A 72,089-nucleotide genomic window follows, 5' to 3' on the forward strand; every position below is an offset into this window, starting at 1 on the left:
AGGTGCCCCGCTATTTCCTCTTTAATGATAGATTCCAGACAGATTTCCTCCTTAATGATAGATTATGGACTGAATTGATCTCTCCACACATCTTCTCTACTGAGTAGTACTGCACTCTGTATGCTTTACCCGATGTCTGTGTCTATGTATTTACATTGTGTATTTATCGATGTCCTATGTTTTTTCATGTATGGAACGATCTGTCTAGACTACGCAGAGCAGTACTTTTCACTGCACCTCGGTACACGTAGCAATAAATCCAAATTGAGTTTTTTTTATTTTCATGGTGGGGAAATACAGACCAAAGAGGCTCAATCTCAGAAGAGGTTAATCATTTATGATTGAGACGAGGTAAAATCTCTTCACTCAGAATGCTGTGAATCTTTGGAATTTGTTTAGCCCAGAAGGTTGTGGATGGTCATTGTTAAGTATATTCAAGGCTGCAATAGACAGATTGTTGACTGCTAGGGAATTAAGGGATATGGGGCCAGAGAAAATGCTGGAAAATCTCAGCAGGTCTGGCAGCATCTGTAGGGAGAGAAAAGAGCTAACGTTTCGAGTCCGATGACTCTTTGTCAAAGCTATAAGACAGAGAAAGTGGGAAATATTTATACTGTGGAGTGAAAATGAAAAATGAGTCATAGTCGGAGAAACCCAGAAAAACAGGGTGCTAATAACCACAGAAACCACAGGGAAAGAGTGCTAATGGCAGTCCCCAGAGAGAACAAAAGGTGCGAAAGGCCAAACAGCAGAGAAACTAACATCAGAGCGTAAACTGTGGCAGATGTAGATGTGGGGGAGGGGAAGGGGGAAGCGAAGGGGAGAAAGGATAAGGAAAGGTGGATAAGATGGGGGGGATTAAATATATATAAAGAAAGACAAGAGATAAAGAAATGGTAAAGGACTAGTTAAAATGAAATGGGATGAAAACAAATGGGCCGAGGTGGGGTACAGCTAACCATCTGAAGTTGTTGAATTTGATGTTGGGATCGGAAGGCTGTAGCGGCCTAACCGGAAGATGAGATGTTGTTCCTCCAGTTTGCATTGAGCTTCACTGGAACATTGCAGCAGGCCAAGGAAAGACATGTGGGCATGGAAGCAGGGTCTTGTGTTAAAATGGCAAGCAACGGGAAGGTCAGGGTCCTGAATGCGCACAGACCGAAGGTGCTCAGCAAAGCGATCACCCAGTCTGCGTTTGGTCTCTCCGATATAGAGGAGACCACATTGGGAGGAGGGAATGCAGTAGACCAGATTGAAAGAGGTGCAAGTGAAACGCTGCTTAACCTGGGATGAGTGTTTTGGGCCTGGGTTGTTAAGCATGGAAGAGGTAAAGGGGCAGGTGTGACACCTTCTGCGATTGCAGGGGAAGGTGCCATGGGTGACAGGAGAGGTGTTGGGTATGGTGGAGGAGTGGACTAGATTATCTCGGAGGGAACGGTCTCTGCAGAATGCTGACAGAGGGAGTGAAGGAAAGATGTGTTTGGTGGTGGCATCACGCTGGAGTTGGCGAAAATGGCGGAGGATTATTCTTTGCATATGGAGGCTGGTGGGGTGAAATGTGAGAGCAAGGGGGTCTCTATCCTTGTTCTATGAGGGAGGGGAGGGGGCGAGAGAGATGGATCACACACTGTTGAGGGCCCTGTCAACAACTATAGGTGGGAAATCATGGTTGAGGAAGAAGGAACACATTTTTGAAGCACCATTTTGGAAAGTGGCATCATCGGAACAAATGCAATGGAGGCGAAGGAGCTGAGAGAAAGGGATGGCAGGTGTAGAGTGCGAAGAGCTGTAGTCCAGCTGTGGGAGTCAGTGGTCTTGTAGTGGATATTAGTAGATAGTCTATTGCCGGAAATGGAGACAGAAAGATCAAGGAAGGGAAGCAAAGTGTCTGAGATGGACCAGGAGAAAGTGATGGAGCAGTCGAAACTGGAAGCAAAGTTGATGAATTTTTCCAGATACTGACAAGAGCATGAAGCTGCACCAAAATAGTCATCAATGTACTGGTAGAGGAGTTGCGGGAGGGGCCCCGGGTAGGCCTGGAACAAGGAATGTTCCACAAACCCCATAAAAAGGCAAGTGTAGCTAGGACCCATGATATGGGGATATGGGGAATGGGCAGGAAAATGAGTTGAGACAGATGATCAGTTCTGATGGTTTGGAATGGTGTGGCAGGCTCAAGGGGATGTGTGACCTACACCTGGTCATAATTCTAGTGTTCTTATATTCTGATATTCAGACCGCTTGCATTGCAGAAATGTTTTTGTGGTTTAATATCGGCCCGTGAGCGACTGGCCAGGACATGAAAACAACAGAGTGGTATTTTCACTCAGCTATCGGGAGCCATCTAATTCTCCCTGCTCCTTTCGAACTCGATATGATGTCCTTTTTTGAAGGGAGACAATAGTTTTGGTGCCACGTGGTAGCTTGTATTTGGGCCCTGTTGTGGTGTGACCATGCCTGATATTCATTCAAAGAGCTTTAAGTTTCAAAATAGCTTAGAGTGAGACAGCATGAAAGGAATACCAGTTTGTGAGGAAACACTTTAATGTTTTCATACTTGAGGCAGTCACTTGGCACGAAAAGCTGTTGTGCAGTCTCATCTTGGCAGCTTTCAGTCGGTCTGCCATCTTCTTCTGATTTGGAACCATGTGGTGGTGGAAGCTTTTGCTCTTTCAGCTGTCTCCTACCAGACTTGTTGCAGCTGACATTTTGGTGGAGGGTGTATTCAACGTCCTTTCCCACACTTCCTCAGCACGGATCCCACTGCAGCACCTGTAAATCAGACAGGACACAATAGAGGGACCAGCAGTGTCCAGGAATTGTTCCAGTGCAAACTCTTTCCCTTTTCTAGCAGGTATGAATGCTGCAGTTTAAATAGACAAAATAGCCGTTTAAATCTGAATAAGCTTTTGAACCGGGGCGAATCCTCCACTCAGCAGGTTACTGTGCGAATAAGAGCTTGGAATGAAATCAAAATACTGAATGCTGGAAGTAACCAGCCATGTAAACGCAGTTATGGAATGAGTCTTCTAATGTACCATTTAACTCATGATTTTTTTTCTTGAAAAGGAAGTTCCAGTCATTTGCCAGATGTTCACACGTAGCCACACAACCTGACGGCTAAAACAAGGCAGAAAACAGGGTAAACATGGCCTGTTCACCACCATAGACTCTGGATATCAAGATGGAGCTATTCTTTGATCTGGTTATGAGGACAGGAGTAGACCATCCATTCCCTCAAGCCTATCCTGCCATGGTATTAAATCACGGCTACCTTGCATCTTAACCCCTTCTGAATGTCTCGATTTGTTAGCCCGTAATACTCATGTCAAAACTCTTAGCAATTTCAGCTTTGGAATTATTACTTAACCTAGCCTCAACAGCACTTTAGAGAGCGAGTTCCAGATTTCCACTCCCCTATGTGTGAAGAATGGCTGCCTGTCCTCACGTTTGAATGGTTCAGCTCTAGTTTCACAATTATGCCACCTTGTTCTGGCTCTTCACCAGAGGAGATTGTTTATTTTCCTTTCAGCCGATCAAATCCTTTAATCATCTTAAACTACTCTATTAGTTGATCCCTTAATGTTCAAAACTCAAGGCAATTGAAGCCTTGACTAAGCAACCTGTCCGCATACGTTAACACATTATGTAACACTTTTAGCTGCAGTATGATTCTGGTGACTGTGCAAACCACATTCCAGGGCCAATATCTCCCTGCTGAGGCACCATGTCCAGAACCATACTCTTCGAAATGGAGTTTAACCAGAGTTATTGTTCCTAGTTAGCTGATAGCATTGGGATTAGGTGCATGGGTTAAGTGGGCCCAGTACAGACATTCCTGACATAAACAGACAATATTGCAAGTCTAACATATATTCGGAGTAATGTGTGGGGGAGCCTATCAGTGAAAAAACAGGCTCTGGCACCATATCAATAAAGATTCCATTTGTTTATGTGCCAATTATGGTTATTTAGAGAAACAACACGGCACAATTAGAGCTACCACCTAGAATATCTTTCCTTCCAAACAGCACTGTCGGTGCACCTATACCAGATGGACTTCAGCAGTCCTTCTCAAGGACAATTAGGGATAATCAACAAATGCTGGCATTGCCAGCAATGCTCACATCCCATAAAAGAACAAAAAAAGCAATCTACTTGCCCATTTATATCCAAATTGTTACAATCTCAGCAGAAACCAATATTTGGGGTCCAGTGGTCAACTTTAAGGAATTTAATGCCAAGGGGCGCGATCTACCCAAATGGGAACACAATTCTGTAGTGAGCGTGTTTAGCTGGGTGTTTCCCAGCAATCGGAGCGCCGAGAAACACCACGCTATTGAACACCCATTTGGGTAGATAGGGTGCCTCAGCGGGAGTAATGTTAGGCAGAGTGATCTGAGCATGCAGGTCCACAGATCACTGAAAATGGCGATGCAGGTGGATACGATAGTCAAGAAGGCAAAAGGCTTGCTTGCCTTCATCGGTTGGGGCATTGAATATAATAATTGGCAAGTTATGCTGCAGCTGTACAGAGCTTTACTTAGGCCAAATTTATAATATTGCATACAATTCTGGTTGCCACACTACAAGAAGATGCGGATGCTTTGGTGAGGTTGTAGGAGAGGTTTACCTGGATGTTTCCTGGTGTGGAGGGTATTGGCTAAGAGGGGAGGTTGGATAAGCTCTGACTGCTTTCACTGGAACGAAGGAGCTGAGGGGCGACCTAATTGAGGTTTAAAAAATTATGAGTGGCATGGACAGAGCGGATAGTCAGACCCACTTTTCCAGGGTGGAAAGGTCATTTACTAGGGCACGTAGGTTTATGGTGCGAGGGGTAAAGTTTAGAGGAGATGTGAATGGCAGATTTTTTTTTACACATAGGGTGGCAAGTACCAGGAACGCACTGCCTGGGAAGGCAGTGGAAGCAGATATGATAGTGGCATTTAAGGGGCATCTTGATGATTACATGAATAGGATGGGAATAGAGGGATATGGACCCCGGAGGTGCAGAAGGTTTTAGTTTAGACAGGTATCATGATCGGCACACGCTTGGAGGGCCAAAAAGGCCTGTTCCTGTGCTGTACGGACAGAACGGCAGCACAGTGGTTAGCACTGTGGCTTCACAGCGCCAGCGTCCCAGGTTCGATTCCTCGCTTGGATTACTGTCTGTGCGGAGTCTGCACGTTCTCCCTGTGTCTGCGTGAGTGTCCTCCGGGTGCTCTGGTTTCCTCCCACAAGTCCCAAAGGATGTGCTGTTAGGTAATTTGGACATTCTGAAATCTCCCTCTGTGTACCCGAACAGGCGCCGGAATGTGGCGACTAGGGGCATTTCACACTAGCTTCATTGCAATGTAAATCTACTTGTGTCAATAAAGATTATTATTACTGTTCTTTGTTCTTTGTCCTGGGGTTGCCATTGGCCAGGACACAAGCAATAATTCCCTTCTCTTTCTCGAAAAATGCCATTGTCATGTGAGAGTACCTTTAAGAAATGGGTGTTTAAGAAATGTACCTTTAAGAAATGGGTGTTTATCAGTGAAGTCAGAGTGTGGGTGGAGCTGGGCTGTCTGTCAGCATTTTATTTTCATTTTAGGCTGTTTGCTGCAGGGTGTGTTTCAGTTTCGTTTTCAGAGCTGGATAGCTGCAGTCAGAGCCAAAAGGGGTATTAGTCTCTCTCTCTGTAATCTAAAAATTGTAAATCATTCCTTCTCAGTCATGACTTTAACCTGATGTGCTTCTGTTTAGAGGTTTTTCTTTAAAGTCTTATGGATGTTAAAAGGACAACTTAAGGATTACTTAGTGTTGTATTCTTTGGGGGTTGTATTTGAATTAATGGTTGCTAAGCTGTTCACTGTATGTTTTAAAAAGGCTAATTTGAGTTCATAGAACAAACATTGTTTTGCTTTAAAAAATACTTTTCCATTTCTGTTTAGCACAGGGCTAAATCGCTGGCTTTGAAAGCAGACCAAGGCAGGCCAGCAGCATGGTTCAATTCCCGTAACAGCCTCCCCGAACAGGCGCCGGAATGTGGTGACTAGGAGCTTTTCACAGTAACTTCATTTTGAAGCCGACTTGTGACAATAAGTCGCATTTTCATTTCATTTCATTTCATTCATTTATGCTGTACCACACCTGTAGAGTGGGCTGTGTGCTCCCCATACCACAATCTATTGAAAGTTTTGGGTCAGGTGAACTCCATGATACACTTTGGGGTTGATTAAACCCTGACCCATAACAAATTGGGGGCTTGAGGGGGATAAAAGTCTATCTATTGGATTGGCTTTGTGAACTTAAAGACGGTGAGGGGTGAGCATATTGTGGGTGCTTTTCAGGTTGTGGTATTATAGTTTAAGTAGGGAGTGTGTTGTGGGCAATGGCTCTTTCAGAGGCTCTGAAATATTGCAGTTAACATTACCTGACAAAATGCAAAAAGATGAGGTAATTATGGCGGTGGCTAAGCATTTAAAGTTGCCTGAGATACAGTTTGACTCATTGGAAATGGCAAAAATTCAGCTACAAATTAAACAAATGGAACATGAGAAAGAATTAAAGCAGCTTGAATACAAAAGAGCGGAAAAAGAAAGTGAAAGAGAGAGAGAGGAAAAAGAAAAGGAGAGAGAAGAAAGGAGAAAATAAATAATAGCCATAGCAGAACAAAAAGAAAGAGAAAGGGGGATACAGATCAGGGAAAAAGATAAAGAGAGAGAGTTTGAACTTCAGAAAATGGCCATGAAACATGACAGTCAGTTAAAATTGGCAGACGTAAAGGGAAGCGTACAGTTGGAGGATAGTGATGAGGATAGTGAGAAAGATCGTCAAAGTCAAAGGATTGGTGGGGATCTATTTAAATATGTCCAAGCATTGCCAAGGTTTGATGAGAAGGAGGGAGAAGCCTTTTTCATTTCATTTGAGAAGGTGTCTAGACAAATGAAATGGCCACAGGACATGTGGGTATTACTGATTCAAACAAAGTTGATAGGTAGGGCTAGTGAAATCTTTGCATTACTACCAGAGGAGGTATGTGGGATGTATGAGGAGGTGAAAAAATCTATCTTGGGTGCCTATGAACTAGTGCCTGAAGACTACAGACAAAGGTTTAGAAATTTAAGGAAAGAATTTGATCAAACATACATGGAGTTTGAAAGGCTCAAACAGAGTAATCTTGATAGGTGGATAAGGGCTTTGAAAATAGACCAAACGTATGAAGCTCTCAGAGAAATTATACTTTTGGAGGAGTTTAAAAGTTCAATTCCTGATGTAGTGAGAACTTATGTGGAAGAGCAGAGGGTTAAAATTGCGAGGTTCGCAGCAGAAATGGCAGATGATTATGAATTAGTTGATAAATCATAGCTTGGTTTCCGACATCAGTTTCAGCCTGTGAGAGATAGAAACTGGGGACATGAAAAATACTCAAGTGGTAAAAGTAAAGGTGATCTGATGGGAGATAAAAAGGAGAGTGTACCTCAGACTAAAAAAGAAATCCAGGAGGGTGGAAATGAAATGAAAAATTTCAAATGTTTTCACTGAAATAAACTAGGCCATGTAAAGTCAGAGTGTTGGTGATTGAAGAAAAGCACTGGGAAGGCTGATGTGGTAAAATAGGATAAGACAGTGGGATTTGTTAAAGTGGCAAAGGAAAGCACAAGTGAAGCGAAGGAGGTGCAAAAGATTGTACAGCCTGTTCAAGAGGTGATTGATAAGAAGGTGCCAGATGTCTTTAAAGAATTTACTGAACAAATGCTGGCTGGCCAATTAACGGACAGTCAGCGTGAACCATGCGCAGGGAAAGGCTCAGTGTGGGAGGGCGGGAATAGGGTGGGCGCTGAGAAAAGGGAGGGTGCGGGCTGGTGTTTCTAAAATGCTCCCTCAGGGGGACAGCCGCTGCGGAACTGTGTCAGGGAACTTTAGGCCTGTAAAAAATAAATTGAAATGGAGAGATGCTACAAAAAGTGTCTAGGCAGCATAGTCAATCACAAACTGCAGTCCCCAGACGCTGCAGCTAAAATGTAAAGACCACCCAGCCAATCAGTCCACCTGCCAACCATTAATGTAGACGGGCCATATAAAATTGTGTTCAATTGGTCACTTAATGGGTAAATTGCCTGCTTGATTGTTGGCAGGGTGTGGGTGGGAGCTCCCGACTCTCGTGTGCGCACGCCGACCAAAACATTGCGCGAGTTCGCGATGACATCAGGATGCACGTCCAACATCTTCTCGAGCGACTTCACGCACTTCTGGGTCGGGCCCGCGCGCGCCCAAACAACTTAAAATTCTGGCCTTGAATTCAGAAACTGTGTGATTCAGAGGACAGAGTGCTACCAACTGAGACGTAGCTGATGGCCTCGCCTTCGGTGCCCGTTCCAAGCTGCCCAGGGAGGCAGGAGCCAAATGAACCTCTGTTTAGACTCAGTGCTTCTTTGAACTTGCTGCCTTTGCAGTTCATTTACTGGATGATATTGAGAGGCTTTTCAAACAGATTTGGCAGTCAATAAGACTGCCTTTAAGTGCCCTGTGCCTCTATTTTCATCAGGTTTGTTTTCTCATCAGTTCCAATTTGAGTTATTTCATTTCACTTCGGCTATTTCCAGCAAATTGTTCCCTTTCAACAATTCTTTTATTCTTTCTCGTCCACTGAGTTTTCAGCCAAATTAACTCTGAATTGCCAAGAAGCTGTTGCCTGAGCTTCACTTCAATTATTACAATGACAAGTGGCTTCCATTCACTTTTCCATTTTGATATTTTATTCTCTACACTTAAACCCAAGAGCACACTGTTCTGTGGACAGACTACTTTGGGAATTCCAGGCGAATAAGGACCGATCTGTCATATTAGATGCTGCTCAATTATATACAATTAGTTCTGAAATGGTATGTTCAGATTGAAACCTGCAGCAGCAGGACAGTTGAATTCTTGAGGCTGATAACCATTTTTCATTTATTTTGGTAAATGTCTGCATATACATATTTTAAATTTGAATTTGAAAGAAAATCTGGCAGTTTGTAGTTAACTGTTCTCTGCTGCATTATCCATAACAAAACCTCTACAAGAATCCACTTGCTAATCAATCAGCACTCTGTTCTCATGCAGTATAAGTTGTTGTTCCCTTATCTTGTGTATCTGTCCTGATGAGTGCAAGACAAAAACTTTGACAGGATGTCTCTTTTTTCAGCAATACTCAAGTTCTGTACGATCAAATGACTAAATATTTTAGTATATAATCAGATATATATGTTGCATTTGAATGTAATTGTGACATTTTACACGATCATACAATCTGATGTGCTTAGCATTAATATATCTGCAAATAGTTCAATAATTGCATATACTTCTATTTTTTATATATTCCCTATATTAAATTTTGAATATTAAAAAATCTAATTTCATAAACTGAGTCTGTTTCTTAGTAACTGAAATGTGTGAGCAACACATTTAATCTTGCAACTACAAGATGTTACATGTACTGAATAATTAAATGGATTGAACTATTAAAAGTGTACCCATCAAAGGTGGGTGTGGAGCACTCCACTTACTGAAGTACTCATCTGATTTTTACTTTTAATTTAATCTGTAAACAATGCCAAAACTGAGTCACTGCATCCCACCTAGATTGTGTGCTGACTTTGACTTCTGAAACCTGAGCTCTTTATATATTCTAGTACAGGGTGAAGAAAGTGAAAGTTAAGATAAGGAGAAATGTGGCTGTCTCATCCAATTTTAATGAGTATCGAACCACAGCAGATAACTCCCCTTAATTTGACATTAACTGGGAATAAATTTGTGGTTTCAATTCAGACAGCCCACAAGGAAACTGGAATGAGAAATGGAACAAGTGCACCTGGAACATTTGAGGTGTCCTTCTAATTTTGGTGCTGTGCTTTGGTATAACAGGGAAAACAATCTTTGGATTGCAGATCACAATGCTGCATCTGACCTAACAATGGGTACCATAAATACAGAAGTGCTTGGTTCCCCAATGCTTATACCTCTTCTCAACATGTATAAGCCAAGTGTTTGGACGTATACCCTAACTTTCCCCTAAAATGTAATTTGTCATTCAACAAATATGCAGCATCAGAGTTCAGATTTAAACAGGCCAATTTCCCATTGAAACAATTACTGTGTTGTGATAATGGGAAGTGCATCTCTCTGTGGCCTTCATTGTACCGAAGCTGTGGAAAAACTTGAAACCATACAAGAGCCTATTACCGAAGGCTGCCATTGCTCTAATTTCTCTGGAGTTGCCATCAGTTCGAATCACGGCTAATCCTCCACGGAATTCTGTTTTTACGAAGGGGCTGATTTTGGCTGCTTGTAACAAAGGCTATTTACCCAAAATGTTAAATTTGTTCCTCTCGCCACAGATGCTGCCTAGCCTGCTGAGTATTTCCAACATGTTTTGTTTTTATTTCAGTATTGACTTTTGTATTATTTTGTTTTGTTGCTGATACCCAGCAACATAATCCAAACTAACCATTCCAATCCACATAGGTGAAATTAATGGTTCCATGTTCATGTAACTGTTCTGGCACTTCACCCAAGAGCCACATCAGGCATTGTGATTATTGGCAAGTGATTCAAGCATATGGTCTGTCACAGCCAAACTCGTTCTTGCCCTCACCCGCCAGCCATGCATGGATGGGAATCAAGCATGTTAATTCTATTTGACTTTATTTCCCTCTATCTCTGGGGGCATTGAAACCAGCTGTAGTTTCCCTCTTAGCTGAGACCACCACTCACCATGGTCAAGAAAAGCAGACATGGTGTATTCATGGCCAATGTGGCTCATTCCCACACTGACCAGTACCATTCGTCATTGATCTCTTGGGGGAGCCTATATTTAAACTGCCCTGTGGCGGCAGAGCAGAAAGTGACAAAGGATGCATTCCCCATCTGTGATGAAATGAAATGAAAATGAAAATCGCTTATTGTCAAAAGTAGGCTTCAAATAAAGTTACTGTGAAAAGCCCCTAGTCGCCACATTCCGGCGCCTGTTCGGGGAGGCTGATACGGGAATTGAACCGTGCTGCTGGCCTGCCTTGGTCTGCTTTCAAAGCCAGCGATTTAGCCCTGTGCTAAACTAGCTCCTAGTGATTCCACTTTCTGTTGATGATCGCCTTGTGTTCAAATTCTAAACCAGCATGCAACTGATCACAGTGGCAGCATGAGATTACACTTACACTGATTCGAAAAAATAGAGTTCAAACAGTTTATAGGGATAAAGGGGTCAAAGCTTAGACAAATCCAGTTTTCTTTCATCAATACATGGGAGAGAATTGATTAAAATTCCAAAAACGCCTCCAGCAATTGAAGTCATATGTCAATTCAGATCCTCAAACACAAAATTAATAAGCCTCAAGTGAGACACAAGATTAGAAAGAATTTTATTCCCCCCCTATGGAATTGTAGATATGTGGAACAGACTTGCAGCTAAAGCTGTGTTAATTAATGCCTTTAGAAATAAATTAGATGAATATCTGGTTAGAATCGGCATTGAGGGCGAGGAGGAACAGTGCAGATAGTGATGACCACATGATGTATTTCTGAGCTGCTGGAGCTGAAATTTCACATTTAAAAAAAGGCAACTTTCGAGTTTATGTGACTTTCCCTCCATCGTAAGGTCAGAAGTGGAAATGTTGGCTAATGATTGCACAGTGCTCAGTGCCATTTGCAATCCCTCAGATACATTAACAACATCTGGACAATACTCAGGCTTGGGTTGATACGTGACAAGAACACAAGTAAAATTAATGTCACACAAGCGCCAGGCAATGATCATCTCCAACAAAATATCTAATTATCTCCCCTTTTCATTCAGCAGGATTACCATCACTTAATCTCCCACTGTTAATATCCTAGGGGTCACTATTTACAAAAACTGAACTGGACCAGCCATATAAATACTGTGCTGCAAGAGCAAGTCAGAAGCTAGGAATTCTATGTCAAGTGGCTCATTGGTATTTATTGATATGGACATTGGTACGGCCACACTTGGAATACTGTGTGCAGTTCTGGTCACCCTATTATAGGAAGGATATTATTAAACTGGAAAGAGTGCAGAAAAGATTTACTAGGATGTTGCCGGGACTTGATAGTTTGAGTTATAAGGAGAGGCTGGATAGACTGGGACTTTTTTCCTTGGAGCGTAGGAGGCTTAGGGGTGATTCTATAGAGGTCTATAAAATAATGAGGGGCATAGATAAGGTAGATAGTCAACATCTTTTCCCAAAGGTAGGGGAGTCTAAAACTAGAGGGCATAGGTTTAAGGTGAGAGGGGAGAGATTCAGAAGGGCCCAGAGGGGCAATTTCTTCACTCAGAGGGTAGTGAGTGTCTGGAATGGGCTGCCAGAGGAATAGTAGAGGCGGGTACAATTGTGTCTTTTAAAAAACATTTAGATAGTTACATGGGTAAGATGGGTATAGAGGGTTATGGGCCAAGTGCGGGCAACTGGGACTAGCTTAATGGTAAAAACTGGGCGGCATGGACTGGTTGGGCCGAAGGGCCTGTTTCCATGCTGTAAACTTCTATGATTCTATGATTCTATGGCTCACCTCCTGGCTCCCCCTAAGTCTGTCCACCAGCTGAAAGGTACACACTGGGAGTGTGGTGAAATATTCTCCAATTTCCTGGATGTGTGCGGTTCTAACAACACTCAAGAAGCTTGATTAAAGCAGTCCTCTTGATTGACACACCTTTTATCATCTTAAACACTAACTCACCACTGGGATGCAGTGGATGCAGGGTATACTATCTACAGATACAGTGCAGCAACTTCCCAATTCTCCTTACACAACATCTTCCAAACAGGCAATCACCACCTAGATGGACAATGTAAGAAGTCTTACAACACCAGGTTAAAGTCCAACAGGTTTGTTTCAAAAACTAGCTTTCGGTGCACTGCTCCTTCCTCAGGTGAACATTCACCTGAGGAAGGAGCAGTACTCCGAAAGCTAGTGCTGGATCAATTCTTCTTACCTCAGCTTTTTCAGGTTTACAACTGCAGATAGATTATACATCGGGAAGTTGTTTCCATTAGCAGGGGAGACTAGGACCCGGGGGCACAGCCTTAGAATAAAAGGGAGTCACTTTAGAACAGAGATGAGGAGAAATTTTTTCAGCCAGAGAGTGGTGGGTCTGTGGAATTCATTGCCACAGAGGGCGGTGGAGGCCGGGACGTTGAGTGTCTTTAAGACAGAAGTTGATAAATTCTTGATTTCTCGAGGAATTAAGGGCTATGGAGAGAGAGCGGGTAAACGGAGTTGAAATCAGCCATGATTGAATGGTGAAGTGGACTCGATGGGCCGGATGGCCTTACTTCCGCTCCTATGGCTCATTGTCTTATGGTCTTATACCCAGATGAGGATTCTCTGGCTTCAGATTGATAACCACACACTGAATTTCAGGCAAAGCAGGAAGGCTAGCTGGGCAGATTTCTATTTTCCCAGTTTAAGAACAAAGAACAATACAGCACAGGAACAGGCCCTTCGGCCCTCCAAGCCTGCACGACCATGGTACCTGCCTAAACTAAAACTGTCTGCACTTACAGAGTCCGTATCCTTCCATTCCCACCCTATTCATATATCTGTCTAGATGCCCCTTAAATGCCACTATCGTACCTGCTCCCACCACCTCCCCAGGCAGCGCGTTCCATATATTTACCCCTCATTGTGTAAAAAACCTGCTTCGCACATCTGTTCTAAACTTTTCCCACGCACTTTAAACCTATGTCCCTGGTACTTGATTCTCCTACCCTAGGAAAGGGCATCTGACTATCCACTCTGTCCATGCCACTCATAATCTTGCAGACCTCTATCAGGTCACTTCTCAACCTCCGTCGTTCCAGTGAGAACAAATTGAGTTTCTCTAACCTCTCCTCATAGCTAATGCCCTCCATTCCAGGCAACATCCTAGAAAATTGCTTCTGTACCCTCTCAAAAGCATCCACATCCTTCTGGTAGTGTGGCGACCAGAATTGTACACAATATTTCAAATGAGGCCTAACTAAAGTCCTGTACAGCTGCAACATGAATTGCCAATTTTTATATTCAATGCCCCGACCGATGAAGGCCAGCATGCTGTCTTCCTTCTTGACCACCTTATCCACATGCGATGCCACTTTCAATGATCGGTGGACATGCACGCCAGATCTCTCTGCCTGTCAGTATTCACAAGTGTTCTACCATTTATTGTGTAATTCCTACATGCATTGGACCTTCTAAAGTGCATTACCTCACACTTGTCCGGATTAAACTCCATCTGCCACTTCTCCGCCCAAGACTCCAACCAGTTTATATCCTGCTGTATCCTCTGACAATCCTCTTCACTATCCGTAACTCCACCAATTTTTGTGTCGTCTGCGAACTTACTAATCAGACCAGCTACATTTTCTTCCAAATCATTTATATACACCACGAACAACAAAGGCCACAGAACTGATCCCTGTGGAATGCCGCTAGTCACAGCCTTCCATTCAGAAAAGCACCCTTCTACTGCTACCCTCCATCTTCTGTGCCCAAGCCAGTTCTGTATCCAACTTGCCAGCTCTCCTCTGATCCCATGTGACTTCACCTTTTGTACCAGTCTCCCATGAGGTACCTTGTCAAAGGCTTTACTGAAGTCCATGTATACAACATCCACTGCCTTTCCCTCATCTATCATCTTTGTCACTTCCTCGAAAGATTCGATAAATTAGTGAGGCACAACCTCTTCTTCACAAAACCATGCTGTCCATCACTAATTGCATAGAATCATAGAATTTACAGTACAGAAGGAGGCCATTCAGCCCATCAGGTCTGCACCGGCCCTTGGAAAGAGCACCCTACCCAAGCCCACACTTCCACCCTATCCCCGTAACCCAGTAACCCCACTTAACCTTTTTGGACACTAAGGGCAATTTAGCATGGCCAATCCACCTAACCCGCACATCTTGGGACTTTGGACTGTGGGAGGAAACCGGAGCACCCGGAGGAAACCCACACACACACGGGGAGAATGTGCAGATTCCGCACAGACAGTGACCCAAGCCGGGAATTGAACCTGGGACACTGAAGCAGTGAAGCAACTTGCTAATCACTATGCTACCGTGCTGCCCATTTGTTTCCAAATGTGAGTAAATCCTATCTCTATAAGAATCTTTTCCAATAATTTCTCTACCACTGACGTAAAGCTCACCGGTCTATAATTTCCTGGATTATCCCTGCTGCCCTTCTTAAACAATGGAACAACATAGGCTACTCTCCAGTCCTCTGGAACTTCACCTGTAGACAATGAGGATACGAATGCTTTTTAAGATGCCTAACTCTTCTTTAATAATATTAACATGATTCAGAATATCTACACACTCTACCCTATACTCCTCATCCACCAAGTCCTTCTCTTTGGTGAATACTGAGGCAAAGTATTCATTTAGTATCTCTCCCATTTCCTCTGGTTCCAAACATAGATTTCCTCCAATATCCTTGAATGGACCAACCCTTTCTTTTGTTCTTTACAAACGTATAAAACGCCTTAGGATTTTTCTTAATCTTGTTTGCCAAAGACCTTTCTTGATTCCCTTTTAGCCTTCCTAACTCTTACCTTAAGCTCCTTCTTACTTGCTTTATATGCTTCAAAGGCTTCATCTGTCCGAAGCCTTTTAGATCTTACGAATGCTTCCTTTTTCTTTTTAACAAGGTTCAAAATATCCCTCGTTAGCCAGGGTTCCCTATACTTGCCATCCTTATCTTTCGTCCTCACAGGTACATGCCGGTCCTGAATTCGAATCAATTGACATTTGAAAGCCTCCCACGTGCCGGATGTTGATTTTCCCTCAACCTCACCCAGTCAACACTCTCCAGATCCTGCCCATTGCTGTTGTAATTAGCCTTCCCTCAGTTTAACACCTTCACTTGAGGACCACTCTTGTCCTTTTCCATAAGCAGCTTACAACTTACAGAATTATGATCATGGTTCCTGAAATGATCTACATTTCTGGGGCTGTTCAGCACAGGGCTAAATCGCTGGCTTTGAAAGCAGACCAAGGCAGGCCAGCAGCACGGTTCGATTCCCGTAACAGCCTCCCCGAACAGGCGCCGGAATGTGGCGACTAGAGGCTTTTCACAGGAACTTCATTTGAAGCCTACTTGTGACAATAAGCGATTTTCATTTCATTTCATTCATTTTCATTTCATTTCATTCATACTGAAACTTTGATCACCTGGCCGGGCTCATTCCCCAGCACCAGGTCTAATATGGCCCCTTCACAAGTTGGGCTATTTACATATTGTTTCAAGAAACATTCCTGGACGCTCCTTACAAATTCTGCTCCATCCATGCCTCTAGTAGTAAGTGAGCCCCAGTCAATATAGGGAAAGTTAAAATCACCCATCACAACAACCCTATTGTTATGCAACTTTCCAAAATCTGTCTGCATATCTGCACCTCTATCTCCCGCTGGCTGTTAAGAGGTCAACCTCCAACAGTGTGACAGCACCCTTCCTATTCCTGAGCTCTACCCAGATTGCCTCGCTGCCTGAACCCTCCAAAGTATCCTCCCTCAGCACAGCTGTGATATTCTCCTTAACCAATAATGCAACTCCCCCACCCCTTTTGCATCCCCCTCTATCCTGTCTGAAGCATCTAAATCCTGGAATGTTTAGTTGCCAATCCTGTTCCTCTTTCAGCCAAGTTTCTGTAATAGCATCAACATCATAATTCCATGTACTAATCCAAGCTCTAAGTTCATCTGTTTTATCTGAAATACTCCTCGCATTGAAACTAATGCACTTCAGCCCACCAGCCCAACTGTGTTGACCAACCATTCCCTGCCTGCTCTTCCTCTTAATCTTACTGCCCTTAGTCTGTAGCTCTCCCTCAGTTATTTCTCCCGCTGGCCTACCTCTCTGGCTCCCACCCCCCTGCCATACTAGGCAGTTCAACCTGTTTCTCTGCCTTCCACTTTTCTCCTGACTAGCTTTTGTTTCTGTCCCCTCTTTACTACCCTCTGACTTCCTGCCAGTTTCAGCTCACTCAAAAATCATACTGATTTCAACAGCAACAGGCGCACAACTTAAAACTTGCCTCTGTCATGTGATTTCCAGTAAATCATGAGCCTTTACCAGTTTCTACCCCCCATCAAAATGTGGTTTTTGTGAGGGCCACGAAGAATCCAGCACGAGGTTTAAGGATACAAAGTAATAACATTTATTTACAATAACATATATATATATAACAGCAGCAGCAACTTCCCTTGCTGCACACTCCTTCCTGCTGGTTCCTAAACTGGCCAGCTTTATTTATACTAGGAGTTTACTAATGGTTTCTCTGCCCCCCTCAGTGGTGAAGCTCATGCTCCCACAGGATTGTGGGATTGTCATTAGTCCCCAGCCAATGGTAAGTAGGCAGGTTAGAACATCCCTCCCCCCAATGTCCAAGGAATCCACCGAAGACCCTGGCGAAGGAGGGCGTCGGACTCGTTTTGCCGCAGGCCGGACACCATTTGCACGCGGCGCTGGATCAGGCGGCGTGTAACGAGATGGAGACCGGCGCTTCCGTGATGAACGGCGCAACGGTTGTACATCCACGGCCCGTGGACCCGAGGATTCCCCCTCTGATGCATCCTGTGTCTCCATCTCGGAGTCAGAGTCTGCTGCCTCCGTCATGTCAGCGTCTCTATCTCCATTCGGTTCTGTAACGACCTGCGCAGGCTTCGAGTGAGGCACCAGTGGAAGATTGTGAGGACTACCTTCCCTTGTCTCTGGTCTCTGCGGCTGTAGAAATGAGCTCCAGGGGCGGGGAATCTTTTGAGGGGATAGTCTTCTGGACCGAACGTGGTCTACATGTTTGCGCTGGAGACGACCCTGGGATTGCACCTGGTAAGGTATAGGGCCCGTTGGCGAAAGATTACACCAGGAACCCACTGGGCACCACCAGCAAAGTTCCAAACGAACACAAGGTCACCGGGTGCAAACTGCCGAATCGGCCGATGCCGAGAAAATCCCTGTCCCTGCCGTTCTTGTGTGCGGCGTACTTTTGCGCCAATGTCCGGGAAAACCATACTAAGGCGGGTGCGAAGTCTCCGGCCCATTAGGAGTTCTGCGGGAGCTACCCCAGTCACCGCATGGGGGGTGGTCCTATACGTAAACAAAAAGCGAACCAGTCTCGTGTCCATTGATCCGGAAGACTGCTTCTTTAGGCCTCTTTTGAATGTTTGCACTGCGTGCTCTGCCAACCCATTTGAAGCTGGGTGGTAAGGGGCAGTGCGGATATGGCATTTGCCGTTCATCTTCGTGAACCTCGCAAACTCCTCACTCGTGAATGGAGTGCCGTTATCCGTGACCAGCACCTCGGGGAGGCCATGCGTACTAAATGACAAACGCATCTTTTCAATTGTTGCGCAGGACGTTGTCCTGCATCTTATGCACCTCTAGCCATTTAGACTGGGCGCAATTAATAGAAGGAACATGGATCCTTGAAAAGGGCCTGCGAAATCTGCATGCAAGCGTGCCCAAGGCCGCCCTGGCCATTCCCAGTGATGTAGGGGCGCGGCCGGCGGAAGCTTTTGATGCTCCTGGCAAATGGAGCAGTTTTGGGCCACCTTCTCAATGTCGGTGTCGATGCCTGGCCACCAGACATAACTCCGGGCCAACATTTTCAATTTGGTCACACCTGGATGCCCATTGTGCAAGTCTGTTAGTATCAGCTCCTGGCCTTTTTCCGGGACAATCACACGCGTCCCCCACAAGAGGATGCCGTCTTCCACGCTGAATTCTGACAGCTTGGAGGAAAATGCCCGCAACTCGCCTGGGAGCTGTCTATGCTGCTCACCATACAGGACTATGTGCCGAACTATTGACCGGACTGGCTCAGTCTGGGTCCACTCACGGATCTGTGATGCCGTGACAGGCAAGGTGTCCATAAAATCTAGGGTTGCAACCACCTCACCAATCGTGGGGGTCGACATGGGTCCGGTCGATAAAGGCAATCGGCTCAGTGCGTCGGCATTTGCTATCTGCGTATCTGGTTTGTGCTCCAGAGAATACTCGTATGCAGCGAGCAACAAAGCCCAGCACTGGATCCGTGCAGAAGCGATGGGCGGTATTGGCTTATCCTCTCTGAAAAGTCCCAGCAGAGGCTTATGATCAGTCACAATAGTGAAATAGCGGCCATACACGTACTGGTGGAAGCGTTTCACCGCAAAAACCACTGCCAGGCCCTCCTCGATCTGCGTATACTTTTTCTCCGCTGCAGTCAATGTGTGGGAGGCGAAAGCTATCGGTCGCTCGGCCCCGTTCTCCATCTTGTGGGACAGGACGGCCCCAATACCATACGGGGATGCATCACATGTGACGAGCAAAGGCTTTCCAGGATCATAGTGGGTTAGTAACCCAGACGACGACAATTGTTGCTTTACCCGCCGGAAAGCGGTTTCTTGCGGCTGACCCCAAACCCAGGTGTGATTTTTCTTTAGCAGAAGGTGCAAAGGGGCCAGCGTAGTTGCCAGATTGGGGAGGAACATCCCGTAATAGTTTACGAGACCGAGAAAAGAACGAAGATGCGAAGTGTCAGTCGGGACGGGGGCCTGTTGAATTGCACGCACCTTCTCTGCGACGGGGTGCAAACCTTCGCGGTCCACCCAATGACCTAGGTAGACTACTTCCTTTGCCTGAAATACGCACTTTGTAAACGGACTCCAGCCTCCGAAAGGCGTCTAAGGACAGCCTCCAGATTTTCCAAATGTTCCTGCTCCGACGTCCCTGTAATCAAAACGTCATCTAAGTAGACAGCCACACGTGGTAAACCTCTCAAAATGCCCTCCATAACACGTTGAAGAATTGCGCAGGCAGAGGATACTCCAAAGGGCAACCGTGTATATTCATACAGGCCCCGGTGTGTATCAATCGTTACATATGGTCGGGAGGCAGGGTCCAGCTCCAACTGCAAGTAGGCGTGACTCATATCTAATTTTGTGAACGAGAGACCCCCTGCAAGCTTCGCGTAGAGATCCTCTATGCGAGGCATTGGATATCGGTCGAGTTGGGAAGCCGTATTCACTGTAAGTTTATAGTCGCCACATAAGCGAACTGTGGCATCTGGCTTCATTACAGGTACAATTGGTGCTGCCCAGTCAGCAAAACGGACGGGCCTGATAATACCCAAACTCTCCAAATGAGTGAGCTCCCCTTCTGCCTTCTCGAGCAAGGCGTAAGGCACTGGGCGCGCCCGGAAATAGCGCGTCGTGGCTCCTGGTTCGACTTGGATATGGGCTACTGCCCCTTTTATTTTCCCCAAACCAGGCTGGAATACATCTGGGTATCGTCCTAGCACCTCAGTCAACCCTTCAGAAACTGTTTGGAGGATGTGCTGCCATTACAACCGCAGATGGCGCAACCAGTCCCGACCCAACAGGCTGGGCCCATGGCCGCGCACCACGTTAAGTGGGAAACCCCCCTCCTGGCGTCCATAAACAACAGGGGTCATTGTAGTTCCTGCAATGTCCAGTGGTTCCCCCGTGTAGGTGGCCAACCTGGCCTGTGAGTCGGTTAATGTAAGGGTCTGTATACCCTGCTTGATGCGGTCGAATGTCCTCTGGGCGATCACGGAGACTGCTGCGCCAGTGTCCAACTCCATCTCAAGCGGGTGGCCATTGACCCGTACTGTCACCTTAATGGGGGCCACACGGGGAGCTGCCACACAATGCAACTGCAGGCAGTCTTCCTCCATTTCCACGTCCTCAGGAGTAGTCACCGTAGGTTCAGCCCCTGGGAGGAATGTCTGACGGCCACTGGCGTCGGTCCGGACGTTGCCTCGCCCAAGATCCGCAGGAGTGCGGGGGGACGTTTTTGGACGGAAGGGGTTGCGCCCCAAGGCATGCACTTCCATTCCCTGTAGCTCCTCCACTCCTCTTTCTGCGCTCTCTCGGGACAATACTATTTGAATGGCCTGTTGAAAAGTCAATGTTGGCTCAGCCAACAACTTTCTCTGGGTGGCCGCATTGTTAATACCGCAAACCAAACAGTCGCATAACATTTCTGACAAGGTCTCACCATAGTCACAGTACTCCGCAATCCTGCGTAGCCTGGATAGAAAATCGGCAAGGGATTCTCCAGGGGTCCTCTCAGCGGTATTAAACCGGTAACGCTGTACTATCGTGGACGGGGTTGGGTTAAAATGTTGCCCCACTATATTCACAAGTTCATCAAACGTTTTGGTGTCCGGCGCAGCTGGGTACGTAATGCTCCTAATCACCCCAAACGTATGCGGGCAGCAGGCGGTGAGCAATATGACCACCTGGCGCTCGTTTTCGGTGATATTGTTTGCCCAGAAATAGTAACGCATCCGTTGTGCGTACTGGTTCCAGCTTTCCAGCGCAGCATCAAAAACATCCAAACGTCCGTTCAGAGGCATGGTATAATAGAAAACAACTTCCAACCTGTATCCAACAAAAATCCAGGGAGGTGGCTTCAGCAGTGTAGACAGCTATTCACTTTAACCTTCGTCGCCAGTTTTGTGAGGGCCACGAAGAATCCAGCACGAGGTTTAAGGATACAAAGTAATAACATTTATTTACAATAACATATATATATATAACAGCAGTACACTTGCTGCACACTCCTTCCTGCTGGTTCCTAAACTGGCCAGCTTTATTTATACTAGGAGTTTACTAATGGTTTCTCCGCCCCGCTCATTGGGGAAGCTCATACTCCCACAGGATTGTGGGATTGTCATTAGTCCCCAGCCAATGGTAAGTAGGCAGGTCATAACAGTGGTAAACCACTGTTGCACCTGTATTAGGTGATGTACGGTAGGACCTGTACTACAGGTTCGCTGGTAGTCCCTGTCTGTATAAATATGCGAGTCCTCCAGCCAGCAGCCATTTCGCCAGCCACTGTGGGAGGCCACACATCTGATAGCAATAAAGCCTCAGTTGGATTCAACTATCGTCTTTGTCCAATTGATTGTGCCTCAATTTATTGCCATCAGTTTCTAAGGATGGACGTCCGTATCAAAACGGATCGCCTGCAGCTGGATCTGCACTCAAGCGACGCCAGAAATGACTTCCAGCACTGGCGAGCTTGCTTCGAAGCGTATATCAATGCGGCACCAACCCCTGTCCCAGAGGCTCAGAAGATTCAGATTTTATATTCCAGGTTGAGCTCCAAAGTCTTTCCGTTAATCCAGGACGCGCCGAACTACGCCAAAGCCATGACTCTGCTCAAGGACAACTACGCACAGAAAACGAACATGCTCTTCGCCAGGCACGCACTCGCCACTCGCTCTCAACTCCTTGGTGAGTCCATAGAAGACTTCTGGTGGGCCCTAATCCCGCTAGTCCGGCACTGTGACAGTCAGGCTGTTACGGGCAAGGAACACTCAGACCTCCTTATGCGGGATGCTTTTGTGACTGGAATTGGGTCAGATTTCATACGCCAGCGACTCCTAGAAGGGGAGCGCGGGACGGGCAGCGTTGGCGGGACCTCGCAGAGACTAAAATGCTAGCACTCTCCATGACGGTTGCCCTGCGCAATGTCCAGTCCTACACCCCCAGCCATGCGGCCCACCCCTCCTACGCTTCGTGGACCCCACAGACAGCCGCCCCAGTGGGGGAGCTGCCCGCCCAATACACCTGCGCTGCACGCCAGCCAGCGAACACCGGGGGGGGCCCCGATGCTATTTTTTCGGCCAACAGTAGCACCCCCGCCAACGCTGCCCGGACCGTGCTGCCCTTTGTAAAGCCTGCGGGAAGAAGGGCCACTTCGCCACAGTGTGCCAGGTCCGCTCAGTAGCCGCTATCGCCCCATCCCCCTCGGTCACGGACAATGCGCGCTACCATCCCCCCCCCTCAGACCAGTGCGGCCAGTGGGCGCCGCCATCTTCCCCTCCGTGCAACATGTGCGTTTCATGGGCGCTGCTATCTTGTTCCACCCCCGCAACGTGCGTTCCATGGGTGACGCCATTTTGTAACCCTCAAGATCTTCGGGCGCTGCCACCTTGTCTACCCCTCAGCACATGGGCACCACCAGCATTCCAGGACCCGGGCTCACCAGCCGCCCCATTACGCGACAACCAACCAAGACTCGCCTCCATGTCAATCGACCAGTCTCGTCCGCATAACCTGACCAACGCATCCACCAGCGTGAAAGTCGACGGACATGTAACCTCCTGCCTGCTGGACTCCGGGAGCACCGAAAGCTTCATACACCCGGATATGGTAAGGCGCTGCTCCCTCACGATACACCCCGCCAAACCAAAAATCTACCTGGCCTCCGGACTCCATTGCGTAGCGATCCAGGGGTACTGTACGGTCACGCTCACGGTCCAAAGCATAGAATTCACCAGTTTCCGCCTCTACGTCCCCCCGAATCTCTGCGCTGCACTAATCCTCGGCCTGGACTTCCAGTGTAACCTCCAGAGACTAACCCTGAAATTTGGCGTGCCCTTCCCACCCCTTACTGTGTGCGGCCTCGCGACCCTACAGGTCGACCCACCTTCCCTCTTTGCCAATCTAACTCCAGATTGCAAACCCGTCGCCACCAGGAGCAGACGGTACAGCACCCAGGACAAGACCTTCATCAGGTCCGAAGTCCAGCAGCTGCTCCGAGAAGGCATCATCGAGGCCAGCAACAGCCCCTGGAGAGCTCAAGTGGTAGTTGTTAAAACTGGGGAGAAACACCGAATGGTCGTGGACTACAGCCAGACCATCAACCGGTACACGCAGCTCGACGCGTACCCCCTCCCACGCATATCTGACATGGTTAACCAGATTGTGCAGTACCGGGTCTTCTCAACGGTAGACCTGAAATCCGCCTACCACCAGCTCTCCATCCGTCAGTCGGACCGTCCATCCACCGCCTTCGAGGCAGACGGCCACCTATACCACTTCCTTAGGGTCCCCTTCGGCGTCACAAACGAGATCTCGGTCTTCCAAAGGGAGATGGACCGAATGGTCGACTGGTACGGGTTGTGGGCCACCTTTCCGTACCTAGACAACGTCACCATCTGCGGCCATGATCAGCAGGACCACGACGCCAACCTTGCTAAATTTCTCCACACCGCCACTCTCCTAAACCTCACTTACAACAAGGAGAAGTGCATGTTCAGCATGAACCGCTTAGCCATCCTCGGCTATGTGGTCCAGAACGGAGTACTGGGGCCCGATCCCGATCACATGCGTCCCTTCATGGAGCTCTCCCTCCCCCACTGCCCCATGGCCCTCAAACGCTGCCTGGGGTTCTTTTCGTACTACGCTCAGTGGGTCCCAAACTATGCGGACAAGGCCCGCCCACTCATACAGTCCACCCACTTTCCCCTGACGGCCAAGGCCCAACAGGCCTTCGCCCGGATCAGAGCTGATATTGCCAAGGCCACAATGCATGCCGTAGATGAGACACTGCCCTTCCAAGTAGAAAGCGACGCATCAGACGTCGCCCTTGCCGCTACCCTAAATCAGGCAGGCAGGCCCGTGCCATTCTTTTCCTGCACCTTTCATGCCTCAGAAATTCGGCACTCATCCGTCGAAAAGGAGGCCCAAGCTATCATTGAAGCTGTGTGGCATTGGAGGGATTACCTGGCCGGCTGGAGATTCACTCTCCTCACTGACCAACAGTCGGTAGCCTTCATGTTCAACAACACACAGCGGGGCAAGATCAAATATGATAAAATCTTGTGGTGGAGAATCGAGCTCTCCATCTATAAATATGAGATTATGTATCGCCCCGGCAAACTGAACGAACCTCCAGACCCCTATCACGAGGTACATGTGCCAGCGCACAGGTTAACCGACTCCGGGCCCTGCACGACAATCTTTGTCACCCAGGAGTCACACTGTTGTACCATTTTATTAAGGCACGAAATCTGCCCTACTCCGTCGAGGAAGTCAGGGCAATCACCAGGGACTGCCAGGTCTGTGCGGAGTGAAAGCCACACTTCTACCGGCCGGACCGTGCGCGCCCGGTGAAGGCCTCCCGCCCCTTTGAACGCCTCAGCGTGGACCTCAAAGGCCCCCTCCCCTCCACCGACCATCACACATATTTTTTCAGTGTGATCGACGAATACTCCAGATTCCCCTTTGCCATCCCGTGCCCCGATATGACGTCTGCCACCTGATGTGTTGGGTGCTCTGGATCCGTGGAACACATACAGGCCACTAACACTTAAAATAGCACAACACTATTTTATTACGTTAGAAACTGTTGAACATACTTTCACCGTGGGTAAACACGATGTTAGATTAAACTAAAGACCTGTGCCTGTCCGAACCAGTCTATGCACTCAGCACATGGTGCTGTAAGCTGTAAGCTCTGTCCTTGTAGGAGGCTGTATCCCGAATGAGCGGGAACTCTGATGTCCCCTGTCTTTATAGTGAGTGTGCTCTAACTGGTGATTGGTTGTGGCGTTAAGTGTGTTGATTGGATTTGTTGTGTGTCCATCAGTGTGTGTGCATCTGCACCATGATATACTGGTGTATATTATGACACCAGCTTCATTAAAGCCCTCAACACAATCTTCACTCTGTTCGGTTTCCCCGCCTACATCCACAGTGTCAGGGGATCCTCATTCATAAGTGATGAGCTGCGTCAGTTCCTGCTCAGCAGGGGTATCGCCTCCAGCAGAACGACAAGCTATAACCCCGGGGAAACGGACAGGTAGAAAGGGAGAATGGGACAGTATGGAGGGCTCCTCCCGCTGGCAGGAGGTCCTCCCTGATGCACTCCACTCCATTCACTCATTACTCTTCACTGCCACGAACAATACACTCCACGAACGTCTTTTTGTCTTTCCCAGGAAGTCCACATCCGGGGTGTCGCTCCCGACTTGGCTCGCAGCTCCGGGAACACGTCAGACTCCACAAGGCAGACCCGTTGGTGGAGAGGGTGCACTTGCTCCACGCAAACCACCAGTACGCATACGTGGCGTTCCCTGACGGCCGCCAGGATACTGTCTGCCTCAGGGACCTGGCACCAGCAGGTTCGACCCCCTCTGCCCCCGGCACCACCCTCCTCTCTCCTGTCGCTCCCAACAGCACCTCCCCAGGACCATCCGTTGCCCCCCCTGCCCACGCCCGACGATGAAGAGGATTTCGACACACTCCCGGAATCACCATCGACCAGATCAGCACCAACATCGCCGACACCACTGCGTCGCTCCCAGAGGAACATCAAGGCCCCGGACCGGCTAAACCTCTGACCAGTCCACCAGACATCAAAGTACATTTATTTGCTCAAATCATGTAAATATTAACTCATTGTTGTATATAGTTATCGACCACCCCCGCCGGACTCAATTTTTAACAGGGGGTGAATGTGGTAAACCACTGTTGCACCTGTATTAGGTGATGTACGGTAGGACCTGTACTACAGGTTTGCCGGTAGTCCCTGCCTGTATAAATATGCGTGTCCTCCAGCCAGCAGCCATTTTGCCAGCTGCTGTGGGAGGCCACACATCTGATATCAATAAAGCCTCAGTTGGATTCAACTATCGTCTTTGTCCAATTGATCGTGCATCACAATTAAAGTGATTGCAGTTCAAAACAAACAAACAGCTCTTCCCCCTCAAGTACCATGCTGGTCAAGTGATTTATTTGAAAAGGCATTGTTGCCCCCATTCCAAAGGTGAACTTTTGACATTTTTGTAAAAACCATCCAATAAGTGATTAGTATTATTATTATTACACAGGATTCCAATGTCAGAGGAATTGAATCCCCAATCCACAGGAGCAAGGTTTTTCTCCAAGTTAGATACCAAAACAGATATTGATCAGTTAATTTGGCAGCGGAATCTCATGAAATCGCTATGTTCAGGACACCATTGAGAAGATACGGCTTCCAGAGATTACATGTTGGTTTATTCATCAGTCAGGGTCTGGCCCAGAAGTATATGGACAGGATTACAGAAAATATCCTTGGATGTGTATGCATTGCTGCTGATATTGCAGTGATGGGCAAAACCAAAGAAGAGCATGACCAAACTCTGCACATACTGATAACAGTCAGTCATCGTGAAGAATCTGTCTTCAACAACAAGAAATGCCAGGTGAATGTGAGTCAGATTAATGATCTCAGTTCTATCGATTCATGTTCCAGGATCTGTCCTGACCCAAGCAAATATCGAAGATTTATGAGACATGCCCCCTCCCCTTGACAAAGAGGAGTTGCAAAGATGTCTTGGATACTTCAATTTCTCAGCAGAAAACATACCTAACTTTGCAAAGAGTGCATCATCACTTAGAGAGCTACTAAAGAAGGATGTATAGGTACGACAGGAGGACTATCAGCACGTGTTTGAGTAACTTAAACAGGCATTGTCAGGAGAGAGATACGTTCTACAAATCTACAACCCAATAAAGAGATTGGCACATCTCAAAAAGAGTTAGGAGCATGCATCATGCACAATGGCAATATTTCATTTGGTTCCAAATGTCTTTCACAAACAGAATCCAATTATCTGAACATAGAGCATGAGACACTTGCTCTGGTAGCCAGTATCACAAGGTTCCACATGTAGCTATTTGGTAAAAGGTTCAGTATGGAAACTGTCCACAAACCATTTGGAAATGATTTGATGCAAGCCACTCATAAGTGCGCCACCCAGACTGCAACAACCTCTGAGAAAAACACAGGGCCGCAACTTCAAAATCCATTATAAGCCTGGCAAGTTATCCAATCTGGAAAATAGCTGTGGCTGTCTCATTTGATCTACAGGTGTAGAAGACATTTATAATGTCGATCTGATGAATTTTGGTCAACATAAGTGTAACCAAGGTCAAGAGAAAACAGCAAATGATCCATGACTGAAGGCATTATGGAGAGTCATTGTAGAAGGTTGGTCTGTTACAATACAAGTGTCAGACACCCTCAGATGTTTTTGCCCAGACAGTGATGAACTAATTGTTTTAAGAGACAGGATTTTCGGGGGAAAACATGTGTTTGTACCTGAACTCTTCGCCAGGAACCATTGTCACTGTTGCACCAGGAGCATATGGGCATGGTAGCACAGTGGTTAGCACTGTTGCTTCACAGTGCCAGGGTCCCAGGTTCGATTCCCGCTTGGGTCACTGACTCTGGAATCTGCACGTTCTCCTCGTGTCTGCGTGGGTTTCCTCCGGGAGCTCTCGTTTCCCGCTACAAGTCCTGAAAGACGTGCTGTTCGGTGAATTAGACATTCTGAATTCTCCCTCTGTGTACCCGAACAGGTGCTGGAATGTGGCGATATTCACAGTAACTTCATTGCAGTGTTAATGTCAGCCTACTTGTGACACTAATAAAGATTATTATTAAAGAGCAAACAAGGTGCCTGACAAGCTGTACGGTGTATTGGCCAGGGATCAACAATGATATCGAGAAGACCATGAGGATATGTGAAGCATGCCAGAGGCATCAGCCACATCAATGCAAAGAACGTTTATGCCCTCACGAAGTTCCATCTACAATTGCAACAGATTTATTTGCTATCCATGGCAATGACTGACTTCCAATCATCCGACAACTGAAGGATACTTCAAGTGCAGACAAAATTAGTGCATTTTTCAACTTGTTCGGTACACCTGAAGAGATCATTTCAGACAATGGGCCACAGTACACTGGCAAGCCTTTCAGGGACATATTTCAGGGACAGATTCTGCACGTTCTTCCCGTGTCTGCGTGGTTTCCACTGGGTGTTCCGGTTTCCTCCCACAGTCGAAAGATGTGCAGGTTAAGTGGATTGGCCATGCTAAATTGCCCTTAGTGTCCAAAAAGGTTGGGTGGGCTTACTGGGTTATGGGGATAGAGTGATGGTGTGGGCTTGGGTAGGGTGCTCTTTTTAAGGGCCGGTGCAGACTCGATGGGCTGAATGGCCTCCGTCTGCACTGTAAATTCTATGATTCTATGTGTAATAAATGGGACATAAACTATGTGACAGTTTTTCCACACTATTCTAAAAGAATTGTCACACCAAGCAAATGGTCCGCACTATTAAGTCGTTAATTGCAAAGTGTAGGGAAATAAAACAAAGATCTCCATACAACTTGTTACATTTGAGAGCAACACCTTTATACCCGTTTCTCAATGGCGTCAACATGGCCTCAGGGGCAGCGATTCTGACCCCCACAGGGGGCCAGCACGGCACTGGAGCGGCTCATGCTGCTCCAGCTGCCGATACCTGGTGTCAGATGGGCGCTGCGGGTCTGAGCATGCACAGTGGGACCAGCACCAATGCGCGCATGCGCAGTGGGTCCCTTCTCCGCGTTGGCCCTGACACAACATGGCGTAGGGCTGCAGGGGCCGGCACGGAACAAAAAGGGCCCCCAGCCCGAGAGGCCAGCCCGCCGATCAGGAGGCCCCGATCGCGGGCCAGGCCACAGTGGAGGCCCCACCACCCAGGGTCGGACACCCCTCCCCCTCCCCCCCCCCCCCTTCCCCCTTCCCCCACCAGGCCACTCCCGGATGCATGCACAGCGAGGTCCCGCCAGGTAAAAGCAGGTGTGAATGCCGCCGGTGGGGCTTGGCTTTTTTTGCGTGGCTGCTCAGCCCATCCCCCAGCGCCGCGCTAACCGTGCCAGCGCCAGTGACGCCGATTCTCTGCTCTCCGGAGAATCGGCAGACCGGCGTCGGGGCAGCGTGACGCGATTCGTGCCTGTCCCAGCGATTCTCCGGCCCGGCCTGGGCTGAGAGAATCCCTCCCCCTGCCTCTCTTCAAACCAGGAGTGACTAGACAGCAGTTAGATATATATATAGCTTAGTTAATTCCTATTGTTAAATACAGCTGATCCTTATTCTGATTTACTTTATTATCAGTGATAGTTCTGGAACAGTGAACAAACTCATTATTTTTTAATTCGTTATTCATTGAACCTATTTTGCTTTGAATTGAAGATTGGTAGTTTCTGTGAAATCTAATTCTGGAAGTAAAGCAAAGAGTAACAACATATTACAAACAAGTAATGTAACAACAATTACCCCACAAATCTCCCTTAAACTTTCCCCTCTCATCTTGAACATGTGCCCCCTTGTAATTGACACTTCCACCCTGGGAAAAGGCCTCTGACTGTCCACCCTGTCTATGCCTCTCATAATTAATTCGTCACAAAACACCATGGAGGGTTTCCTCAATGTGAAGACAGGATTTTATCTCCAGAAAGACTATGTGGTGATCACTCCTTCAACACTGCAGTGGCCAAATGCATCTGCGACTGGTGGGGACAAGGTCAAGTGGGTTTTTTCCTCTTGTTGGTTATGTCACCGTCTTCTGCACTGTCACCAGTCCTTAGGACTCAGTCAGCTCGGTCAGTACTGGTGCTAACCAGCCCCATTTAGTGATGGATATTGATGTTCACCATCTGCAGAACATTCTGTTCACTGGCCAACCTTAGTGCTTCTTCCAAAGTGGTGTTCAACATGAGCACCAACAGCTGAAGTTGAGCGGTGCGGGGTAGGAGGGAGGGGGACGATGCTGGGCTGTGGTAGGTATTAATCGGCATGGGGTTTCTTTGGTGCTTCACAGCACCAAGGACCCGGGTTCGATTCCCGGCTTGGATCACTGGCTGTGCGGAGTCTGCATCTTCTCCCAGTGTCTGCATGAGTTTCTTCTGAGTGCTCCGGTTTCCTTTATAAAGTCCGAAAAATGTGCTGTTAGGCGAATTAGTCATTCTGAATTCTCCCTCAGTGTATCCGAACAGGCGCCGGAATGTGGCGACTAGGGGCTTTTCACAGTAACTTCATTGCAGTGTTAATGTAAGCCTACTTGTGACAATAAAGATTATTATATAAAAGGTTATGGGGATAATGGGTGTAATAGGCATTAAAGTGTCTGATCAGCCATGATCATATTAAATGGCGGAGCAGGCTCGACAGGCTGAATGCCCTCCTTCTTTTCCTATGTTCCTAAGTGTCTTCCTATCTTTCCTGATAAACCTTTCTGTAGCGGTTTGATACAACTGAGAGGCTTGATAGGTCATTTATTCATTCATAGGATGTGGGGGTTGCTGGCATGACCAGCATTTCTTGCCCATCCCTAATTGCTCTTGAACTGAGTAGCTTGCTAGGCCATTTCAGAGGGCAGTTAAGAACCACGTTGCTGTGTGTCTGGAGTCACAGGTAGGCCAGGCCAGGTAAGGACGGCAGATTTCCTTCTATAAAGGACATGAGTGAACCAGATGGTTTCATGGTCATCATTAAACTTTAAATCCCAGACTTCTATTGAACTCAAATTTCACCATCTGCCATGTTACAACTGGTAAATTTCCTCTTCAAAATAAAGCAGACAACACTGGAAACAGTGGAGGAAAATCCCACAAACTCGTTTGAAAAGGTCAGTTCACGGAACCACCAGAGGAAATCTTGCCCTCACATATTTCAATGACCAGCAAATAAGATTAAATTTTGATCAGGTGCCAAAAAGCTGCTTCTAAATCAACCACTCGTAACTGAAAGCTACTTTCAGTCAGTGTAAAACATTCACTCTAAAACTGGTGTGAATGACGTAAAACGTGATGGCAAGCAAAAACATTTCAGAGAATGTAGTTTATCGGCAGATTTTCTCCAGTCTGGAACTTTGCTCTCAGTTTACAGTCTGCATAGACTTTTGTTCTGCAATTTATAAATATTCAATATTAGCCTCACAGAATTAGAGCTAATTATATTCACTCATATTTTCAGTTTCCAATTATGCTGGCAATGACATGAAAGAATATATCACTAGAGTTGTACCTCGGTGAAGGCGGGAACGTGAGTGAAGAGAGCGGGAGCTAAACAACTGCACGACAAAGGGCATTAATTGTTTTCCTCACCTCCCTTTCGCTTCACAGTCTGAGTGGTTGTGAATTTACCGACCTATGTACATACAGGTTTGTGAACTTCCATTCAGGCACGTCTCTTTGGGAATGGTGTTTAATTAAAACCATGTAAATTGGAATTAGTGGAGTCAGACGACTAAATAAAAATTGCACGTGCACAAGCTGTGTCGCAAAGCATCTATCAGCGATACCTTCTTAAATGCACAGTCGGCAGTTTGGCACTTGGTCATTTTTAATTCTGGTAGAGGACGTGGGAGAGAAACATCACCTCGCATGGGATCTTTCTCTGCTCCTCTAGCCCCAAATTTTCCGTCCCGTCGGCACCAGTTTTCTGGTGCAGTGCGCCCCCGCTGGCCAATGGGATTCTCCATACCGCCAGCTGGCCAATGGGGTTTCCCATTGTGAGCAGCCCCACGCAGTTGGGAAATCTGCCGGCTCAACTGGAGAATCCCGCCAGTGGAGAATCCAGCTCATCATCTCTCTCTTTTTCTCTCTCACTCGCTCTCTCTTCTTGGAACATAGGAGCACAGGAGGAGGAGTAGGTCATTCATCCCATTGATCCTGCTCTGCCCTTCAATATGATCGTGGCAGTTCATCCACTTTCATGCGTATTCACCACACTATTCCCTTTATGTCATTGGTGTTAGCACCTTTTGACGGAACCTTCCACATTTTCCTCTTTTGTATTACATTTTATTGTGGTTATTTCTTCTCTGCATTTTCTCTTTTGATCCATATCATAAAAGCATAGAATGTACAGTGCAGAAGGAGGCCATTCGGCCCATTGAGTCTGCACCAGCCCTGGGAAAGAACAACCCTACCCAAGCCCATACCTCCACCTTAACCCCATAACCCAGTAACCCCACCCCACCTTTTTGGACACTAAGGGCAATTTAGCATGACCAATCCACCTAACCTGCACATCTTTGGACTGTGGGAGGAAACTGGAGCACCCGGAGGAAACCCACGCAGACACGTGAGAACGTGCAGACTCCGCAGTCACCCAAGCCGGGATTGGAACCTGGGACCCTGGAGCTGTGAAGCAACTGTGCTAACCACTGTGCTACCGTGCTTCCCCAAATACGTACTCCTCTTCAATTGGCATATTGACCAAAGCAAACCTTCCTCAGCAGTGTTTAACAACCTGCCTTGTACTCAACTATCGGATTAAAAATAAGCCATGCAGTGAAGCCCACTTCAACCAGTTACTTACTCGTATGGATTATACAGAAGTTGCAGTATGGTAACAAGTCATTCGACCTAAGTAATCACAGTTGATGTTGATTCTCAACAATGTGAGGAGTTCCAATCCCATGTGTTCCCCCATCCCTTTATAGGGTTTTCCTTTGATCAGATAGCTAACCTGTTTCTAAATGTCAGCACTGCTACCTCTGCTAATACATTCTGCAATCTTGCAACCCTCCATTTAAAAAATGTTTCTCCTGCTCTGTCCTAATTCTGTTACATTTAATCTACCATCCTCTTGTTCTCTAGATCAAACTTGGAGGCACGACCCACGGGTCGGGAGGGTCACGGATCCGTCCTTCGCGGCGCTCCCGATCGCGCAAAACCCCGCGCAGCAGCCGGCCTTTCATAACGCCGGCTGCAAGAGGCCTTTAAAATTGCCGCTGTACATGTAAAAAAATTCGGCTGCATTGCGCGTGCGCACCCAATCATTGGCGCGCCGATGATCGGGTGCGCACGCGCAATGCGGCCGCTATTTTTTTTAAACGGTCGCAGCTTTTTGTTTTACAAGTTTGGTGGGGGTTTATTCACTTTATTCATTTATTTTATTCATTTTTTTTACAAGTTCGGGGGGGGGGTTTATTCATTTATTTTATTCAATTCATTTTTTTATTTTTTGTTACAAGTTAGGGGGGGTTTATTTAATAAATTTTTAGGTTAAAAAAAATGCAGAACTTTGGACAGATGGAGACGCCATAATTTCCGACACCGGAAGGCTTCACCTACATCCAACAAGTTCCATTGGAGGAGCGTGTACGAGGGCCAAAGGGACCCAAAACCATTTCCTCCATTTTTATCAGCAGCAAACAAGGTAAGAGAAAATGGTGGGTCGTCATGGTCGGCCGGCGTGGGTCGCGAAGGTCGGACGGCGTGGGTCGCGAAGGTCGGACGGCGTGGGTCGCGAAGGTCGGCCGGGTTGCGTCCCGAAGGTTGGCCGGTTGGTAAAAATGGGTCCCCAGAAAAAAAGTTTGAAGAACACTGCTCTAGGTTCTTCATTCAATGCAAATCGTCCAACTACTTACATCCTTCAGAATTTTAAAAACATTATCAAATTACCCTTTCATCTCTGTTCCAACAAAACCAGCAACGATTTTTCCAGTCTTTTTATTTGTGTTTTCTTGCAAAGTAAAAACCGAAAATGCAAGAAATGATCAGCAGATCTGGCAGCATCTGTGGAGAGAGAAAGTTTCAGGTTTGTGATCTTTCAGGGCAGCACGGTGGCGCAAGTGGTTAGCACGGTTGCCTCATGGCGCCGAGGTCCCAGGTTTGATCCCGGCTCTGGGTCACTGTCCGTGTGGTGTTTGCACATTCTTCCCGTGTTTGCGTGGGTTTTGCCCCCACAACCCAAAAGATGTGCATGATAGGTGGATTGGCCTTGCTAAATTGCCCCTTAATTGGAAAAAATGAATTAGATATTCAAAATTTATTTTTTAAAAAGGTCTGTGATCTTTCATCAGAACTGGGAAAAGTTAGAAATGTAATAGGAGTTGAGTGAGTGAATTGGGGGAGAGTGGGAAGAAGAATAAAATTAAAGCTCTGTGATAGGGTGGAAGATATGAAATGTCCAATGACAAAAGGTTTCATGGTACAGGAACAAAGTAGTCATGCGACAGTAAAGAAACAAAAGGTATGTCTGACGTAAAAATCAATAAGAAGCCTTACAACACCAGGTTAAAGTTCAACAGGTTTCTTTCGAATGACTAGCTTTCGGAGTACTGCTCCTTCCTCAGGTGAAAGAAGAGGTAGGTTCCAGAAACATATATACAGACAAAGTCAAAAATGCAAGACGATACTTTGAATGCGAGTCTTTGTAGATAATTAAGTCTTTACAGGTCCAGATGGAGCAGGTTAAAGAGGTGTGAATTGTCTCAAGCCAGGACAGATGGTAGGATTTTGCATGCCCAGGCCAGATGGTGGGGGTTGAATGGAATGCGACATGAATCTAAGGTCCCGGTTGAGGCCGTACTCATGTGTGCGGAATTGCTATAAGTTTCTGCTCGGCGATTCTATGTTGTTTCTGGAACCTACCTCTTGATTCATCTGAGGAAGGAGCAGTACTCCGAAAGCGAGTGATTTGAAACAAACCTGTTGGACTTCAACCTGGTGTTGTAAGACTTCTTGCTGTGCTCACCCCAGTCCAACGCCGGCATCTCCACATCATAACGGATTGCTGCCATCCAAATGGAACAGTAGAAGTCTTACAACACCAGGTTAAAGTCCACCAGGTTTGTTTTGAATCAGTAGCTTTCAGAGCGCAGCTCCTTCATCAGGTGAGTAAAGAGGTGGGTTCCGCAACCACATATATAGATAAAGTCAAAGATGCAAGACGATACTTCGAATACGAGTATTTGCAGGTAATTAAGTCTTTACAGATCCAGACGGGTTATCAGTTTCTGCTCAATGATTCTGCGTTGTCGCACGTCCTGAATCGCAGAATTGCCAAGCAGAAACTTATAGCCAAGGTTCGCACGCACGAGTACGGCCTCAACCAGGACCTTGGATTCATGTCTCATTACATTCACCACCCACCATCTGGCCTGAGCTTGCGAAATCCCACCAACTGTCCTGGCTTGAGACAATTCACACCTCTTTAACCTGGGGTTACCCCTCTCTCCAGTCGCTCCGTCTGGACCGGGAAAGACTTAATTACCTGCAAAGACTCGCATTCAAAGTATGCACGCGAAGTCTCCGAAAACTGCGAGCACATACGACCAACACCGTTGGGAAGTCGGCCCATCAGGGGAGGCGCATCGAGGAAGGGCCTCAGGTGACATCCTGAGGCCGTCCCTATGGCGATGTCCTGAGGCCATCCCTACGGCATGCGGCGTACTCAGCAATTATTCCGTTTTTGAAGCGGCGGAGCATCCCGCCATTTTGAGCGGGTGGCCTGATAGCGAGGTCCAGCAGCTATTCACCCGCCATCATATCACAATTCAGCCCCCCATACCCCAGATTTTCTGGGTCCCCCCATCTTTCCCTCCCTCTCAGTATGGGGGGGGGTGATCCGACTCGCACCCCCCCCCCCCAGAAACCCCCTAAAGAAAGACCCCCCAGAGACCCGGTAAACAAAGAGACTTCCTCGAGACTCCCTAAGTAAGGAGACCTTCCAGAGACCCCCCCCCCAGAAAAGAGACCCCTGCCACAAATCCCCAGAAGAGAGCCCCCTATCTGGAAGCTAGAGAGCAGTCCAGACAGAGGCAGTGAAGAAAATCACTGCTTTAACACTCACCTGGACAATACAGCTGCTGGCTCAGGCACAGGAAGCAGCACCTGTCAATTTCTGGAACGAGAAAACCAGTCAGCTGTGTTTAACTTGTGTAACAACCTGATCATGGGCGCGATTCTCTGACCTTGTTTCACTCAAGCGAGAACACAACAAGATCGGTGAATAGCAGGCCAAAAGCGAGAACGTGCCAGATGCCAAACCGTTTGCGATGCAACCGGCCCGCTCTCATAGGCGAAAATGATATTCCGCCGTAGCGTGGCGAGAAACCAATTATCACCAGTTAAGCATTATTTCCAAAACAATTAACAGGAACCACCCCATATCCAACAACCTCCCGCGATCCAGCAGCCTTCCCAGCAAGTGCTCGCGCTGGCACTGATTAGTACTCCTTTTGAAAAACCTGGCGGATGGGCTGCTGCGGGGAGCCGAAGAGGTGAGCATCCATCATCGCTCACAGGCAAAGTGCCTGGAGACACTGGCATGCTGCCCCTGTGCTTGAGCGGGGAGTAGGGGGAAATCGGGCTGGGGCTGGCTCTCTGCTGGGGGGAGGGGGGGGGGGGCTGACCCGTGCGTGGGTTCTCCATGCCAACCCTGGACTGTGTGTTCCCATTCCAGGGTCATTGCCTGTTTGCCCAACGATCACCCACAACACCCAGTGGAGACCTCTGGCCGTGGCTGAAGGCTGTTGCTAATAGGGAATTAGCAATCGTGGTTAAGTGAGCACTTCACACATTCCAAGTGGATCTCCATGGGTGGACGGGCCATGTACCATGTAGGGCTCATTGTCTAGCACTCCAATTACACTTTGGTGCATGGACACTGTGATTGAACACTGCAGCAGCCAACCTCCAAACACCCAGCTGATGGGCCCCAACCCCGGGCACATGTCCATGGCTCAGTGTTCGTGGGCAGGGATCGTCAGGTGGGGGATGGCTTTGGTGGTTGGCCTACATCGCGACAAAGAGCCAGAGGTGTCATACTGGTTGTGATGAGGGTATTTCAATGTTCCTCATACGTGTACAGAACAGTCCCACTGTCCTGATGGTGCCCCCCATTATCCCTCCCAAAGGTGCCCAAATCCCCCCATTCCCACCAAATGCACAATCCACTCCTTACCCCCCCCACCCCCCCCCCCCCCCCCCCCCAGTGACTCTCAACGTGCTTTGCCCTCCAACTCTGCCGCTATGTCCCCAGGGTGCGTATCAGATGTGGAGGCAGCCAGCTACTTAGCTTATCCTGTGGCCTTCGATGCCCCTAGCGGGCATCCTCTGGGGGCTCTGGGGCCAGAGGACTTAGGCGCACTTGACGGCGACACATGTACAGCCGTGCCACCCTGTTCCGGGTGCTGGCTGGGATATGCAGCCTCATCAGTGGGTTGGAACTCGGGGGAGCTGATGACCACTGTCACCAGTCCAGAGGATGTGTCCGGCTTGCCACCCTGCACCTCCTCCTCACGGTCTGTGCCCACAGAGCCCATCCTTGGGATGGTGAGACAGCTAGATTGAGCTTCGGCTGCCCTTGCATCATCTGGCTCTGCAAGCCCTGGTGGCTCCCCGTTGTCTGCACCATGGAGCCGACCCCCTCAGAGATGCTTCTCAGTGACTGGGCCATGTTCTGCAGCACCTTGGCCATGCTCATCTGAGAGTGCAACATATCCCGCAGAACCTCATCAAGGTCAGCCTGGTACTGGGTCACGTCCCCCAGCAAGTCGGACATTCTGCTGAGGCCCTCAGCCACGGCTGTCACCAACTGCACAGTGCCTCAGACACCTCCACTAATGCTGCTGACATCATGCACCAAGCTCTCCTCTGCGGTTGCCACCCTAGCAGTGTTGTGCTCGGTGCCACGCATTGCCGGTGACATCTCCTGCACCCGTAGCCTCTGGGATTCCTCCAGTCGACTATGGTCCTGCTGGAGTGTGATTGACATCGCCCTCTGAATGTCTCGGCTGCTTCCTAACGTCTGCATCAGCTCCGGGATAGCATGTGCCACAGGCTCAGCATTTGGCTGGGACCCAGCTGGGTCCTGGGATCCAGCAGATCTCTGATTGCTGTCTCGCCTGGTGTTCCTGCCACCACCTGATGTACATCAGTGACTGCGTGGTGCTTACCAGATTGTGCCCCAGATGTCTGACCATTAATATTGCCCACTGAGGTATGTGTCTCTGCGCTGGTGGAGGGTGGGGATGACAGCTGTGTCTCATCGATTGTGGTATCCTCAGCACTCTCCACCTGGGAGGCCAGGGAGGGGGCCATCCCGGACGGGCCTCCGCCATCAGCTGGAGGATGTGCAGGAGAATGAACACGTGGTCAGTGGGATGGGTAAGTGTATATGGCAATAACAACTCAGCTTTGACAGGTCCTCCAGGGGGGCCCAGTGGAACCTCACCTCTGCGGCATGCGCCGACCTCCGCATTGGTGACCGCTCTGTCCACGGCCACCCCATAACCTACAAGGCATGCTCCTCGAAGATCGTGAGGGAGGGTGTGTGAGGGAAGGTCAGGGAGTGTAACAGGAGGGGGGAATGAAGGGAGGGTTGGGGTTGCGGCACTGGAGGCCAGTCCTCCTGGTCACACTTCCCAAACTGACGGCCACTGCCACTTCATTCCAGGCGGCACTAACTGCCCCGTGGCTCACACTTCGGGGCCCTCAGGGGAAGAGGAGATCCCTGCTGGCGTTGACCTCATCTCAGAGCCTCCCCAGGTCCGCGTCTCCAAACCTTGGGGCCGGTCAACTCGGCACCATGGCTAAGTGTGGTTGATTGTGCAAGTGCTGTTTAACTGCTGCTCAAACTTTCTGGTGGGGGGCTGGCGCGCGGGGTCCCGGTGATTCAGCTGGCTAGCCTTCATTTGCAGCCTGAAGCCCATGGGGCATCTTTAAGTGCACCAATTAATGTATTGCATTGCCAGCCTCGCCAGGCTGAGCAACCGAGACACTCGCGGCTGTTCCCGCTGAGCAGTGCAACATTGCAGAAACTGGCAGTGATAGAACAATAATCTGAAATTGAAAGCTACTCCCAGTAATGGTGTCTGTCATAATATGCACTCATGTTCATAATGAGATACAGACAGACAGTGATAGACACACACAGGAACCAATCACCACACAGAATACAGAACAACCAATCACCAGGCAGGACACTACAGGGAACATTACCAGAATAAAACACACGAGGCAGGAAGGCTCGGCCGCTTCGTACTGGTGATAGCTGTAGCAACAGTCAGGGTGCAATGTACAGTCAGCACCTACTACACATGGCACAGAATGTGGTAGTCACCACAGTTGTATTATATTGTATGTATGGGTATTACCGTAAGTACTACAGGTACAGGGGTAGATCCCTACCTGCTGGCTCCGCCCAGGAGGCAGAGTATAAATGTGCGTGCTCTCCAAACAGCAGCCATTTCATAAGCTGCTGTAGGAGGCCACACATCTCTGTGTAGTAAAGCCTCGATTACATTCTACTCTCGTCTCGTCGTAATTGATAGTGCATCACAGAACAAGTCTGGGCAAGCCAGACCAAGGTTAGCAAGCTTAGATCAATAGAGTGTCAACCCACAGCGTTGTGTACATTACTCGGCGAGTTCAATAAAGCAGTGTTGAACCATCTACACCGTTGGAAGCCTGTTTTCAAGTAATACTGCATCGAGTTGCAGTCTGTGTTTATCCAACATATATTACACATCATGGTACCAGGATACTATTAACTCTAATGGACCTACCTCGAGTAAATCTTAAATGACCAGAAAGCAAGTAGCAGAAAAGATCCAGGCCCCTCCGCAGCTCCGGATCTCCGGCAACCTCGGTGCCAACTGGAGGGTCTTCAGACAGAAGTTCCTCCTACACCTCACGGCATCCGACCTTGAGGAAGCATCAGATGCCAGAAAAATCGCGCTGCTCCTGTCGACGGCGGGCGATCACGCCATCCACATCTTTAACTCGCTCACGTTTGCCCAAGGAGAAGATAAAGCCAAGTTCCAGACCATTCTGCTGAAATTCGACAGCCACTGTGAAGTCGAGCTAAATGAGAGCTTTGAACGGTACATCTTCAAACAGAGGCTTCAGGGTAAGGACGAATCTTTTCACTCCTTTTTGACCCATCTCCGCATCTTAGTTCAGTCATGTAATTATGACTCGACTGCTGATTCCATGATCCGGGATCAGATCGTTTTCGGGGTCCAGTCCGACTCCCTGCGGGAGCAGCTCCTTAAAATCAAAAGTATGACCCTCCCGATTGCCATCAAAATGTGCGTTGTCCATGAACATGCCAGAAATCGCTACTCCCACATCAAGGCGGCAGAAACGGCAAAACTTGCCTTCCACGAGGCAGAAAGTGTACAGGCCATCGCTAGACTGCAGGGTCTGAGCATTGAGGAGAATGGCCGTTTCTCGGGTTTCAGTGGCCATTTTGCGGGCTTTCCAGGCGCACCGTGACTGGGAGAACAATGCGGCTGAAAACCCCACTGCGCATTTGCGAACGTCGGCCGACCGCACTGCGCAGGCGCAAAGGCGCACAGAACGCACTGACGTCAGCGTCATGACGTACCAAAATTGTAGCTTTGCCCGTTTAAAGTGGCAATGCCCAGCCAAAGGAAGGCGATGCCTACAATGTGGAAAGCCTAGGCATTATGCGACCTTATGCAGGTCCGCTTCACTGGTCAAAAGCCAGCGATCCCAGCTGCAATGCAGACCTGTCCACTGCATACAGCAAGGCATTCAGGATTCCGATCCCGAAAGCCCAACGGATCCAAGTGATGACTGCCTCGAGTCTCCATATCAGGTGGGCACGTGAGAATGTCTCCTCCACTCATGCAAAGCGCATCTCAATCCTAAGTGTGGATTCTGGTGACGAATGGCGTGCTGTCGTTAAAGTGAATCAGTGCAGAATCCAATTCAAACTGGACACTGGTGCGTCTGCAAACCTCATATCCCGGGCAGACCTCGACAGCATCCGAGACCAACCGAAAATCCTTCCGCCAGCTCCTTGATTACAATGGCAATGCCATAGCTGCTAGTGGATCGTGTCATCTAGTTGTATCCCACAAGGCAATCACGGCGACGTTAAGATTCAAGATTGTCAGATACTACTCGGCAGGTACTGTTAGAACCGCATGCCTTTCGGTATCATTTCAGCCTCCGAAGTCTTTCACCGCATAATGGAACAAATGATGGAGGGTGTGCAAGTCTATGTGGATGACGTGATAATCTGGTCCATGACCCCCAAGGAGCACATAGATCGGCTCAAACAGGCCTTTAAAAGGGTACACGAGAATGGTCCTCAATTGCACCACATGCCAGAGTATCCAACCTTCTCAGCCCAAGGAGACGCTCCAACAACATGAGCTTGTGACCTCTCCGTGGTCCAAGGTGGGAATAGACCTCTTTTATGCAAATGGGCGTGACTACGTACTTCTGAGCGATTATTTTTCGAACTACCCAGAAGTTGTGAAGCTGTCAGACCTCACGTCAAAATCAGTCATCAAGGCCTGCAAGGAGACGTTTGCCAGGCACGGTATACCACTCACAGTGATGAGTGACAATGGTCCATGTTTCCACAGCCAAGAGTGGTCCAACTTTGCACAATCCTACCACTTCAAACATGTCACATCCAGTCCCCATTACCCGCAGTCAAACGGGAAGGTGGAAAAATGGATCCACGTTGTCAAGCAGCTGCTCTGCAAGTCTGCAGACTCTGCATCTGATTTTAACCTTGCACTGTTGGCATACAGGGCAACCCCTCTGTCGACTGGCCTGTCTCCGGCTCAACTACTCATGAATCGCAACCTGCGGACAACTGTCCCAGCCATCCACGTTCCAGACCTTGATCACCTCCCGGTGCTAAGAAAAGTGCAGCGACTCAGGGACCAGCAGAAGATCACGTATGATGCTCATGTCACTGATTTACCTGTGCTGGCTCCAGAAGATGTTGTTCGCATCAAGCTGCCTGAGGGAGGTTGGTCAGCCCCAGCTGTTATTGTACGACAGGCTGCCCCCAGGTCTTTCATTGTTCACATGGCTGATGGCTCCATTCTCAGGAGCAACAGAAGGGCACTGCGCAAAGTTGCCTGCCCACCACCACCTGACCACACCCCTCCGTATGTCGAGACGCCTCTTCTGGACATTTCAAACCATGAGCCCACCAATTGGGCAGCAATCTCACCTGTCGAGACGCCGGCGTCCCCCCCGTCACCACTGAGGCGGCCGACAAGAATCCGCCGCCCACCACAAAGACTGGACTTACAGACTTTAACTGTGTAAATTCTGTTCACCTTGTCCTGTATAGGCACGATAGACACCTTCCATGTCTATATGTTCATTCACTCACCATTTTGCACATAGTCACACATGTAAATACAAGCACACAGCCACAAGCATCCAAAATTTATTTTAAAAGGGAAGATGTCATAATATGCACTCATGTTCATAATGAGATACAGACAGGTAGTGATGGACACACACAGGAACCAATCACCACACAGAATACAGAACAACCAATCACCAGGCAGGACACTACAGGGTACATTACCAGTATAAAACACACGAGGCAGGAAGGCTCAGCCTCTTCGTACTGGTGATAGCTGTAGCAACAGTCAGGGTGCAATGTACAGTCAGCACCTACTACATGAGGCAGTCACCACTGTTGTATTATATTGTATATACTGCACTGCATATGAGGGTATTACGGTAAGGCCCCTGTACTACAGGTACGGGGTAGATCCCTGCCAGCTGGCTCCGCCCAGTAGGTGGAGTGTAAATGTGTGTGCTCTCCGAACTGCAGCCATTCCGGCAGCAGCTGTAGGAGGCCACACATCTCTGTGTAATAAAGCCTCGATTACTCGCTACTCTCGTCTCGTCGTAACTGATTGTGCAATTACACAGAGATTTTACAAAGATGGATCTCCGCATCAAGCCGGATCGCCTGCAGCTGCATCCTCAAGCAGACTACGCCAAAAAGGACTTTGCACATTGGCTAGCTTGTTTTGAAGGATACATCGGATCTGCGGACAGACCCAATCCCAGAACTACAGAAGCTCCAGATTCTGTACACGCGGCTGAGCTCCGATGTCTTTCCCCTCATCCAGAACGAGCTTACCTACGCAGAGGCCATGGTGCTACTGAAGCAGAACTACGCTCAGCAGACCAACAAGATCTACACCAGGCACCTCCTGTCCACGCGGCACCAACCTCCCGGTGAGTCTGTGGAAGATTTCTGGCATGCCTTGCTCGCCCTGGTGAGAGACTGTGATTGCCAGGCCGTGACGGCCGCTGAACATTCTAACCTGCTAATGAGAGACGCGTTCATTACGGCATAGGGTCGGCCTACATCCGCAAGCGCCTCTTAGAAGGGGCTACGCTTGACCTCGCGGCGACCAAGAAACTAGCGCTCTCGCTCACAGTCGCCTCACGCAACGTACAGGCGTATGCCCCCGACCGCACGGCCCACCCATCCTGGGTATCGTGGACCCCGCCAGCGGCCACCCCATCGTGGACCACATCAGCAACTGCCCCCAGCCAACCCCACGCCTGCACCATGCGGCAGCCAACCAACCCCGGGGGACCCAAGTTCTACTTTTGCAGACAGCCAAAACACCCCCGGCAGCACTGCCCGGCGCGGAGCACGCTCTGCAAGGCCTGCGGCAAGAAAGGACATTTCGCTGCAGTGTGCCAGGCCTGCTCAATCGCCGATATTGTCCCTGCACACCCCGCGTGCGGCCAGTGGGCGCCGCCATCTTCCTCGCCTCAGACCACATGCGGCCCGTGGCCGGTGCCATCTTGCCTGCCTCAGGACACGTGCGGACCATGGGCGCCGCCATCTTCCCCGCCTCAGGACTTCTGCACCCCATCGGGCCACTCATCGCCTGCAACCGCCGCCGACCAGCCGCGTCTTACCTCTGTCACGATCAAACAGTCCCGACCGACCGCGTCGACAAAGGTGAAGGTCGACGGGCATGAGATATCCTGTCTTCTGGACTCCGGGAGCACTGAGAGCTTCATCCACCCCGATACGGTAAGGTGCTGCTCCCTCGCGGTACACCCCATTAACCAAAGAATCTCCGTGGCCTTCGGATCCCACTCCGTGGCGATCCGGGGCTACTGCATCGCCACCCTCACCGTCCAGGGCATAGAGTTCAGCGGCTTCCAGTTCTACGTCCTCCCCAACCTCTGTGCTGCCTTGCTACTCGGCCGGACTTCCAATGCAACCTCCAGAGCCTAACCCTGAAATTTGGCGGGCCCCTACCACACCTTACTGTATGCGGCCTCACGACCCTTAAGGTCGGCCCGCCTTTTGTTAGCAACCCTCACCCCGGATTGCAAACCAGTCGCCACCAGGAGCCGACGGTACAACGCCCAGGACAGGACCTTCATCAGGTCTGAGGTCCAGCGGCTGCTGCGGGAAGGTATCATCGAGGCCAGCAATAGCCCCTGGAGAGCCCAAGTGGTAGGGGTGAAAACGGGGGAGAAAAACAGGATGGTCGTTGACTACAGTCAGACCATCAATCAGTACACGCAGCTCAACGCGTACCTCCTCCCATGCATATCTGATATGGTTAATCAGATTGCACAGTACCGTGTCCTCTCGACAGTGGACTTGAAATCTGCCTACCACCAGCTCCCCATCCATAAGGCGGACCGCCCATACACTGCGTTTGAAGCGGACGGCCGCCTTTACCATTTCCTTAGGGTTCCCTTCGGCGTCACTAACGGGGTCTCGGTCTTCCAACGGGAGATGGACCGAATGGTTGATCGGTACGGACTGCGGGCCACTTTCCCGTACCTGGACAACGTCACCATCTGCGGCCACGAACAGCAGGACCACGACGCTAACCTTTCCAAATTTCTCCACACCGCCAAACTCCTCAACCTAACCTACAACAAGGAGAAGTGTGTTCGGCTATGTGATTCAGAACGGAGTTCTAGGGCCCGACCCCGATTGCATGCGCCACCACATGGAACTCCCCCTTCCCCACTGCCCCAAGGCCCTCAAATGATGCCTGGGATTCTTTTCGTACTACGCCCAGTGGGTCCCTAACTATGCGGACAAGGCCCATCCACTCATCCACTCCACCGGTTTCCCACTGACGGCTGAGGCTCACCAGGCCTTCAACCATATCAAGGCCGACATCGCCACGGCCGCGATGCACGTGGTCGACGAGATGCTCCCCTTCCAAGTCGAGAGCGATGCATCAGACGTTGCTCTGGCCGCCACCCTTAACCAGGCAAGCAGGCCTGTGGCATTCTTTTCCCGCACCCTCCATGCCTCCGAAATTCGGCACTCCTCCATCGAAAAGGAGGCCCAAGCTATCGTTGAAGTTGTGTGGCAGTGGAGGCATTACCTAGCCGGCAGATGATTCACCCGCCTCACAGACCAACGGTCAGTTGCCGTCATGTTTAAGAACACACAGCGGGGTAAGATCAAAAATGATAAGATCTTGCGGTGGAGGATCGAGCTCTCCAACTTTAATTATGAGACTTTGTATCGCCCCGGTAAGCTCAACGATGCCCTGTCCCGAGGTACATGTACCCGCGCACAAGTGGACCCTGCACGACGATCTCTGTCACCCAGGGGTCACCCGCTTTTATCACTTCATTAAGGCCCGCAATCTGCCCTACTCCATCAAGGAACTCAGGGCTGTCACCAGAGACTGCCAGGTCTGCGCAGAGTGTAAACCGCACTTCATATGCCCCGATATGACGTCTGCCACCGTCATCAAAGCCCTCAACACCATCTTCGCTCTGTTCGGTTTCCCCGCCTACGTCCACAGCGACCGGGGATCCTCATTTATGAGCGATGAGCTGCGCCAGTACCTGCTCAATAAGAGCATTGCCTCGAGCAGGACGACCAGCTACAACCCCCAGGGAAATGGGCAGGTGGAGCGGGAGAATGGGACAGTCTGGAAGGCCGTCCAGCTGGCCCTATGGTCCAGAAATCTCCCAGCCTCCCGCTGGCAGGAGGTCCTCCCCGACACACTTCACTCCATTCGGTCGCTCCTGTGCACGGCGACTAACAAAACCCCCCATGAACGTCTGTTTGCCTTCCCCAGGAAGTCCACCTCCGGGGTTTCGCTCCCAACGTGGCTGGCAGCTCCAGGACCCGTCCTCCTCTGCAAGCACGTGCGGCTCTACAAGGCGGACACGTTGGTTGAGAGGGTACAGCTACTCCACGCAAACCCGCAGTACCCCTACGTAGCGTACCCCGACGGCCACCAAGACACAGTCTCCCTCAGGGACCTGGCATCAGCTGGGTCCCCACACACCCTCCCCCCTCTGCCCCGGTGTCACCCTCCCTTCCCCCAGCGCACCCCACCACAGCACCTGCTCCAGGACAATCCGTCCTCCCCTTGGTCCCACCCGGGGATGAAGAGGATGTCGACACGCTCCCAGAGTCACCGACAACCGAGCCGATGCCTGACACGCCACCAGCACTGTGGCGCTCTCAATGACGGATCAAGGCGCCCGATCGTCTAAATTTGTATTCTTCTCTGAAATGTTAATGACAACCTGTATGTAAATAGTTTTCCACCACCCTCTCTGGACTCATTTTTAACAGGGGATGAATGTGGTAGTCACCACTGTTGTATTGTATATACTGCACTGCATAAGAGGGTATTACGGTAAGGTCCCTGTACTACAGGTACGGGGGTAAATCCCTGCCTGCTGGCTCCGCCCAGGAGGCGGAGTATAAATGTGTGTGCTCTCCGAACTGCAGCCATGTCGGCAGCAGCTGTAGGAGGCCACACATCTCTGTGTAATAAAGCCTCGATTACTCTCTACTCTTGTCTCGTCGTAATTGATAGTGCATCGCTACACATGGCACAGAGCAAGTCTGGGCAAGCCAGACCAAGGTTAGCAAGCTTAGATTAATAGAGTGTTGACCCACAGGAACTGTGTACATTACTCGGCAAGTTCAATAAAGCAGTGTTGAACCATGTACAGCTTTGGAAGCCTGTTTTCAAGTGATATTGCATCGAGTTGCAGTCCGTGTTAATCCAACATATTTAACACATCAGTGTCATGAAGCTATCATCGATTTCCCTAAAAGTCCATGTGATTCACAAATCTCCTTCAGAGAAGTAGAGCCTCTCTTTTATGACTTTCCCTCAAGGAGGGAAAAATTACCTCTCTTCGTCTCTTTGTTTCTGTCTGAGCACATTGAAGCCAATACCGTTACTCCTCAGATCTACATTGTGGATCCCACTCTGCACAATAAATGGTCCTCGGTCAAGGGAAATAGGTCAGGATTGCAGCAGTACAGGGGTAAGGGGCAGAAGTCAGTGCTTAATGCAATACTGCAAAAAGATAAATCCAGCCCCAGGTCTTAGGGCTCCTTCTCCTGTCACGTCAGTGCTTCCAATAATCTTCCCATTCTCATTAACATTACTTACAAGAACTGTGTTTGAACTAAAAACCTAACAATTAGGTTTTTGTTTTTCCCATAACACCAGTAACACACAAGCAAACTCCTGTTGAGACCAGATTAACAAGTGTAACGGAGTGCCCAAGTTAAACACTAAATTATAAATTACACAATTTGATCGATCCACATATCCCAGATGAATTCTTTTAATTGGTCTTTCTTGTTTCCACTGCAAATGAATTGGTCCCCATGACAGTGCTGGGCATTTTAATCAGCTGCCTAATGAAAGTACCTCCACAAGTTACAAAAGGGCTGATTCAGGTTGTTGCCGACTCTGGCCACACACTTTACTCAATCAGGCAAGTACGTCCGAATGCCGAGACTGTAAGGTGCTGACCTCGGCAGGGGAAACAAAATACACTTTCAAACAATTTCAAAAGCAAAATACTGCTGGAAATCTGAAAGAAAGACCGAATCTTCTGGAAGCACTCAGCAGGTCGGGTAGCAACTGGAGTTAATGGGTGGAATTTAATGGATCTTACTGGAGCAAGCAAGATGGTGGGTGGGCTGGGAGAATCGGACAGGAGGCCATGTGCCCAGCTCCCAGGAATGGGGAAAGGTACCCACAGTTAGTGAGGGGTGGAAAGAGCCCTTCTCGGGAAACACACCCACTGGAAATGGGAAGACAATTAGGCTCATTTACGAGTCGCTGGAGATCAAGTGTCTCTCAGCCCACCAGGATTTAATGGTGGCTCAGGGATTTAACTGGAACCACAGAGTTCTCATGTACCCACAGAAAGCTACCCAGTAAACCGAGCCAGAAGCCTACCATATGTTCCCTTGTTTTCAGGCACTCAGTGCCCAACGGAGAGATCCGGCACCACATCTCGCCTTGTGGCACCCTACCTGTGACCCCTGTCCCACCCCACTTAACTTTCTTCAGCGATCCAGCGATGACCCCTGGTGAAGGTTGTGGTGAATGTAAATACAGTTAATTCACCAGTTATGTTCTATGTTTGTAGATACAGTTAATTCACCAGTTATGTTCTATGTTATTAACCCTGTGGGTTTTATCTGTGGGCCATTGTATGGCTTCACCCACAGGGGGAGATGTTGGAGGATGTTGGAGCATGTACGAGCTCAGCCCATGGCTCTGCCACTTTGAAGAAGTATAAGAGTAGCTGGCCTGTGCGACTGTCCTCAGTATGTACCAGTCGCAGGCAGGCAAAGTTGATAGTTAATTAAAACCACTGTTTTACTCCGACACGAGTCCTTGAGTGAATTGATGTCGCATCAATTTAATTAACTATCTGAACAAAAACGATTATGGAATCAGCCCTCAAACCTGACAGACTGGAGCTCGATTCACAGGCCGCGGAGGCAAAGGAAATTTTTTCACACTAGCTGCGGTGTTTCAAGGCCTACCTTGCCACATCATCGACGCCATCCGTCACAGACGAACAAAAATTGAGTCTCCTCCACACACGGGTGAGTTACCGCATTTCTGTGCAACTCGAAGAGGCCACCTCATATACCGCCGCTCTCGCAATCGTCGAGCGCATCTACGTGCGACCTGTGAACGAGGTCTATGCGCGACATATTTTCACTACTCGATGCCAACACCCCTGGGAGTCACTCAACGACTATCTGTGCAACCTCAAAACCCTCGCGCGCAACTGCAACTGTCAGGCCGTTAAGGCCACTCAGCACATGGAGCTCGCCGTCCGAGACGTCTATGTTGCGGGGGTCAGATCAAATTACGTGCGGCAGCGACTGCTCGAGAAAGGGGCCCAGGACCTGGACGGGACGGTGAAACTGGCGACTTCACTGGAGGTCGCTTTCCAGAGCCTCACTGCATTTCCGGCCGAACACTCAACCCCCTCGTGGGCTCCCGACCAGAGACTTCCCCAGGCCTGTGCTGCGCGCCCACCCGCTCATCATGGGGGGTTGCCTTGTTATTTTTGCGTCCAGCCTCAACACCCTCGACAGCACTGCCCAGCCCGCAACGCGCACTGCAACAGTTGCAGCCAAAAAGGGCACTTCGCCAAGGTCTGCCTCGCCAAGCCTAAGCACGCAAACTCTCAGACCCGGACTACCGACTCTCAGGCCCGCAGATATCGCAATGTGGCAGCGTGCCTGCCGACTCCGCACAGCACAGGCGACTCACGGGGGCCGCCATTTTGGCCATCCTCCCACACGCGGCCGGCCTCGTGCGATCCATGGGAGCCGCCATCTTGGACGCCATCTTCCTCGACGTCCGCCACGCTTGATCAATGGGGGCCGCCATCTTGGACGCCATCTGCTACGCCACACGACGCGTACGACCTGCTCGGACTGTCACCGGGGGGGGCCGCCCCAGCACAGCCGACCACGCCACCGGTTACCCTCAACTCAGCGCAGTCACCTTGGCCCAGTCGCGACCCAAGCACCTCAAGAGCTCAATGATGGCCGTCCGGGTTAACGGGTACGAGACACCTTGCTTGTTCGACTCCGGGAGCACAGAGAGTTTCATCCACCCGGATCTGGTAAGCCGCTGCTCGCTCCCGATATTCCGGGCGCAACAAACAATTTCCCTCGCCTCCGGGTCGCACTCGGTACAAATCCGAGGGTGCACTACGGTAACCTTAGCGGTACAGGGCGCTGAGTACACTAATTTCCAGCTGTACGTGCTCCCAGACCTCTGCGCCCCCCTCCTTTTAGGGCTCGATTTTCAATGTAATCTCAAGAGCCTGACACTTAGCTTTGCCGGACCCCTGCCCCCACTCACTGTGTGCAGCCTAGCCACTCTGAAAGTTGACCCTCCTTCCCTCTTTACTAATCTCACCGCTGATTGCAAGCCAGTAGCCACTCGCAGCAGGCGATATAGTATGCAGGAAAGAATATTTATTAGGTCTGAGGTCCTGCGACTCTTGCGGCAAGGAGTCATAGAGGCCAGCAATAGCCCCTGGAGATCTCAGGTGGTGGTCGTCAAGACCGGGGAGAAGCTCCGAATGGTGGTTGATTACAGCCAGACCATTAACCGGTTTACGCAACTTGATGCGTACCCCCTTCCCTGGATTGCAGACATGGTTAATCAGATCGCTCACTACAGCGTGTTCGCCACGGTGGATCTGAAGTCTGCATCCCACCAGCTCCCAATCCGTCCGGAGGATTGCCACTACACGGCGTTTGAGGCAGACGGCCGCCTTTTTCATTTCCTCCGGGTCCCTTTTGGCATCACGAACGGGGTTTCGGTGTTCCAACGAGCAATGGACTGAATGGTGGACCAGTACGGGCTGCGGACCACGTTTCCGTACTTGGACAACGTCACCATCTGCGGCCATGATCAGCAGGACCACGACGCCAACCTCCACCGATTTCTCCAAACCGCCCAAAAACTCAACCTCACCTACAACAAGGAGAAATGCGTTTTCCGCACCACCAGGCTAGCCATCCTCGGCTACGTCATGGAAAATGGAGTCCTAGGGCCCGACCCTGACCATCTGTGCCCCCTCCTGCAACTCCCTCTCCCTCACTGTCCCAACGCCCTCAAGAGGTGCCCTGGATCTTTTTCCTACTACACCCAGTGGGTCCCCCAGTATGCGGACAAAGCCCGCCCACTATTTAAGGCCATCCTTTGCCCTCTGGCAGCCGAGGCCCGCCAGGCCTTCAACTGCATCAAGGCGGACATCGCCAAAGCTGCGATGCGCGCGATGGACGAGTCCGTCCCCTTTCAGGTGGAGAGCGACGCATCAGAGGTCGCTCTCGCCGCCAATCTCAATCAAGTAGGCAGATCGGTTGCGTTTTTTTCACGCACCCTCACCACCTCGGAACTTCGACACTCCTCGGTCGAAAAAGATCGTGGAAGCCGTGCGGCACTGGAGGCACTATCCCGCTGGTAGGAGGTTTACCCTCGTCACTGACCAACGATCGGTAGCCTTCATGTTCAACAATGCGCAGCGGGGCAAAATGAAGAACGATAAGATCTTGAGTTGGGGAATCGAACTCTCCACCTATAATTCCGATATAGTATATCGTAGCTCAACGAGTCCCCAGATGCCCTGTCCTGCGGAACATGCGCCAGTGCGCAAGAGGACCAACTCCAGGCTATCCACGATGACTCTGCCACCCGGGGGTCACCCGGCTTGCCCATTATATCAAGACCCGCAACCTGCCCTACTCCACCGAGGAGGTCAAAGCTGTAACCAGGGACTGCCAAATCTGTGCGGAGTGTAAACCACACTTCTATCGACCAGATAAGGCCCACCTGGTGAAGGCGTCCCGGCCCTTTGAACGCCTCAGTATCGATTTCAAAGAGGCCCTCCCCTCGAATAATCGCAATACCTACTTTCTCAATATTATTGATGGGTTCTCCCATTTGTCATCCCGTGCCCCGATATGACCACCCCCACTGTTATCAGAGCCCTGCACAGTGTCTTCACCCTGTTTGGTTTCCCCAACTACGTCCACAGCGACAGGGGCTCGTCGTTCATGAGCGACGAACTGCGTCAGTACCTGCTCAGTAAAGGCATTGCCTCTAGCAGGACTACCAGTTACAACCCCCAGGGAAACGGACAGGTGGAGAGGGAGAACGCGACGGTCTGGAAGACCGTCCTACTGACCCTACGGTCCAGGAATCTCCCGGTTTCCCACTGGCAGGAAGTCCTCCCCGATGCGCTCCATGCTATTAGGTCCCTCCTTTACACGGCCACAAACCAGACTCCTCATGACCGCTTGTTTATTTTCACTAGGGGGACTACCTCCGGGGCCTCGCTCCCAGCCTGGCTGATGACACCGAGTCCGGTTCTCCTCCGGAAACACGTTCGGACTCATAAGACCAATCCCCTGGTTGAGAGGGTACAGCTCCTGCACTCAAACCCGCACTACACATATGTTGAGCACCCCGATGGTCGACAGGATACCGTCTCCCTCCGAGACCTTGCGCCTGCAGGCTCCGCCACTGCTACGTCCAAAGTATCCCCCGCGCTGTACCCCGCTCTTTCTCCCATGCCCAGCATCCCCACGCCCATTTGGCTCCTGCGCTCCCTTCCGGCACACCAGTCCGCAGGAATGAAGCTCAGGAAGAGCCGCTCCCGGAGTCCACCCCTGGGACTGCACCGGACCCACTTCCCCTGCCACCTGAAGCGGCTGCAACACCAGTGCTTCGGCGGTCAGCGTACGATCTGGGCGCTGGACCGGTTGGACTTGTGACCCATCACCCCCGCCGGACTTTTTTTTTTACAGGGGGTGAATGTGGTGAATGTAAATACAGTTAATTCACCAGTTATGTTCTATGTTTGCAAATACAGTTAATTAACCAGTTATGTTCTATGTTATTAACTCTGTGGGTTTTATCTGTAGGCCATTGTATGGCTTCACCCACAGGGGGAGATGTTGGAGGATGTTGGAGCATTACGGGCTCAGCCCATGGCTCCGGCCCTTTGAAGGTGTACAAGAGTAGCTGGCCTGTGAGACTGTCCTCAGTATGTACCAGTCGCAGGCAGGCAAAGTTGATAGTTAATTAAAACCACTGTTTTACTCCGACACGAGTCCTTGAGTGAATTGATGGTCGCATCAAAGGTCTCACTGTAATACCAGCAGAACTCACAGCCCCGGGTGGCACTGCAAGTGCTGGAGAGCTGCCAGCTTCTGACTGGTCAGGAACTCTCGGCAGCGGCATTTCTTTCCGCCTTCATTCAGTGGAAGACCTGATGCCGCCCAAGTGAGTGACATCCGGCCCCTCATGAAAAGGTGACAAGCGGTTTCCACCAGTTCTCCAACCAGTGTGCTGGACCCCCATCGCCTCAATTAAACTCCGCCCAATGTTAACTCTGATTATCTCTTGACAAATGCACACACCTGCTGAGTATTTCCAGTATTTATTGTTTCTTTTTCCTTCCAACTCTTTGATGGCTTCCCAAGAGCCTCTTTACAGCTGTGAACTTCAGTCAATCCCATGCAAATTGGTATCATGCTGATCATCCAATTGCTGCATCCGTCATTAGCACTGGTTCCCATGTACAATGGGCAATGTTTCTATGATTTGCTGCATTGGTCTTCAGGAGACTTCTATTTCACTTTGTGGTTACTATTGCTTCGAACCTCCTTGAGCAGGGTTATCTTTCCCAACAATGTAATGTCATCCTGTCAGAATACTGTCCAATGTTGACCCTGGTCGAATGCCAATGGCCATCCTTATTTAAATAATTTAGACTGACCTTCGAAATAATTCCTACATCTATAGGTCAATGTGAACCTTGCCAACAAAAGAAGTAGTTGAGACGATCAGCAATGATGCCTTTCAGGGGAAGCTAGGTAAACACATAGGGGAGAAAAAATTGAAGAATGTGTTGAGAGGGTTATCTCAAGAGGGGTGGGAAGAGAAAGGTAGAGCATATTGGGCCAAATTACTTATTTCTATGCTGTATATTCTACATTAATCAATGTCAGGCAGTTTGCCTGAGGGAGGGTGAGAAATTTGCAGGTCCCACAGACCGACATTCGTGGAGTATGCTGATTGCCTCAGGTGAATTATAGAATTTTGTTTTGCTTACATTTCAAGGAACACTTATTTACATTGTAATTTCCTGGGCAATCCTGCAGTAACCAGAGATTTGAAGGAAGGAGAGATATCTCTACAGAGCAGATAAAGGCGATGTAACTGCCCAGCTCACAGGGGTCACCAGCATTGCTAGAGCACGATTGCTGAGGCAGGAGGGAGTTAACCAATTTATTTTTCCTGAAGTTTCATAAAGCATCTTTGTGGTTACTTTAAAAAAAATAATAATTCAGAGCACTTGATGCACAATCAATTACACAAAGACGAGAGTTGAATGCAACTGAGACTTTATTACACTAAGATGTGTGGCCTCCCACTGCAGCTGGCGAAATGGCTGCTGTATGGGGAGCACACATATTTATACTCCGCCTGCTGGGCAGAGCCAGCAGATAGGGAACTACCCCCGTACCTGTAGTACAGGGCCTTACCACAAATCACCTAATATATACATCAGTGGTGAGTACTACAGCACCCAATTCTTTTTTTCCCAATTAAGGGGCAATTTAGTGAGGCCAATCCACCTACAATGTGCACCTTTGAGTTGTGGGGGTGAGACCCACGCAGACACGGGGAGAATGTGCAAACACCACATGGACAGTGACCCGGTGCAAAGATCGAACCCAAGTCCTTGGCGCGGTGAGGCCGCAGTGCTAACCACTGTGCCACCATGCCACCCCCTCTTTGCGGTTATTCAAATGTTATGTTTTCCTTCCACCCAGCATGCCAAAGCTGTAACCCAGGAACACACCTGTATTCTTAGCATAGATCGTTTCCATTAACCTGATCAGAAATATGTTGCCTATTTTTTGGTTGTTAACATGGTGTTTTATTGTGCCACTCCTATTTGGGGCAGTTATATTCCACGTACTCTGTCATTTCCATTGGAAAATCCGGAATGTGGCGTCAGGCCAGCAGACAGATTCCTAGCTGATTTCCTCACCAGCCTTCTTGGGGTTTCTGGAAATACTATCAAGCTCTGCAAAGACCTGCTCTCATCATCTTTCTTTCAGGAAGAAGCCATCACTGAATTGGACCATCTCCCCCAGCATAGTCTCCAAAACATGTTTTACCACAGGGACAGTTGTGTCCACGGCTGTGAAAATGATTAAAGAACTGCATGTATATGCTGTAAAATATGTTTAATTTATCACCAATTACAATGCCAGATCAATCAATCTGTGTATCAAGCAATTGACAGAAGCCGTGTTTGCCAGAGATTACACGTCCTCACTTTGCCTGTGGCATAGAGGCAACAACAACAACTTGCATTTCCATAATGCCTTGAAGGAACTTCACAGGAACATTGTGAAGCAAACTCTGACATCAAGCCGTATAAAGAAAAATGAGTACAGGTGAACTTCTGCCTCTCTAACTAAGCCTGTCTCATCAATAAAGGTGAGGCACAGATGAATAAAGTGAAACAAATCAAATGCAAAATGTTTATGAAAGAAATTGAATTTTGAAAAACATCTGTGACACCTTTATGGTCTCATGTCTTATGTTAATGCCAATGGAGTTGAACAGGAAAGTCGTAGCAGCGTCACAGAGCCTTCCTGTTTATCCAGCCAGCTCTTTAATAGGTCATCCGTAAATGCAGTACTGTCAGCTGGCGGCAGGTTTCACCAATGAACCTGATTCCCCCACCGCTAAATCAGGTGTACTTTGCATGCACGCATTTAGAATTTTAATTGTAATTGCGTGGGAAAAAGCAAAAAGAGAGGAAGTGGAGCACAGTTTTGTTTACAACTTTTGGAATGCCAAGCAGTTGACAAAATCTCAGCCATAGGGCACGATCCTCTGGCCACTGTACAGGAAAAGCAGCTCGGTGTGGTTGGTGAGACCCCACTCCTGGGAACTACCCAGCTCGCAACATCTCGCAATATTCAACGCAATCTCACGAGACGTTGCAAAGTGAATCCCACCCACAATGAACGGGATCACTTTGCAGCAAATCTGTGAGGAAGGAAGCCTTACTCTAATGTGCAGATTCCCAACATACCTGGCACTTTGGGATTCAATTCCTTCACCTCGGGGACCTTGGGCGAGCGCCATTCAGCAATGGTCCCCACAGACGGCACTCATGGGGGTCTCCAAGGGGATTGGAGGCCCCCAGATACATGTGCTTTAGGTAGGGTGGTGCCCTGGCACTGCTGGTACCAGACTGGCACCCTTGCAGTGCCACCCTGGGTGCCAGCCTAGCACTGTCAAGGTGCCCAGATGGCACTGCCAGCTGACAGAGCACTGCCAGGTTAACACCGCCAAGGTGCCAAGCTGGCATTTTGTGCGTGCGCGCGATCGGGCCAAGGTTGTCCGGTATGGGTGTTGGGCCTGTTTTGGGGGGGGGGGGTGCTGGGGGACCCTCCCGTATTGTGTTCGGACTGGGGTGTGTGGTCGGGGATTCATTTCAAGGCCTCGGAGATCGGGGTGTCATTTTTATATGGGGTCCCAATCTCTCGCTACAACGGGGGGATTCCGACAAGCGGAGCTCCCCATTGTAACAAAACGGGACTGTGTGCAGCCGCGTGTTCCCTGTTCAGGCCCCTTATTCAATACGAGTCACAGTGTTCTTTGGCACTACAAGTGCCGGGAAACACGCTGCTAAACGCGCTCACTCGGGGACTTTGTTCCCTTTTGGGAAGATCACACCCATACTTTTGAAAGGTGCACCTTAAGTCATCTTACCTCGTCTGGCCTGCTGAAGTCAAATAAATGTCTCTCTCTTACTGGCCCAGTGAAAAGTGGATGATTTTGTTCTTCCATTCTTCCTGGGCAAACCTCCTCAGAGCTCATTGGTGCTTCCTTTAAAAGAAGGTCCTTGCTCCACATCATCACTGCTACAGCCCGTTTTTCTCCCTGCAGGCCTAGCAGATGATCACATTTGTTCCAGCAATATGAATATGATGTTGCCTGCCATAGGCTTTACAAATCCGCCAAGAGGCAGCATGTTCCACCCTCGCCCCCGACTGAATGAGCCTTTCATCAAAGAAATTCTGATGCTCAGAGCATGCCCAAGTATTATAATGAGGATGGCCACAGAGGTTATGACAGGGTCAGAGCTCATGACAAAAGTGGGCACAAATTATTCTCTGCTTACAAGTGGGCTCAAGCCCTGATCAGTATAACTATGCTTGGTTGTCACTAGCTTTTCTATCAAAAAGGATTTCATAGCTAAACCTAGTTCTGTCCATAGAATAGAATCCATAGAATCCCTACTGTACAGAAGGAGGTTTTTGGCCTATCGAGTTTGCACTGACCCTCTGAAAGAACAGCCGACTGAGGCCCACTCCCCCAACCTATTCCCACAACCCCACCAAACCTGCACATCTTTGGATACTAAGGGGCAATTTAGCATGGCCAATCCACCTAACCTGCGCATCTTTGGTGTGGGAGGGAACCGGAGCACCCAGAGGAAACCCACGCAACTTCCTCACCCAACGTCAAACGTATGAACTCTTTTGTGGGAGATCACTAAATAACAGACGGAAAGTTTATTTTTCACACCCGCTCCGATGATTCTCCGGGCCCCGAATATCCACGGGTCCACGAATTACGCCACGTGGCTGGGGGGCCATTGCCAGAGGCCCGCCCAGCAATACTGGGCAGCACGGTACACAAGTGGATAGCACTGTGGCTTCACAGCGCCAATATCCCAGGTTTGATTCCCCGCTAGGTCACTGTCTGTGCGGAGTCTGCACGTTCTCCCCGTGGCTGAGTGGGTTTCCTCCGGGTGCTCCGGTTTCCTCCCACAGTCCAAAGACGTGCAGGTTAGGTGGATTTGCCATGCTAAATTGCCCTTAATGTCCAAAAAGGTTAGGAGGGGTTATTGGGGTTACGGGGATAGGGTGGAAGTGAGGGCTTAAGTGGGTCGGTGCAGACCAGATGGGCCAAATGGCCTCCTTCTGCACTGTATGTTCTATGTACTCCGCTCCCAGCAGGCCGGGTTCCTGACTCAGTCCGCGGCCGCCCTGGTGGGGGGCGGGGGTATCGAACACAGGGAGGGGCCTTATAGGCAGCCGGGGCAGCGATTGGGCCAGCCCGATGCAGAGGCGCACTGCCGATCGGGGGGGGGCCTAGTTTGTTGGTGTTGGTCCGCATCCGCCATGGCGCTCAGCGCGGCCGCTGGAGGCCGCCGCGCACATGCGCAGTCTCTGAACCGGACATGTGGGTGCCCGTTCGCGCAGCGAAAGCAGCGTGAAGCACTCCGGGTGCTTGCCAGCCCCTTTAAGGTAAGTTAGTCGACTTTTATTTTTTGCAGGAAATTGGGGCGTGCAACGCCAGTGTGTTTATACATGCATGGAGACATAGCTCCATTTTGGGAGAATTCAACCCCTTAGCTGGGTCATTGAAACCAACAGTAGTATCGCTTTTGTTGCCCCGGCTGAGATCAGACAGGTCAGCATGAACTGGGGATCAAAACCAGGACTTTCTATCTGGACCAACCAGGCAGTGACTTCACCATAAAGTCATTTATTTTTATATTCACCACTGGAGAGTATCATTACTACGTCACCCTAAACACAGACATGAATGCAACTCATATACGCAGGCACACATACAACACATAGAATGCATACACAGGCATAACACATACAACTCTCACAAATACATAAAACCCATACAGACACTGTATAAAACACGTATACACACAGACCTACATACAACTTATACAGCACAAAAACAAGTACAACACATGCACACATAAATGCATAAATACAGACAACACATACAACTGACACCCAGAAATACATAAAATATACAACACATACACACACAAATCCATATGTACATACAAGGAGACACCCAGACAATAAATCCAACACACGCACACAAAAGCTTGATCAAAGAGGTCGGCTTTAAGGAATGCCTTAAAGGAGGAGAGGGAAGTGCAGAGGTTTGTGGAGAGAAATCCTAACTTTAAAAAAAACTTTCAGCTGCCATTCTTCCCTGTCTCCCAGCTTCCAGATCAATATCCAGGGAAAATGTTACCTGTGGACTGTCACTTCATATCTCCCAACTGACTACAGAGGATTCAAATGAACAATGTTGAGTTTCCATAATTCTCCAAAACAAAAACCTAGCTTGCCGCCTTTAGGATTGAACATATTCTGAGAAGCTGTCCAGGGAGCTGAACATGACAAATGGTACCATAAAAATGGAGAAACATTGCGTGCTCCATTCCTCTAATATAGCGGATAGAGAACAAAATAAAGTATACATTGAGAAACAGCACTTGTCACATCTGGCCTGACTGCTCCATAGCTATATATCCATTTGAATGACGTGTGCACTCAAGCTCAAAGTTTTAAGTTTTGCACTTTTGTAAGGGCCACGAAGAATCCGGCACGAGTTTAAGGATACAAAGTAATAACATTTATTTACAATAACATATATATATAACAGCAGCAGCAACTTCCCTTGCTGCACACTCCTTCCTGCTGGTTCCTAAACTGGCCAGCTGTATTTATACTTGGAGTTTACTAATGGTTTCTCCGCCCCCCTCATTGGGGAAGCTCATACTCCCACAGGATTGTCATTAGTCCCCAGCCAATGGTAAGCAGGCAGGTTATAACATCCCTCCCCCCCAAAGTCCAAGGAATCCACCGAAGACCCTGGCGGACTCATTTTGCCGCAGGCCGGATACCATTTGCACGCGGCGCTGAATCAGGCGGCGTGTAACGAGACGGAGAGCGGCGCTTCCGTGATGAACGGCGTAACGGTTGTACACCCACGGCCCATGGACCCGAGGATTCCCCCTCTGATGCCTCCTGTGTCTCCATCTCGGATTCAGAGTCTGCTGCCTCCGTCATGTCAGCGTCTCTATCTCCATTCGGTTCTGTAACGACCTGAGCAAGCTTTGAGTGAGGCACCAGTGGCAGATTGTGAGGACTACCTTCCCTTGTCTCTGGTCTCTGCGGCTGTAGAAATGAGCTCTGGGGGCAGGGAATCTTTTGAGGGGATAGTCTTCTGGACCGAACGTGGTCTACATGTTTGCGCTGGAGACGACCCTGGGCTTGCACCTGGTAAGATATAGGGCCCGTTTGGCGAAAGATTACGCCAGGAACCCACTGGGCACCACCAGCAAAATTCCGAGCGAACACTGGGTCACCGGGCGCAAACTGCCGAATCGGCCGATGCCGAGAAAATCCCTGTCCTTGCCGTTCTTGTGTGCGGCGTACTTTTGCGCCAATGTCCGGGAAAACCATGCTAAGGCGGGTGCGAAGTCTCCGGCCCATTAGGAGTTCTGCGGGAGCTACCCCAGCCACCGCATGGGCGGTGGTCCTATACGTAAACAAAAAGCGAGCCAGTCTCGTGTCCATTGATCCAGAAGATTGCTTCTTTAGTCCTCTTTTGAATGTCTGCACTGCGCGCTCTGCCAACCCATTTGAAGCCGGGTAGTAAGGTGCAGTGCAGATATGGCGTATGCCGTTCATCTTCATGAACCTCGCAAACTCCTCGCTCGTGAATGGAGTGCCGTTATCCGTGACCAGCAGCTCGGAGAGGCCAGGCGTGCTAAAGGACAAACGCATCTTTTCAATTGTTGCGCAGGACGTTGTCCCCTGCATCATATGCACCTTTAGCCATTTAGACTGGGCGTCGATTAATAGAAGGAACATGGATCCTTGAAAAGGGCCAGCAAAATCTGCATGCAAGCGTGCCCAAGGCCGCCCTGGCCATTCCCAGTGAAGTAGGGGCACGGCCGGCGGAAGCTTCTGATGCTCCTGGCAAATGGAGCAGTTTTGGGCCACCTTCTCAATGTCGGTGTCGAGGCCTGGCCACCAGACATAACTCCGGGCCAACATTTTCATTTTGGTCACACCTGGATGCCCATTGTGCAAGTCTGTTAGTATCAGCTCCTGGCCTTTTTCCGGGACAATCACACGCGTCCCCCACAAGAGGATGCCGTCTCCCACGCTGAATTCTGACAGCTTGGAGGAAAATGCCTGCAACTGGCCTGGGAGCTGTCTGTGCTGCCCACCATACAGGACTATGTGCCGAACCTTTGACAGGACTGGCTCAGTCTGGGTCCACTCACGGATCTGTGATGCCGTGACAGGCAAGGTGTCCATAAGATTTAGGGTTGCAACCACCTCACCGATCGTGGGGGTCGACATGGGGCCGGTTGATAAAGGCAATCGGCTCAGTGCTTCGGCATTTGCTATCTGCGTATCTGGTTTGTGCTCCAGAGAATACTCGTATGCAGCAAGCAACAAAGCCCAGCGCTGGATCCGTGCGGAAGCGATGGGCGGTATTGGCTTATCCTCTCTGAAAAGTCCCAGCAGAGGCTTATGATCAGTCACGATAGTGAAATGGCGGCCATACACGTACTGGTGGAAGCGTTTCACCGCAAAAACCACTGCCAGGCCCTCCTTCTCGATCTGCACGTACTTTTTCTCCGCTGCAGTCAATGTGCGGGAGGCGAAAGCTATCGGTCGCTCGGCCCCATTCTCCATCTTGTGGGACAGGACGGCCCCAATATCATACGGGGATGCATCACGTGACGAGCAAAGGCTTTCGAGGATCATAGTGGGTTAGTAACCCAGACGACGACAATTGTTGCTTTACCCGCCGGAAAGCGGTTTCTTGCGGCTGACCCCAAACCGAGGTGTGATTTTTCTTAAGCAGAAGGTGCAACGGGGCCAGCGTAGTTGACAGATTGGGGAGGAACTTCCCGTAATAGTTTACGAGACTGAGAAAAGAACGAAGATGCTAAGTGTCAGTCGGGGCGGGGGCCTGTTGAATCGCACGCACGTTCTCTGCGACGGGGTGCAAACCTTCGCGGTCCACCCGATAACACAGGTAGACTACTTCCTTTGCCTGAAATGCGCACTTTGTGCGACTTAAACGGACTCCAGCCTCCGAAAAGCGTCTAAGGACAGCCTCCAGATTTTCCAAATGTTCCTGCTCCGACGTCCCTGTAATCAAAATGTCATCTAAGTAGACAGCAACACGTGGTAAACCTCTCAAAATGCCCTCCATAACACGTCTAGCACAGGCAGAGGATACTCCAAAGGGCAACCGTGTATATTCATACAGGCCCCGGTGTGTATTAATCGTTACATATGGTCGGGAGGCAGGGTCCAGCTCCAACTGCAGGTAGGCGTGACTCATATCTAATTTTGTGAACGAGAGTCCACCTGCAAGCTTCGCGTAGAGATCCTCTATGCGAGGCATTGGATATCGGTCGAGTCAGGAAGCCGTATTCACTGTAAGTTTATAGTCGCCACACAAGCGAACTGTGGCATCAGGCTTCATCACAGGTACAATTGGTGCTGCCCAGTCAGCAAAATGGACGGGCCTGATAATACCCAAACTCTCCAAACAAGTGAGCTCCCCTTCTATCTTCTCGAGCAAGGCGTAAGGCACCGGGCACGCCCGGAAATAGCGCGGCGTGGCTCCTTGTTCGACTTGGATACGGGCTACTTTTATTTTCCCCAAACCAGGCTGGAATACATCTGGGTATCGTCCGAGCACCTCAGTAAACCCTTCAGAAACTGTTTGGAGGATGTGCTGCCATTGCAACCGCAAATGGCGCAACCAGTCCCGACCCAACAGGCTGGGCCCATGGCCGCGCACCACGATAAGTGGGAAACGCCCCTCCTGGCATCCATAAACAACAGGGGTCATTGTAGTTCCTGCAATGTCCAGTGGTTCACCCGTGTAGGTGGCCAACCTGGCCTGTGAGTCGGTTAATGTAAGGGTCTGCATACCCTGCTTGATGCGGTCGAATGTCCTCTGGGCGGTCATGGAGACAGCTGCGCCAGTGTCCAACTCCATCTCGAGCGGGTGACCATTGACCCGTACTGTCACCTTAATGGGGGCCACACGGGGAGCTGCCACACAATGCAGCTGCAGGCAGTCGTCCTCCACGTCCTCAGGAGTAGTCGCCGCAGGTTCATCCACATGGAAGGTACGGCCCGTGGGCTGGTTCCAGTTACGGCCACTGGTCTGGTCCCAGTTTCGGTCGGAACGACCGCGCCTCTGGCGCCCCCGGGACCGGCGTTCGCGACGGGGTCGGCGCCGACAAGTTTGACACGGACATGGCTCCTCATCCATTGGTTCTGGAGAAGGCTCCCTTCGGGGAGGAATGTCCGACGGCCACTGGCGTCGGTCCGGACGTCGCCTCGCCCAAGGTACCGCAGGAGCGCGGGGGGACGTTTTCGGACGGAAGGGGTTGCGCCCCAAGGCATGCAGTTCCATTCCCTGTAGCTCCTGCACTCCTCGTTCTGCGCTCTCTCGGGACAATACTATTTGAATTGCCTGTTGAAAAGTCAATGTTGGCTCAGCTAACAACTTCCTCTGGGTGGCAGCATTGTTAATACCGCAAACCAAACGGTTGCGTAACATTTCTGACAAGGTCTCACCATAGTCACAGTACTCCGCAATCCTGCGTAGCCTGGATAGAAAATCGGCAAGCGATTCTCCAGGGGTCCTCTCAGCGGTATTAAACCGGTAACGCTGGACTATCGTGGACGGGGTTGGGTTAAAATGTTGCCCCACTATATTCACAAGTTCATCAAACGTTTTGGTGTCCGGTGCAGCTGGGTACGTAAGGCCAAACGTATGCGGGCTGCAGGCGGTAAGCAATATGACCACCTGGCGCTCGTTTTCGGTGATATTGTTTGCCCGGAAATAGTAACGCATCCGTTGTGCGTACTGGTTCCAGCTTTCCAGCGCAGCATCAAAAACATCCAAACGTCCGTACAGACGCATGGTATAATAGAAAACAACTTCCAACCTGTATCCAACAAAAATCTAGGGAGGTGGCTTCAGCAGTGTAGACAGCTATTTACTTTAACCCTCGTCGCCAGTTTTGTAAGGGCCACGAAGAATCCTGCACGAGTTTAAGGATACAAAGTAATAACATTTATTTACAATAACATATATATATAACAGCAGCAGCAACTTCCCTTGCTGCACACTCCTTCCTGCTGGTTCCTAAACTGGCCAGCTGTATTGATACTTGGAGTTTACTAATGGTTTCTCCGCCCCCCTCATTGGGGAAGCTCACACTCCCACAGGATTGTGGGATTGTCATTAGTCCCCAGCCAATGGTAAGCAGGCAGGTTATAACATGCACCCATAAGATAATCATTCTGAAATCAGACAACATCCTGTGGAAATCAATAATATGTGGAAACCATACCTTTTGCTGTTTGCTGCTGTAGTTAAGTAGAATCTACAGCACAGTAATAGGCCACTAGCCAAATTAGCCAATACCAGTGCACTCTACCCAAGCCTCCTCACACTCTAACTCCCTTTTCTAACCCTGCCTTCTCTCTCTATTTCCTTAGCTGTCATGTAAACATCAAGCCCCCCACTTACATGTAGCGGTGCTGTCTACTTAAGGAGCAGGAGATTCCACATTCTTGCTGTAATGTTCTTGTTGGATGGCCTGATTTATATTACAAAAACACTTGTAGCTAAAGCTTCAAACAGTTTATTAACATTAACTGTGGGTCAAATATATACAAAATAACAGTATGAAGATGCACAAGCTACCACTCTCCCAGCTCCCTCGTCTGAGGTCACCTGACTCTAAATTTCGCCTATATACTAATGAGACTCCTAATGGTCATCCGTTGAATTACAAGACAACCATGCTATCACGACACTTGCCACTTCTCACTTAAATTCCTCCTAATTTCTTTCTTTGATCTGTTTGTGGCTACCTTATATTTCTGCCTTCAGTTTGCAATATTATGCACCACAACATAAAATGGGGCACCTATCAATCCCCACACGGTGTGAGCTTCTGATTTTCAATCAAGCCACTTTGGGTACTAGCCAAATGGAGGTCATGCATTTGCCCACAGGATGGGATGGGGGAAGAAAAGCTTTGCGACCAACTATTGTATTTCAATGGCTCCCTTTCGCCAAAACCAGCCCCAGGCCACAACATGGCAGCCACAATCTTTTTAAAAATAAATTTAGAGTACCCAAGTCTTTTTTTTTCCAATTAAGGGACAATTTAGCGTGGCCAATCCACCTATCCTGCACATCTTTTGGGTTGTGGGGGCGAAACACGCAAACACGGGGAGAATGTGCAAAGTCCACACGGACAGTGACCCAGAGCCCGGATCGAACCTGAGACTTCGGCGCTGTGAGGCCGCAGTGCTAACCACTTTGCCACCGTGCTGCCCGAGAAGTCACAATCTTGGCAATAGTTTTGAGATCAGCACTGGAAGGAAAATGCTGCAAATACTCAGCAGGTCTGACATCATCTGTGGAGAGAGAAGCAGTGATAGAATTTCAGGTCAATAAAACAGAACTATGAGAAGTTAAGAGATTGCTTGATAACTAAATACAGAGGCAGGGAAAAGGTTGGGGAGGGAGGAGAGGTTAAGAACAAGTGAGGGGACAGCCCCCTTTCTGGGATAGTTCTGGGAGGTCGGTTAGCTCAGTTGGCTGGATGGCTGGTTCATGAAGTGGAGCAATGCCAACAGCTTGGGTTCAGTTTCTGTACCGGCTGAGGTTTCCATGATGGTTATCCATCCTTCTTGGCCTTGCCCCTCTCTTGAGGTGTGGTAACCCTCAGGTTAACTCACCAGCAATGAGCTCCTTTGCAAAAGGGGAGAGCAGCCTTTGGTCCTCGGGGACAATGGCGACTTTCATTTCAGCAAATTGGGTGCAGAGCGGTGGAGGGATCTTCCAACATGCTTAGAAAATAACGTTAAAAATAAGATGATTTATTTTTATTGATATAAAAGCAAAGACTGTTTATTGATCTTTAGTCAAAAAAAGTGCCCAAAACATTGTGACATTGCAACTTACCTTCTTGATAAACACAGATGGAAGGACAAGAGGAGAAATAACCTTAGAATTAAAACAGTCAAATAAAAGAAATGTGACAAGGTTTAACTCCACCATAACGAGACCCTACACCTCTTTAGTATTTCAATTGAAGTATGCTACAGAAGGCTTGCCAATAGGTTCATTGTTCTCTGGAGTCAGTTTGTGCTGTGAGTGTGGCTTCTCTCTTTCTGAACACCTGTGTCCCGTACTGGATAATAATTGCTTTGGCCATGCCATTTCATTCATGCAATGGCAGTAATTTGCTCTGCCTTTCAGGACCTGGACAGCTGGTTCTATTAACGAGCTTGTCTAGGATAATCCCCACCCTCAGCTCTCACACTAACGTATCCATAGCAACACCTCCAATTCCATTCCACTACAAAAACCAGCCGATTTGGACCGTTATTAATTTCGTTTTCTCTTTTCGCTGACTAAAAATGTTCCCTTTTACGATTATGAAAACTAAAATGAATGTGTGCCGGAGCAGTTCAATATCGACATCAAACACTGACGAAGAAGGGAGTTTAGGCTAAATGGTATCACAGAGACATTCACTCCTTAAGCTGCCATTTATTCTTTAAGATATTATACTGAGTTGTGTTTTATTTGTACTTCCTTGGAGTGAATGTTGTCCACCTAAACTTCTGGCCTCTCAGGCACCACTACCTCTGTTAACCCTGCATCACAGTTACCTGTGTCCTGTCTCATCCTCGTCGCTAAATAATAAGACCCAAGATAGCTGGATCTTGAATACTGCTTTGTGCAACAGTGTACGATGTAAATTAGTGCATTGCTAAGAGCTCTGAATGCCACTAAATCCTTTGTGCATTGAAGCACACTGGATCACATGCAGTCTAACATATTAATCATATACTGTGTGATTTCCATTGTGTATTATACCAGGGGTCACTTGCTTTGTGTGATATTGGGAATCCCATGTTGGAAAGATATTAATGCCGTAGGGAGACTATTGTTGGTTCACCAGGACGGTAGTACGGGTGTAAAACTTTACTTTTGAGGAGAGGCTTGGACTAGTACTAGTTGAGCAGAGAAATATGCAAGTCCTATGACATCTGTCTGCCTCGAGTGTCATTTCAGATTAGAACGGGTCAAAGCCAGCAGTAAAAATTCCAAAGAGATCCCTGGAAATGAAAGTCTTCAATTATTTTTATGGGGCCAAGGCAACATTCCCCCTTCCCCACCCAAACCCAGCCCAGATTTACATCGATGTTTGCCTGGCTGCCTCCATGCCAATCCCTATTAGTCTGGCCTGAATTGGGAAAGCTTCTTCAGAAGCTCAGTTTGGCTCCCAAGATCACTGGTCTCCATTGAAATGAGGCCAGGGCCTTAAAATAGCTCTTGCCTCTTCATGCCCAAAAATGGCAGGTTGCCCAAGAGTTAAAGTGGAATGCAACCTCCAGTCTGATTTCCAAAGCTCTGCGACTTATTCGTTTTATTGTGCATGCTCTAGTCGTGGTAACTCAGACTTGCTTATTGCTCTCAAAATTGAATTATCTAATAATTAAAATTAAGGGCTATAAATGATTTAGTAAAGTGGGAATTCAATACTAAATTTTTTTATTATATAATTTGAATTCAGTTGTTTGGAATTGCGGGTAGGTCTGTAAACCTGCACCACTCATTTTCTCTCTCTCTCTGAAAATGCCATACAATTCATTTGTGGGGGTTTAATTTAATTTGCCACTTTCTGCTCTGTTGCATTCTCTATTTCAGTGTTGCCTGCAAAGGTTTACACAATTTTTCTCTGATCCCCGAACTATCTGAAAACACATGGGGTGGGATTTGCCCTTCTGGGGACGAAGTCCCCATGCCCGCCGGAGAACGGGCGGGAATCACTCCGGACTTTTTCCGAAAAGTCTGGGGTGATTCTCTGTCTTCAAGGAGGCCAGCAGGACCCCGGCTTGTGTCCCGCAGATCTGGCTGCCGGCAGGTCCTGCAGTTATGCCCGCGTGGCCACGCATGCGCACAGCTGCCGGCCACGGGTCTTCGCAGCCGCCCCCCCGCGCAACATGGCGGCGCCCGACAGGAGCACAGAGGAACATAGGCCTCCCCCGGAATGAGCGTGCCCGCCAATCGGTAGCCACCGATCGCGGGCTTGCCCACCGCGGAGGCCCTACCCCCCCCCCCCCCCCCCCCCCCCGGAGTCGGAGTCGGAGTCCCCGCCCCTCCACCAGGACGGTCCCTGTAGCCAGAACGCCGAGGTCCCGCTGGGTGAGACTACATGTGAACCACGCCGGTGGGACTAGGTGGAACGCGGTGGGCACTCGGCCCATCAAGCGTGGAGAATCTCCGCGGGGGCCGCTTTCAACGCCGAGCGCGATTTCGGCATGGAGGGTCGGAAGGCTAGCAATTATTGTCCATTCCTAATTGCAGTTGAGAAGGTGATGGTGAGTCACCTTCTTGAACCAATGCAGTTGGTGTAGTTACTCCCACAGTGCTCTTAAGTACGGAATTTCAGGATTTAGACCCTGGAATGATGAAGGAACACCACATCAGGCAGGTATGTGGCTTGGAGAGGAGCTTGCAGCCCGTGCTGTTCCACATGTGCCTGATGTCCTTTCTCCTCCAGGGGTCATACAGTATAGAAGAGGCCCTTCAGCCCATCGAATCTGCACTGACAAAATTACACTAAAGCTACACATCCCACTTTGCAGCACTTGGCCCATAGCCTTGAATGTTATGACATTTCAAGTGTTCATCCATGTATTTTGTAAAGGTTGTGAGGTTTCCCGCCTCTACTCCCCTCCCAGGCTGTCCAGTCCACACTCCCACCACCTTCTGGGTGAAACACATATACTCAAATTCCCTCTAAACCTCTTGCCTTTCACCTTATAATTATGCCATCTCATTATTTTATTTTTTTAATAAACATTTTATTGAGGTATTTTTTGGTATTATAACAACACAATAAGCAATGTACATGAAACTATAAACATAGTGCAAAAGCCGTCACCCTCCCTTATAGGTCCCACCTTTATTAACACCCTTCTCTATGCTAAACTAACCCCCCCCCCCCCCCCTTCTGCTGACAAAAAATTTTCCTTGAAGAAGTCGACAAACGGTTGCAACCTCCGGGCGAACCCGAACAGTGACCCTCTCAAGGCGAACTTTATTTTCTCCAAACAGAAAGCTAGCCATGTCCGATAGCCAGGTCTCCAACTTTGGGGGCTTTGAGACCCTCCAAGCTAATAGTGTCCGTCTCCGGGCTACCAGGGAAGCAAAAGCCAAAAGCAGCACGGTAGCATTTTGGATAGCACAATTGCTTCACAGCTCCAGGGTCCCAGGTTCGATTTCCGCTTGGGTCACTGTCTGTGCTGAGTCTGCACATCCTCCCCGTGTGTGCGTGGGTTTCTTCCGGGTGCTCCGGTTTCCTCCCACAGTCCAAAGATCTGCAGGTTAGGTGGATTGGCCATGATAAATTGCCCTTAGTGTCCAAAATTGCCCTTAGTGTTGGGTGGGGTTACTGGGTTGTGGGGATAGGGTGGAGGTGTTGACCTTGGGTTGGGTGCTCTTTCCAAGAGCCGGTGCAGACTCGATGGGATGAATGGCCTCCTTCTGCACTGTAAATTCTATGATAATCTATGATCTGCCTCTTTCTCCTCCTGGATTCCCGGGTCTTCCGACACCCTGAAAATCGCCACCTCTGGACTCAGTGCCACCCTTGTTTTTAACACAGTGGACATGACATCTGCAAACCCCTGCCAAAATCCCCTAAGCTTCGGACATGCCCAGAACATGTGAACATGGTTTGCTGGTCCTCCCGCACATTTTGCACACCTGTCTTCCACCCCAAAGAATCTGCTCATCCGGGCCACTGTCATGTGAGCCCGATGAACGATCTTAAAAGGCTGAACCTGGCACATGTTGCGGATGCATTGACTCTACTCAACACGTCTGCCCATAGACGATCCGCTATCTCTCCTCCTAACTCCTCCTCCAACTTGCACTTCAGCTCCTCGGTCTTTGTCTCATCTGACCCCATAAGTTCCTTGTAAATGTCCGAGACGCTCCCTTCTCCTACTCACCCTCTGGAAACTACCCTGTCCTGAATGCCCCTTAGCGGTCGGAGCGGGAAGGCTGACACCTGTTTATGCAGGAGGTCCCGCACCTGCAGGTACCTGAATTAGTTTCCCCTCGCCAACCCAAACTTCCCCTCCGGCACCCTCATACTCAGAAAGCTCTCCTCTATAAACATATCCCCCATCCTCTCAATCCCTGCTCTCCGCCATATCCGAAACCCCCCATCCATACTTCCCGGGCCAAACCGGTGATTATTACAGATTGGGGACCAGACCGATGCTCTCTCTGCTCCCACATGTCTCCCAGATTGCCCCCAGACTCTCAGGGCCGCCACCACCACGGGGCTGGTGGAGTACCGTGCCAGTGGGAACGGCAGAGGCGCAGTTACCAACGCCCCCAAACTGGTGCCCTTGCATGAAGCCGCCTCCATACACTCCCATGCCGATCCCTCCCCCACCACCCATTTCCTGATCATGGCTATATTCGCCGCCCAGTAATAGTTACTAAAATTTGGCTGCACCAGCCCGTCCTCTCCCCGATAATGCTCAAGCATTATCTTCCTTGCCCGCGGGGTCTTGCCCGCCCAAACAAAGCCAGAGATCACTTTGTTGACCTGTTTAAAAAAGGACCGCCGAATAAAGATGGGAAGACATTGAAAAATGAACAGGAATCTCGGGAGGACCGTCATCTTCACCTTCTGCACCTTCCCAGCTAATGACAACGGGAGCGCGTCCCATCTCCGAAATGCCCTCTCATTATTGACCTTTCAACTGATGGGAACAGCTGCTTCCTTATCCACCCTGTGCATACCCCTCATAATCTTATATACCTCAATCAAGTCTCCCCTCAGCCTTCTCTGTTCTAAAGAAAACAACCCGACCCTATTCAGCCTCTCTTCATAACCCAAATGCTCCATCCCAGGCAACATCCTGGTGAATCTCCCCTGCATCTTCTCCAGTACAATCACATCCTTCCTATAGAATCATAGAATCCCTACGGTGGAAAAGGAGGCCATTCAGCACATCAGGTGTGCACTCCAAAAGAGCACTCCAATCAGGTCCACTATCCCCTTAACCCCATGACCTAACCTGTACATCCGTGGGCACTCGGGGGAAATTTAGCATGCAATCCACCTAACTCTATCTTCGGCCTGTGGGAGGAAACAGAGCACCCAGGGGAAACCCACACAGAGAAAGTGCAAACTCCACGCAGACAGTCACACAAGGCTGGAATCGAACCCAGATCCCTGATGCTATGAGGCAGCTGTGCTAGCCACTGTGCCGTGTATAGTGAGTCAACCAGAACTACACACAGTACTCCAGCTGTGGCCTAACCAAAGTTTTATACAGCTTCAACTTAACTTCCCTGCTCTTACAATCTATGCCACTACTGATAAAGGCAAGCATCCTGTAAGCCTTCTTAACTACCCTATTAACCTGTCCTGCTGCCTTCAAGGATCTGTGGACAAGTACCCCAAAATATCTCTGTTCCTCTGAGTTTCCTAGTGTCCTATCATTCATTGAGTACTCCCTTGTCTTGTTACTCCTCCAAAAGTGCATCACTTCTCACTTTTCAAGGTTAACTTCCATCTGCCACTGATCTGCCCATGTGACCAACCCGCCTACATCTGCTTGCAACCTAAGACCTTCTTCCCTATCAATCTTCATGTCATCCACAAACATACTTATCATCACCCCCCTGCATTCTCATCCATATCTCATCACAGACAATAAGGGGCCTAGCACTGATCCCAATAGTATGCCATTGGACACTAGCCTCCAGTCACACAAACAGCCTTTTAACACCATCCTCTGTCTCCTACCATTAAGCCAAATTTGGATCCAACCTGCGAAGTTACTCTGGATCCCATGTGCTTGGAACTTCTTTATCAATCTCCCATGTAGGACCTTGTCAAAGCCTTTGCTGAAATCCATATTAACTACATTAACTGCACTACCTTCATCTGCACACCTGATCACCTCCTCAAAAAATTCAATAAAATTTGTGAGACATGGCCTCCCTCTGACAAAGCCATACTGACGAACCCAGATCAAACCATATCATAGATGTATATGGTAACTTATCATAGAATCTCTACAGTGCAGGAGGAGGCCATTCGGCACATCAAGTCTGCACTGACCCA

At 49.2% G+C, this 72,089-nt stretch overlaps 1 long non-coding RNA gene across 1 annotated transcript; it reads right to left on the reverse strand.

The window, feature by feature from the left end:
- Nucleotides 1-2,526: 2,526 nt before the first annotated feature.
- Nucleotides 2,527-33,264, reverse strand: LOC140409177 (uncharacterized). Its single transcript, XR_011940299.1, has 2 exons — nucleotides 32,962-33,264; nucleotides 2,527-2,772 (listed from the first exon to the last, which is right to left on the reverse strand). It is a non-coding gene; the product is annotated as an uncharacterized lncRNA (long non-coding RNA).
- Nucleotides 33,265-72,089: the final 38,825 nt, after the last annotated feature.

The sequence above is a fragment of the Scyliorhinus torazame genome, chromosome 3, assembly GCF_047496885.1.
Source record: "Scyliorhinus torazame isolate Kashiwa2021f chromosome 3, sScyTor2.1, whole genome shotgun sequence".
In the NCBI taxonomy this organism is placed as follows: domain Eukaryota; kingdom Metazoa; phylum Chordata; class Chondrichthyes; order Carcharhiniformes; family Scyliorhinidae; genus Scyliorhinus; species Scyliorhinus torazame.